The sequence below is a fragment of the Phaenicophaeus curvirostris genome, chromosome 7 (assembly GCF_032191515.1).
Source record: "Phaenicophaeus curvirostris isolate KB17595 chromosome 7, BPBGC_Pcur_1.0, whole genome shotgun sequence".
Taxonomy (NCBI): domain Eukaryota; kingdom Metazoa; phylum Chordata; class Aves; order Cuculiformes; family Cuculidae; genus Phaenicophaeus; species Phaenicophaeus curvirostris.
In genome coordinates, this window is record NC_091398.1 from 38,983,310 (window position 1) to 39,055,398 (window position 72,089).

General features: G+C 38.0%; 2 long non-coding RNA genes across 6 annotated transcripts; both read right to left on the bottom strand.

Annotated features, from left to right (window-relative positions):
• Window positions 1-14,790: 14,790 nt before the first annotated feature.
• On the bottom strand, window positions 14,791-53,408 carry LOC138722987 (uncharacterized). 3 transcript variants are annotated; one of them, XR_011337793.1, is made up of 5 exons: window positions 52,938-53,408; window positions 48,352-48,497; window positions 37,258-37,345; window positions 35,455-35,539; window positions 14,791-14,831 (listed from the first exon to the last, which is right to left on the bottom strand). It is a non-coding gene; the product is annotated as an uncharacterized lncRNA (long non-coding RNA). The 3 variants fall into 3 exon arrangements; XR_011337794.1 differs by lacking the exon at window positions 52,938-53,408 and having other exon boundaries at window positions 48,352-48,771; XR_011337792.1 differs by lacking the exons at window positions 48,352-48,497; window positions 52,938-53,408 and having other exon boundaries at window positions 37,258-38,929.
• An 8,906-nt stretch (window positions 53,409-62,314) lies between these two features.
• On the bottom strand, window positions 62,315-69,245 carry LOC138722988 (uncharacterized). 3 transcript variants are annotated; one of them, XR_011337796.1, is made up of 4 exons: window positions 69,061-69,245; window positions 68,240-68,422; window positions 67,833-68,123; window positions 62,315-62,461 (listed from the first exon to the last, which is right to left on the bottom strand). It is a non-coding gene; the product is annotated as an uncharacterized lncRNA (long non-coding RNA). The 3 variants fall into 3 exon arrangements; XR_011337797.1 differs by lacking the exon at window positions 62,315-62,461 and adding an exon at window positions 66,760-66,856; XR_011337795.1 differs by lacking the exon at window positions 62,315-62,461 and having other exon boundaries at window positions 67,376-68,123.
• Between the last annotated feature and the right edge of the window lie 2,844 nt (window positions 69,246-72,089).

The window sequence follows — 72,089 nt, forward strand, 5'->3', positions numbered from 1 at the left end:
GAACGCCCATAAATCCATGACACATTGGTCACAGTAGACCATTGGTAAGACGTAGAGTCTGAAATTTGTGAGCTTGTTGCAACTGCACTTTTTTTTTTTTTAGCCACTGGTGTTTGGATTAAGTTGGCTGCAATCTCAAGGCTTGAATCTCTGTTCCTGACAATGGATATTTCACTTGGAAAAACACATTAAATGAGTTCTTATGCATACTAGATGATTTACATCTCCAAAACGTGTCACTGTGTCACCAGTAATAGTAAAAGTAGTAAAAAAATATCAAGCTTTTCATACACACATTGAATGGTTTCCTTTGGAAATAAACATACAAGCAAATCTAAATATTATTGTCTTTTTCTCCAACTAATGCAATTAGCTTGGATCCTGAGGTCTGAACAGAACTCTTAAAACACTTACCATGACAGCCACCTTCCCTCAGGGTGCAGCCATATATCCCCCAATCTTATTGCACAAATACTGCTGGGTTTTGTCTTACTTCATCCTAAAGGTTAAGTTCCCCTATTTATGTGCTACCACTTCTCATGACTTCAACTGTACCATTACCTGAAGACAGCTTAAAATGTAATGCTCCTTAGCAATAACACTAGCGCTAGGCTGTTAAAATCCCCTCCTCAGACTGGACAAAATTCCCTTTTGCATCCTGTCAGCTTTCTGACAACCATTAGAAGGACCGAGTTGTGCTGCCTCCCAAGTTGCCCTCACATCTGTATCTCAAACCATAAGAAAGGACAAACTCGTGCCATGTAAACCCCAAAGTTTTAAGTGCAACTCATCTTTTTCTCTGTCTGTTCGAAAAGGATACCCACTTTATAGTCAAGTTTAAACCTTCAGAGTAACGATTCAAGAGTGGTTTTACTGATGACAAACCAGGCGTCTGTCTCGTGCTTTTCAACAGGTGAACTATCTAATAAGCAGCAGAATCCCTGTGCTAAAAAGATTACACTCTGAAGCAACGGATGCAGTAAAATGCTGCATTAAATTTAGCAGGTGTTTGGTGTGCATTTATTAAGTGATTATTCCCTGTATTATTACTTCCCTCCCTACTACTTTCAAAACCTCGAGCTTCCTTTTGCAGTGACTCTTCCTGCACCTTTGAGCTCCCTCTCCACTGCAGAAATTCTCTGCTGCTCCACCAAAGACCCATATATCAGGTAATTCTTGTTAAGAGGTATCGTGAAAGCTTAAGTTGTGCTTGTCCTGGCTCTCCCCACAGGAATGAATTTCACTCCCTGTGTGTGTGCACATCCAAAGGCTCTACAACATTTTTGGCTCACCAATTGTCATTTTGTTCTGGTGGTTTTTTATTGTAAGTGAGGCTAAGCTCCTGAGTCATGGCATTCCTGTGTTGACTGGAGAGGGAAAGAAGCACTTCTAAGAAATTACTATGTTTTTTCAATAGATATTAAGAAAAATATATGACAGAAAGTGACTAAGTCTGCTTCAACCCACTTCTGATTTTTTTTAAACCTTTGTCAGCATTTATAAGAAAATTCACTTAACTTTTCCTCAAATTAAAAACTGAATATAACTTATTCTTTATTCCCCAATCCACATTACATATGGATATAATGCATAGTTGCAGTTAAAGAAACACAGTGTAGAAGCACCCTCAGACCAATCTACCTTTCCAGAGCAAAAATATAAAAATATATGGCTTATTAATTCAGATATCCAATTTATTTTTTATTAAACAGTATAGCATTAATTTAGTATTCATGTCTATGTATATTATTTCATTAAGGACAACACAGTATGGCTTCAGTTTTCCATATTCTTTCTTGACCATAGTGCTTAAACAATTATTCCGCATGGGATTTACAAATACAGGGTTGAGGATTTACCTGTGGCAGCACATTTATTTGCTGCTGCTGAAAGCTGAAGGGAAAAATAACAACAAACTAAGAAGAACATCAACTTTAACCACAATAACTATTTTTTCCTGATAATTTATATGAAGGAAGGTGTTTTATATCTGCCATGAGAGACTTCACCTGTAAAACACTGATACTCGCATCCATGCAGTGTGTTTGCTGCACTTTCCATTGCCAAAAGCCACTCCCTACATACAAAATTTTCTTTCTTTCTTAAAAATATCCTGAAAAGCAAAATATAAAAATCCTATGAGTTCTTCCAGCATTGCTACAGGGGTTAAATTGTTAATGCTTTACTTTCACTGTAGTTTTTTATCAAACTTTCTATTTTCTCTCCCTGGGGATAAACAAATGGACAGCTTTCCTCTCTAGTATTCCTCCTTCCATTACCATCGCAGCAGAATGCATCTGAGACTATAATAATTCAGTGATGAAATACAAAATGTCGCAATGCCATCTCTCTTAAAGTGAACTGAGATTTTGTTATGCCATTTTAGGTGCACTAATAGCTCCTAAAGTCCCATGGAGTATCTTAATGTGAATTTAATGAGCTGATAGCATATAAATGACAGTACTGTGAGGGTGAAGGTGACATAACCTTTTTCCTTCTATTTGATGTCTGTCTTTGAAAAAATACAGATCTTTTCAAAATGTACTGTGTTATTACAAAGTGCTGCAACATTCAGCAAGGAGGCTACCATTGTTTTATCATTTTAAAACCCTCTTTTGCTCTCTTCATGGCACTAGAAACAAAAGCGTTTTTTACTTCGCCATTAAGGTAATCAAAACTCTAAACGCTTTTTCTTGCAGCACCGTGTTAGTATGTGGCACTCTGGTGCTCATGGACATGTTGTGGTCTGCGTATCCATAGAATCATAGAATAACCAGGTTGGAAGAGATCCACCGGATCATCGAGTCCAACCATTCCTATCATCACTAAGCCATGTCCCTCAGCACCTCGTCCACCTGTGCCTTAAACCCCTCCAGGGAAGGTGACTCAACCCCCTCCCTGGGCAGCCTGTTCCAGTGCCCAATGACCCTTTCTGTGAAAAATTTTTTCCTAATGTCCAGCCTAAACCTCCCCTGGCAGAGCTTGAGGCCATTCCCTCTTGTCCTGTCCCCTGTCACTTGGGAGAAGAGGCCAGCACCCTCCTCTCTATTCAGTATCCAGTGATAACCTTTCATTTTTATCATGTGGCGATGCCAGTACTGGTAGCCTGGAACCAGTAAGATTGTGTATGAATCACTGGGAAAGCATCCATCTGTGTTTCCTGGGTGTCATCGTTTTTTCCCCGGCTATCAAGGAGAACGCTAAGAGGTCTACTCATCATTCCCGGCTCCCAGACTCCGTGTGTCATTACCAGAGCGTGGTCATTTATAACGAGTTGCCTCCCTTCGCTCAACGGTGTCACACCCCATTGTGCGCCCAAATCCCAATCACCTTCCGCGTGGTAATGAACTGTGGTCCCATCAGCACCGGCTTGGATCACACTGACACTGCCGCTCACAGGGGAGGAAAGGACCGATGGGAAAAGATAAACAGATTGGGAATCAGATAGCGGCGGGTGTATAGAAAACATAACTGGTAGATTAGGGAGGTGACCAAATGTATGAGGTTATTAAGCTTGCCGGAGTGTAGCAATGTAGCTTTTCTGCTGTAGTTTGAAGTATTGTCCTTAAGACCTGTAATTCAAGCTTAAGAAATGACATCTCAGAGGGGTTTTTTTTCCCTTTGACCCAAACACTTTGAGAGAGACAGCCAATGATGTGATCACTTCTACGCTAAATTCTTTGCAACGCAAGAAGAAAAATTATTCTCTTTCACTTCTCTTCCACAAGATATTACAAACATATTGCTCCTAAATAGCGTATAAGTGCCAAAAACGATTTACTATCAAAGAACTTTATCGTGAGCAGGACTTATTTATTTTAATTTTATGCATATTAACTGCATTAGATCAACCAAGGCTTTTTTTTTGGAGGGGGGGTTCTTTGATTGATTTTTTAACTTTAAAACACATATAGGACAGATTACGAGTTGGTTCTGAAGGCAGCATATTTTCTACAAGGTCATTTCTTCCATCAGTAGAAATGATAACATTTGCTCTTCTGAGAAAGATGTACCTTAGGCAGCAGTTGACAAAGGCAAAAATAAATAAATAAAAAATAAGCAGCTTACGTGTTTCAAAAAGTTGGAATTTTGGCAATGTATGAAATTTGTTTAGAAAACCCTTTTCGTTGCCAGGTGACAAAACAAAACATATCACATATGCTTAACAACCAGCTTGTACATATTTTGTCTTTCCAAGGTTTCTAGGGCTGGTCAGGCACAATGATACATTACAGCTGAAGTAGCTTCCAGCAGGGACAAATGTTTGTCTCTTTCCAAAAGAATTTTCCTAATCCTTAAGAAAAACAACTCAATATTTCTCATTGTTTAATGATTGAGTAAGAATTAATTCTGTACAAAATTAATCGTGTTGCGAGTCATAACACACATATCGTGTTTGCTAAGGATGTATACTACTGATTTTTGGCACATCATATTTGTTAGTAATTAGCGGTACAGTACAAACAGTAATTCTACTAATTCAGACAAATTTCTTACAACAGTCCTACATCCTACGTTCTAATGTCAGACAACAACACAAGCAGTGTGAAAACCTGTGGATAACTAAGGTTTGATTATAACAACGGGCTAAAGTTTATATCCTGCTACTTATAAAAGCTACTGTTACCATAGTCTGAGCACCTTAGGATCTCTGATGTTTCCATCTCATCGCTTCCTTCCACTGATGAAAATTTTCATTTTAAAGACATTGAGTAATTAGTTAAGGTCATAAAGGAAGTCAGAGGCAGAACAAAAACCAAACATCCCATCCTGCACTCAGACTCCCCTGAACTCAGCCATCGTTGCCAGAGCCCCATCCTTCCTGTCTCAAAACTCAGCCCTTGCTGTGAACATCTACACTTATCCCATGGCATGCAGTTGGAGTTAATGGACTTCACACATGTGAAATTAATTGTGGGGATAATTCTGAACAATTACCTTTTCTTGGAATCCCAGTCAATAACTATTCTAATAAATCACGGTGCTGCTCACATTATAATGATCATTAGTAATCAAATGCATCTGTATGTTCAGCCCATGTGCTTGCTTAAAGTAAAAACACTAGAAGGCAAAGAAGAGTTAGAGGTGCAATCTCCCTTGTCTCTATCATACAGAATGAACACAGAGGGCCTGACTCCTCTCTTCAAAGGACCCTTCTGTAGCTGCAATTATAAACTTTGTGCCACCACACAACCTTTAATCCTAATCTTTCTCTGGAAAAGGATTCATGTTCATGTCTACATAGTTTTGAGTACTCAGATATTTTTCTTTCTCTTTTTAATTCTAATTCTTAGCATCCCTTAAAGGAAAATTCACCATAACTCCTGAGATTTAACTGTTTATTTTTCCTCCAAGTTTATCCCTCTTCTGACTTTGGAAGTATTATGAAATATAGTCCTGCATTACTTTTCAAACCAGAGATATGGTTTCTTTGTGGATGTATTTTGTGAGAACACATAATGATGTTACTGTAACACAAATTATTTGCAAAGGGCTCCATATTCCTTGAGAATCTTTCCTATTATTGTTGAATGAATACATACCACGAAAGCAGGATTAAAGCCACAAGTATGTAAGGGTCAAACCTAGATAAAGACAATAATATCTATAATTATACTTGTCGGTAGAAAGCAATAAATCAGTCCTCAAATAGCATCACCAATTTATTTAGAACAATGAGTTGTTATTTCATTATTTCTCTATGTCATGGAGGGGTTGCCCTCACGTCCCCTGCTCACCGAGCACAGCATCAGCTTTTATATAAGTTGAGTTTGGTACTGGGAATATTTCATCTCTCTATACCAATCTTTATGAATGCTCATTTCCCACCTCCTTCAGAGGCAGCTCCAAAGCAGATTTCAACAGGGAACCAAGTGTGCTGGGACTGAACTTATGCCACCCTACTTCTAATCTACTGCACCTTCTCCCACGTACCCCAGGGAAAAAAAAAAACAAGCAAAGAAAACTCAGCTCTAAAAAGCAATATTCCTTCTCTCTTTTTGAGAGTATAACTATGCAGTAGGAACACTTGCGCTCGCAAATTCCAGTTTGCTCTCTCTGCCAGTAAATCACGCACACCAGCGAACCAATTTCCTAGAATCTTCATCAAAAGGCAACAACAAAGGGCTATAATGATGGTCAAATCAAATTTATTTAAAAGGGGGAAAGTGGCCATACATGAAACCTTTCTGCATTACTGTCCAGATGCACTGTGACTCTACCTGCAACCATTAATATTCACAGTCACTCTAATGCCTTAAAAATTAACATGATTCTTTTTTTTTAAATACCTTTGCTTTTTCACTTTAGATTATACCCCCTTGCAGTGCAGGGCATCCATTTACACAGCATAAACTTACAATGTGAGATATGATCCCAAATGAGGTATTGCCTCAAAGAGAAAATGAAAAATATTCCATGCATTTTAAACATGAATCAAAGTTACACAAATCATAAGTTACACAAATGCGTGATCCATTTCTGCTATTCTCTGGCAGGAAAGAGAAACAAAACTGGCAGCAATAGCAATTGTATAATGGTAATTATTGAGAGAAATAATTATACAAAAACCTGTTCAAATTCTGTATGGGATGGAATGACTCAAAGTGAGAAGAATTTAAAGTGGTAGTTAATATTTCAGTAAACCTCAACGTATGACACCGGGCAGCAAAATCAGACAAACAAGTTCATCTACTGAAATATTTCTTCCCTCTGAAGTCTGTAAAATTGCAGCAAAATAAACTATTCTCACACAGTGCCTGAGGTTCAGCTGCAAGGTGGGCTCAGGGCAGGCTCCTAGCCATGTGGGGCTCTCTGCAGCATCAGGGGACAAGTACTCCTACACACAGGAAAGAAGGAAGCCCGAACACAATTTTATTGTAAACAGACTATAATCACTTATTTATACTCATTCAATAATATCAATGCTCCCTCAGCTGCAGGTGGGGTTAGAAAATTAAAACACCTCATTAAAGGTGAGAAATGGAATGAGATGTTGCAGCAGAGCCAAGTAGCTCCACAGCACTGAGGCCCAGCCTGAATTGCCACCTGCACCAACAAGATAACTTCCATCTGCCCCAAAGCTAAAACCTGTTCAAGAGATTTTCACCTGCGGTTCTGATTGTGGCAACTGCCCTCATCCTATCACCCCAACACCTACATCTCTCATGCAATGGATGTAACACAGAGTCACTTGAAAAGTCAAAGAAGCCTCACCACCTTTTCCCATTTTTTGCTCTTTTTCTGGCTTTCTCACGTTGCATTCAAGCTTCCTGTTCTTCCTTCTGTTCCAGATGTTGTTTCTCACACACCTCTCCCTATTTTCAAAAGTTCTGCTGCTCTCATGTCCCTCCCTTCCTCCCTCCACCCAGTTTGTAAACCTTAGTCCTCGCTTCCAACAACTGGACACCTCGGCCAAAGCTCTTCTCAAGTTAACAGTTTTTTCATTATATGTACATGAAAAAATACTAAGATCTTCAATTTATATTCATTAGCTACAAGCATTTTTCTAACTATCGCTTCTAACATTTTACATTAGCTTACATCCCTGTTGCTATTTTGCTTCCCACTGTATTTTATCTGTTTGAAATCGGTGTGGTTCAGCTAAGGACAGGAATCACAGGCTTTTACATGTGCTGTAAATACACATTTGGTTGCTGTAAGTTGAAAAATTAAATGCTATGAAATAAAAATGTTATTGATTTTCTAGGATAACAATTCAGCAACAAAAAGGCAACAAGACTGAATATTATTTTGGTTTATCTTAAAAGTTTCTTTCTTTGCGCAGACCACTCATACAAGCAAGTTATCCTGTATAAATAATACGCTCACTATCCTGGATGAATAAGCAAACTTTGAAAAGTCAGCGACTATCAAAGCTTTGTCTTCCAATTCATCACTGGTCCATCAAAGTTTTCCTTGCACCTAACACAAAGCTGCAAGAAAGACTTTAGACAACCTAGGCTTTCATAATCATGGAATCATGGAATCACCAGGTTGGAAGAGACCCACTGGATCATCGAGTCCAACTATTCCTATCAATAAGATACCTAAAGCATCACTTCTCAAAGATGTCGGTAGAGATCAGACTATTTTGTGTTGCTGAGGTTACCTGCGTTATAAGAACACGTGGGAACTTACCATCAATCAAGGTCATCACATCATTTTAGTGTAGCACAGTACAAAATGAAATATCTGGCTTTTGAATAACTGATGCCACAATTAAATCAGTAAATTTAAACAACTTGCATCAACTTACTTTCTAGCGAGTTTATTACTACTGAAAAGCTTATGTCGTGTTACTATTTTCTTCATTTTGCAGTCATCAAATATAAAACCTGTTTGCCAAGCGTTTCTCTTTCATTCTTGAGGAACACAAAATGGAAACAGTGTGCTCAAGGGCTCTGGAAGCATCACAGAGAGAGGATTAGTCCATCAACTGCAAACCAATAGAAGATCTCTTCCCAGACGTTATCACTTACCTCTGACCTCCTCTTCATGGAACATTTCATTGTATGGTTTGAATTTTAGATCTGGTATCACATTCAGAGTTGTGAATACTGTACAAAGCCTACTCCCTAAAATTCTGATTGTCAGTGAAAATGCTTTAAAAAAGCTGACACAGGCTTCAGGATACAAGTAAAAGTGGTAAAAGGCAGAAAAAGACTGTTCTGCTGACAAGCAAATTGCAGACAGTGCAACTTAATCAATTTGCTGTATCAAAATGTTGGTTTTTCTGTGAAGAAAAAATGGTAATATTATTAAATAAGGTTCATATAGGTTTGTTGTTCTAAAGCCCAGGCCAGCTCAGAAAATACGAGAAGGTTTTTTTATTGTGCAGGGGAAAGAGTAGTGAGTGATTCATAGGATTTACAGTTAATATTACCATTTCTTTCAGTATTCAGATATTGTGTTTATTTCTTCAATGCACATAATCAGCTCACTGTGTTCTTTCTAATTAAATTAGCTTTCACTATGTAGTCCTTCAGTGTTACAGTATTCTAGGAAACAAATATAGTGCAGTAAAACCAAAGACCCACTATGGACTCAGTCAGTTAGATAGTTGCCCAGAATTTAATTTGGGATGGTACTTGAAGGAAAGTAATATATTTTTAGTTTTTATAGAATCATAGAATTGTTCAGGTTGGAAAAGACCTTTAAGGTCATCAAGTCCAACCCTTAACCCAACACTGCAAGTCCACTTCTAAACCGTGTCCAAAAGCACCACATCCACACGGCTTTTAAATTCCTCCAGGGATGGGGGCTCCACTGCTTCCCTGGGCAGCCTCTTCCAATGCTCGATAAACCTTCCAGTAAAGAATTTTTTCTGAATGTCCAATCTAAACCCCCCCGGTGCAACTTGAGGCCATTTCCTCTGCTCCTATTACTTGTTACTTGAGAGATGAGACCAACACCCACCTCACTAGAACCTCCTATCAGGGAGCTGCAGAGAGCATGGCTTTTCCTGTGCTGACTCTTGGCTGACTTACAGAGTATGAGAGCCCATCATTTTCCTTCTCTACACAGCCTCATCCCAGCCATGCTTTGCTTCAACTAGATTTTTCCAGTTATTTCAGCAAATAATTCTTAGCCCATTTCCTTTATCATATCTGTCTCTCACTATGTAATGCAAGTGTTGTCCCTGCATTTTGTATTTATTTCCCTACTGTCTTTATTACAAGTTGCAAATTTGTAGGAATTGTGACACCAAAATCATTATTGTGATACAATTAAAAAATCAACTGAAAATGTAATATAAGGATTGAGAAAGAAAGGAGAGGCAACAAAAAGAAATGTGGGTAAGTGACATGAAGGTTGTCACACAGGCTTATGTTCTCAGAAATAGATTAAGAACAAACTGCAGTGCACCAGCAACTGGATCATCCAATTGCTTCTATAGTATCTGCAAATGCTGTCTGTCTTTCTCATTATAATGCTTTGGAAGCAACTTCTCATCTGCCTGTAAGGTAGGGAACACGAGCAGCATAGATCCTCACTAGAAGTGATGTGAATACTTTGAATACTTTGGGTTAGAAGAGACCTTAAAGATCATCCAGTTCCAACCCCTCAGCCATAGTCAGGGACACTTCCCACTGGATCAGGAGCTCCAAGCCCCATCCAACCTGCCCTTGGACACCTCCAGGGATGGGGCAGCCACAACTTCCCTGGACAATCTGTTCCAATGTCTCACCATTCTCATGGTGACGAAATTCCTCCTCATGTCTAGTCTAAATCTGCCCCTCCCCAGTTTATACCTGTTGCCCCTCGTCCTATCACTACAAGCCTTTGGAGAAGAGGGTGCTGGGGGTCATGGTTTAGTGACTGATAGGAACGGTTGGACTCAATAATCCTGTGGGTCTTTTCCAACCTAGTGATTCTGTGATCCCAACTCTCAGCCTGTCCTCATATGGGACCAAATAACACTGGATGCTCTGACAGTGTCAGCGAATATGGAAATAAGCAGCAACATCCACAAAACGCAGAAGAAAGAATCTTGTTTTCCCCCTTCCTTGGCATTTTGCCGAGTTGCGTAGAAGCTGGTACTGACACTGCAGATCTGAGTAGGTTGAAAGAAGGAAATCAAACAGAGTTCAATAAAAGACTGAACATTGTAATAGCAGCTGTTTGGGGGTTATTCACTAGCATTTTGTCTGACACATACAGTGGACACATCCTTTGCTTTTCAATGCAGAGAAGCTGTATGTAATTTTTATTGTCGACAGTATTATAAAAGCTGTCACAATTCAGCCTGACAGACAGTTTTTGCACAGTGGGAAGATGTGGCAAACTGTTTGAATTTTTGCTGTAAAGGGGATTGCTGAGGCATCCAGGACCAGAAGAAAAGGCAACTATTTTTATTTCACTTTTATTGAAAAAGGAGAGTTATATTTTTGGAAAGAGGAAGCTCTCATTCCAAGAAGTCAAATCATTAATTTCTACATCCCAAGCCAAGAACTCTCATACTATGGTTTACAAGGTCACTGATGAAGCTGTTAGGAGTGTTGCTGTTCCCATTGCCTTTGTTAGGGCTAACACCTTCTGCAAAGCACAATCAACTTTTAAGGCAGAATATAAAACTTTAATAGCGCTCATAATTAGCGCCAAGAGCAGTAGTTCCTGTGATGTCTGCGAGGGCCTTAGTTAGGGACCATAAATTCCATTTCACTTGGGTCAACCATCTATCAGGTGATAACTACAGTTCCTTGCTACCCACCTGGACTGGCTGCAGCGTGAAGCTGCGATTGCTGTTGGATGCTGCTTATTCTTACAACATATCACATTAGACAGATTTGTCAAGAACTTTAGCAACAGGCTCTTGCTTACTATCAGGGCATGGACTTTGCATGAACTCTGTTGCGCATAATTTCTTCTCACACTGCAAAATGGATATTGAGCTAGGTCGCTTGGATAAACTTGGCAAAAAAATAAATGACAGAAGCGTAGAAGTGAATGGAATTTACAACTCATGCTTCCAAACACCTTTACTGCACAAAAAAAACCTGTTTATTAGCACAAGTTTTCCCTTTGTATGTTGTGTTTACTTGTTTCCCAGCAGGGTCTGCTGATGTTAATGGACTCACAGCAGTACATTCTCCTTCTGTTATTACAGGTCTAATTCAGTCATTAACATTTCATTAATGGACTGGCCTCCTAGCTGTTTGCATGGCTGTCTAGATATTGATGAGCTTTCTAGTATAGAAAACTGGTATTTAAGGCAGACTCTTAAAGGTTTATTAAAATGCTGGTGAATCTTCATAGCAGTCTGTCATTTGTTTTAGGAGATAAAAGAAAAACCCTTGAAGAAATTTGCATTGCAAAAGTTGTCAGCGCCAGAACAGAAAATATATTCCATGCAAAAATTTTAAGGAAAGGAAAAAAAGGCTCCACAGTTACATCACCTGGATATGAGAGTCTTCAGTTCCTGCCTTAAAACCAATGCAGCTCAGCACTGCCAAGTCTGCTGTGTGCTACCGTGGAAAGAATTGCACTTCAGTGGGACGCAAATTGATTCTTTTTTTCCCCACCTACCTCACAAGGGTGTTCTGCAGCTCCACGAGCTCACATTTTCAGACTCTGAACTGGAGTTTGTAATCCTGTTCACAACCTACCCCATCAGGAATGGCCTTATTGGTACCAGTGCAATTAGTCAAACTAGGAGACTGCTCAAAATAGCAAGGCAATAGTTTTGGGGACCTTTGAGGTTACCACCAAAGAGAAGTTTTATCACAATTTTTAGACTTCAGAAGTTTTCTAGATTTACCAATAGTGTAGAGGAACCTAGTCATAAAACAGGCTAGGTAATATCTCTACCCCACTGGAAGGTAAGTGTCCTTATGAAATTACTCGATGAAGTTATGAGGTGCTTCTTTTTGCTGCATCTCTGTTTTTTCCCCATTAAAAAGAACATGTATTTTCAGGCACCACAGAGAGCTGAAAGATACTGCATCATATCATATAAGTGTCTAATGTAAGTACTTTGTGAAAATTACTAATTTGATATCATAATTATGCTTGTAATATAAAATTATTAAACACTGTCATATTATACAGTAAATGGAACTTATATTGATGTAATAAAATGTATTTCAATTCCATTACAATAACATTCTCGTATTCTTTAATGGTACCCACAGTTAACAAAAATAAGATACAGCCAGGAAAAACGCAGTTGATGGGTACCCTGTACTACAATATTAAGTCACAATAGGTATCATTTCTGAGCTTCCTTACGCAATTTTTTTACATTTATGAACACCTGCAACTTATATATTTATTTGATGATAATATGTTAAGAAGTAGAGGCAGGCTACTAAACAGAATCCTTAAAGCAAGTTCCCTTAATAAATTCAGTATTATACACACCTTTGACTTCTGTTTTATAAATGGAGCTATAAATATTATTGATCCTAAATTCATATCTTTAAGGATCTTACTAGCTCATTCAGTCAGGGCTACACCAGGATGACACAAAAATAGATCTCGTATTACAAAACCTGAAGCTTATTATCTTGATAAATGTAGCTAGGTTTGAGAAATCAGAGGGTGGGGGCTGCGAAGAGAAAGAGAGAAAGGAGGGACAAGGTGTTTTGATACAAATATGTTCAAGTGTTTTTCTCCTCTGTAGAACTGCCACGGCCCAGTATGTATGAACTACATACATTTTCCTCTGTAGAACCGTCACAGCCTAATATATGAACTACTTAACCGAAGGAAAAAAAAAAAGGAAGAAAATAATAAAAAAAAGAATTATGAGAAAGAATGCCAAATCCTCATCTAAATATTTTCATCTAGGTTCCTTTTGTCTGTCAGGGTAAATAAAATGAAGAAACAAACCACAACTAAAGGGGAAAAAAAAAAGAAAGCAGTCAGCTAAAATGTCATGACTTGCTTCTCTGCAGGTGTCAACTTGACTTCACTGAAATGGCATACAACTTTGATTTTCTCATCAGGAAAAAATGTTTATTCCCTGTACTAGACCTAACAGATAAGAGCACACTGTGTGTAACATTGTATATTCAGATATTGAGGATTTCTGTGTATAACTGTTCTTGAGACATATGCTAAAAATATTTTGTGTGCTTTGCCTTGAATTGTTGTCATGAATTATTAAATTGAGCTGTTACTTTTTCATTGAACTGGCAGTCTTAATAATTTAAACACTGGTCTTTAAGAGACTTACTGTATATTGATGATCTTCACGGGAAGAAAGAGAATCTCCCAATTATTTTATATCTGTCCTGATTTTTTTTTTTAATGCATCATGCATTACCATAGGCCTATATTATTTTAGCATGCCAGACATTTCTCTACATTAGATTTGTCTTTGAGAACTTTTTACTCATTTCCAGTATTTCCACTTATGGGGAACTCATACTTTCTATGTTCAAGTGTACCTCCTGGGTAAAGGTTCAATTTACTCTAGGAAATGAGATAGGAAATAACCTTCAAAGTTGTTATATGTGTGTGTGGCAATTTATAGGGGACCACTGGCCCATTTGGATGGCAACCTTCTTGCACCTGAGCAATTTTCCAGAGGAAAAGCAAAAGCTAAGACATGTATGAAAGAATTCAGAAGTTAGAGCCTGTCCAATAAAAACCTCAAATGTGTTCTCAACAAATTTCAACAAACAATCAAAAAAATGTACTAATGTACTTTCTTCATGGTGACAATGGCTGAAAACTAATTTTTTTGGAAAGTTCTTAGCAAATCGTTGAGCTTCGTAAATCACCTAAACGTAACATTGAATAAGTTTTACTGGGTCCTACAGGGAAGTGATAGAGGACAATGTCACTCCCTTCAGGGATGTGCCTGAAGGATTGATGCTGGTGTAACAGTCTGCAACATTGGAAGCAATTACTCTACCATCTCCTTACAGCTTTGATTTGGCTGGTACATGTCCTATACCCCTCTGAAGACCAGAAAGTGGTTACACTATTTTTAATGAAAAAAAAAAAAAAGATTACATTCAACTACTAGTATAACTCTTTTGGAAGGGACTAATTCTGTGTTTTGCCCAATCAAGAGCTGGATAATCACATGAAACCACTTAGCTTCATTCTCTGAAAGCAATTTTGCACAATTTCTATGAATAGACTACATGGATTTCATTGTCTTGAATTAATCTAGAGAAATTTCATGATCACAAACCCTGAGAATTTGCACCTATCCCCATAGAACATATCCTACCATGCTCTTTAGTGTATCAGACCTGGATTTTAACATTAACTTTTTACATTACTTGAGAAGGTCTCATTTCTCCTTTAACTGTGAAGAAAGCATGAAGAACTCATCTTTGTAAACAGCAGTACTTCCTTAGGTGGAATACATTGAACTGAAAAGCACAAAAATAATTCAAAATATTCAAATCCTTTTAATATTAACAATTGAAAGCTAGAAGTTCACACAAAAACTTCAGTAATTATTGATCTAAATTCAAAACATGGCAAATCTATCAGTGACAAAACCATAAGGTAATTCCCACTATCTCCTATCCAGGAAACCCATCCTTTGCTACCAGGAAGACAACATTCACTGCAGTACTTTAATGACCATTTTTAGCATATTTTGGTGTGAAAACAAGTACATTTCATACAACACCATCCTCATTCAAGAGGTACCAAGTGAGCCTCAGAAATTATTGTGTTAGACCTTTACCTCCTTTGGCTTCATCTCTAGAGGAAACGCAAACTTATTTTAAAACTTAGGATTTTCAACCAAATAGAAATTCAGTTTATTCCTCATGCACACAACACTGCCTGCCAGAAATTAACTTACAAGACTACAAGAAGCTATTTGTATTCATATTCATAGATATTCAGATTTTAGGAATTTCTAGGTCAGTGAAAGGAAATTGGGGAAAAAAACCCCAAATTTTACCATTAAAATTTCAGAGACCAATTCAACAGATAAGGCTTTTCTTTTGCTGAATTAAAACTTTCAAAACCAAATTAAGAGATTTTTTAAGAAATATATTTCCTGCCAAGAAAAAAAAGTCTGTGAATTGCAGAATGAGAGAAGAGTCTAAAATATTGAAATGTTGTAAATAGATAAGAATAACATACTGGGTCTAATCAGGAAACAATAAATTAATCATCTCTGAAATCTAATCCCAGCACAGACATTTGCACAGGTGGTTTAAAGAGTTCTTTAATCTCTGTGGACCTTGCTCAATTACACCACAAAAACAACAAAGCAAGAACTGGTTCAAAATATCTCCCCAAAACCCAGAACACTCTCAACTCTCACAGCCTTCCTGCGGTAGAACTAGAGATGACAAAGAATCAGAAATTTTGGGAGTGAGTTGATGTTTATGATCTATGGCGATGTGTTACTTAAGTAACACCAATCCTCATTTTTACACAATGCCACCACTGCAAGATTGCAAAATATTAACTTCAAACATCACATAAAGTATGAATAAGCTCCATTGCTACACATTTTTAAAATGCATCATATTTCTTTCCCCACATATGTCCTTGTAGCCTCATAAAACAAACTGTTTCATTACATGATTATGGGTTTGTGTACATATATCACAAAATGTTAGCTACTGGAAAAAGGAACAAAACAGATTTTGACATTGGAGAATTATTTTTCTACTCTCCTGTGCCTTTGGATCTAAAGGCAGAGCTACTCGGCTGTTTAATCTGGCCTGAGTCCAGGACTGTGTACCATGGTGAGAGATGCCAAGAACAGTGATGCCACATGAAACAGAAGTTATTTTCTACAAACTCAAAATGATCACAGGGTAATTTGTATTTTAACTGATATAAAGAACAACCTCATTTAGTTTTCTTGTCTGCTCAGGAGCGATTTTCGTTTGGGCAACTGAGTTCTGTTCTTATTAATAAGATGTTTGAGATGCTGTGATCACTTCACTGCACAGCATTTCACAACCCTTCCATATCGTGTCCACTGAAAGGCACGGCCCTACCTTCCCTCAGCATCTCTTCCAGTCCTCAGCTACACTAGAGGGTCACAGACTGCACTGAACAGACATTAAATGTATTTTTTTCCTCATGCAGACAAACTTAAGTGCTGAAATCTAAACATCTTAGAAGCATCTTTGTCCTGCTTGCATTCTATCACTAGTTAAAACTGTCCAGGGAGCGAACCCTTTATGTTTTCTGCCCTTCATTGTAAAGTAGCTCCATATTGACACCCTTTTAATTAATGCACAATTCACACTGCTATCATTGTTCAATTTATTAGCTTCCAAAAAGGTTAGATGATTTCAGATACACTATATGTATAGAATGACAAGACAGCAGTTACAACAACAAATTTATATAGAATATGTGATTATAGCTTTAGTTATAATACAGAAAAGAAAAAATCAACTTTTAATTTTCAGTCTAAGATATAATTCCTCCTTACTTCTGTGAATATCCAGAGACACAACTCCCATTGCTCTGGCTAGCAGAAGACAATAAAGATTTTGGAGGGTATTGTGCATGTCTCGGTAGTTGTGAAAGTCAGTTTTTCATTATTAAAAATAGGACTGTTAACAGCTATTTCTCTTTTGGGTTATAGAAAACAGGTGAGTATCTAATCATATCCCTAATAATTTATTCTTGCCTTCTGATGATTCCTGCCCCATACTAATTATTGAAACATAACACTGGGACATGTTTGTGTTTGGAACGGGTACATCAGATAATGTTTGGTGGTTATACAAAAATTTAGAATACTAAAGATGGGATCCAAAAATGCTGTTAGAGATATAAATTAAAATCAAAGAGTTTTCCCTGTGAAAAATAGCTCATTACTAATTTTACGCTACTTCCTCAAGAAGTGTAGATGCTAGCAAACAAAGGATTTTCTTTATATCGTAGATTTTAGTCAACATTGAAATAAGACAGGAAGAACAAAAAAAATAGAGGATATGATATTTATGGTCATTATTATCACTTGATATCTTGCACAAAAAAAAAAACCATCCCAAATCATGTGGAAGCAAAAACCTTATTATTATGATTACCATTAATATTAGTAGTAGCAGTAATAAGAAAAAGGAATTTGTATCTCACCTGCAGTATTTATCCACCTTTTCACCTGAAAAATGTTTCCATTTCAGTTTAATTTTAAATTTAGCAGAAGTAATTAATTTTTTCCTGGTAGGCAATATAACCTTTCCCTAATACAGGGATATTCAAGTACCTCCTGAGACATTAGGAACACCCTATAAGCAAATACTCTGCCTTTTTTTCTCTGACATAACCTTGATGAAAATGGGCTGTAAAAGCCTGGCTCCAGGCTCTCCCATTTCCTGCCACTGGAGGATTTAAATCGACGACAGGACAGGGCATACCTGTCACATCAGATGAACGTGGGCTACTCAGTACCCACGTCTCCTTGCCCAACAAATGGTGATTCTTGCATGACGCGGGACTACAATTTTAAACAAAAATAATATGTAAAGAAGTTCTTTTACAAGCAATACGTGCATAAACAGTCTCTAACAAACTGATTTCTGCAACAAGGTCTGTGTACAAAAGAAGCAGGTATTTCACAATTCTGCAGGTGCCATGGATTCTTACTTTCTACATTATAACTACTGGTCAGACCTCCCAGCTGTCACACTCAATGCAATCGTTTTTGTCTGTGGGAAGTGGACACAAACATAAGCACCCTTGCGTGGTAACATTCTGTAATGCTTCGGATGGGTGTGAAACATGGGGAAGACATAAGACTGTGGAAAAGTGGGCTCATTAGAAAAATGGATAGCAGCGTATCGCAATTGTCCATTTCTATTGCCGTAAAAAAAGTCGCAACGAGAGAAAAACAATCACAGGAAAACTAAGGTTTTTTTTATAATTTAGTGGACAACTGTATACAACCTTCTTGAGAAAATAAAATGAAGCAAGTCAAATAGAAGGGAATTACTGGTTGGTCTAGTGCATGTTGGAGCTATTACAGAGTTGAATGTTTTTCAACAGTGGAAACAGTAGAAACGTTGATACGTGGAGGGGCATATATATTGAGATTCGATAAGACACTGGAGATATAAAATGATCATCACAAGACATCAGACCAGATAACCTTCCAGTCTGCACCATCATGTTTTACGGCCACACATTCCACTTGTACTGTTTTCTGAGCCTGCATCTCTGCCAGTCTGGACAGTCACGAATCCATTGGGCATCACGAACCCATTCCTCCCTGAAAGGATGTGGGAACCAGTCAGCCAAGTACTATAAAGGGAACACCACCACCTCCTGATGTGCGAGTGCTGGGATTTACGTGAGGAGTAAGCACCAGCAAGCAAGCACAGCTGTTCCAGGCATTATATAGCATTTCATCCTTGAACACTTTGAGGCCTCCAAAAAGACACTCTGGGAGGTTGTAGTGCACCATGCAGGTGGAGAGGGACTTCTTTTAGCATTTTAAAATGTTTCTCAGCCTCAGGACTGCCTATTACAATGAAGTTTTAGGTGTCAGCACATAACATCTCTTCCTTTGCACAGAACCACCGTGCAGGTTCACCTACCCTGTCTTCAAGGTTCAAGGCAAATGCACAAGACATTCCCAAAGCCATAGGAAACGTACTCAGTTTTGCAAAGCTTTTTTGCATTGTTTTAATGAAAACTCACAGTGGTTCTTAATGGAAAGAAAATACCTTAACCAGGCCCTTAACAAGAAACACAAGAGGGAAGAAAAACCCCTCATTAAGTGTGAAGTTTGGCCAGTATTAATGAAAAAAAAACAAACCAGCACACAGGTTTATATACTAGATAACTGCCACCATCACATTGCCAGGAAGAGTTGCAAGTCAGCTCTCCAATCTGGAAAAAGCATTACAGGAGCATATTCTGTATTTTGCACAGTTAATTTCTGTTACAAATTAGATATATCATAAGATTTATTGAAATGCCTCATGTTTAATAAAATACTCATAACAGCTTGTGATATTTCACAGGATAAATAACAGGATTGCTAACTGTATTTGTATAGCAGGTCTCAGAATAATAAATGGTTCATTCAATAACAAACTGACAACAAGTTATTTCAGGTTATAAAAATGTGTCTGATAAAAGTCAAAATGAACTCAAAGGATCTGAAGTTCTAGGGCAGACAACATCTGAGTCCAAAAGCAGATTACCCCAATCCAAGTATCATTTAAACTCTGAAACCACTTGAATGAGGAGACAGAAATTTCCACATGAATTGTTTTCTAAGCCAAATCCACAATAGGACAGCGGAGGCAACTGTTCTTTTATTTCCTACACAGTCCAAGACATCACAATCTTCTCATGTTATTCAAATCTAATCAAAGATTAATACCATTTTAGAATAAAATTATATAAAAGTATCAGAAGATAAACACTGAACAATTATTCATCCTAGCTATGCCCCTCGAAGAACATATAAACAGAGAAAGTTCAGTACTCTTTAAAAAAGTACATTCTTTCAGAAATATTAACAAGTGAAGACTTTCTGAGTGTATTTGACTTCTAAATAAGTTGTTTTCTTTTTTGGAATTGCTGAGAAGGCAGGCACTCTTAGAGAGGTCAATGAGAGTTACTGATTGCATACTGCTATGGAAAATAAGGCTACTTATTTAGGAACTAAATATGGATTTTAAAAGCATTAAAAGAAGTCACACTTTTGAGCATTTTGGAGCTGGCCTACATTTTAAAAGAAAAGTTTGAGACATTGAGCAACAACTTTTCAGAAGAACAAAATATTTAATATGTCCTTTGTAGAACTTAAAGGCAATTCAATATAAGGCCAGGCTGAGAGAGTTGGGATTGTTCAGCTTAGAGAAGAGAAGGCTGCGGGGAGACCTTAGAGCAGCTTCCAGGACTGAAAGGGGCTCCAGGAAAGCTGGGGAGGGGCTCTTGATCAGGGAGTGCAGGGATAGGATGAGGGTTTTAAGCTGAAAGAGGGGAGATTTAGATTAGTTATTAGGAAGAATTTTTTTTTACTGTGAGAGTGGGGAGGCCCTGGTCCAGGTTGCCTAGAGAAGTCATGGCTGCCCCATCCCTGGAGGTGTTCGAGACCAGGTTGGATGACATTGAGAGCAACCTGGTCCAGGGGGAGGTATCTCTGTTCATGGAAGGGGGCTAGAAGCGAGTGATGTTTAAGGTCCCTTCCAACACAAACCATTCTACAATTCTATGAATTAACATAATGTGAAAAAAGATGACACGGGCAGCTGGGAAATTGGCTACCCTTCCACTTTTCCTGTAATGAAATATCATTTTTCAATCCACTCAACATCCTTAGGGTGTCCCCAACTCTTGCCAGCTTTGATATATGCAGAGAACAAGGAGCAGCTGCCTAGGATAGTATCTGCCCCACCAGAGTTTGCCTCTTACCTTTATGTCAGGATAAAAGATGATGGATGCAAGACAGCTTAAAGAGAAGAGGTAGAAGGAAGTGATGTAAACACTTCCTGTGTTTTAATATAATTGTTAAAATTTAAATTTAAAGAACACTCTCCAAAAGTCATTCTCATGTATTTCATCAGGGTCAATTGATTTCCAAAGCTCACCTATCCGAGTCTCAGCAGAAAGCTCAGCTGTTGATATCTTTTAGGTCTTTGATGTCCACAACAATAATAACATAAACTGACTAAACAAAAACTACTTACCCCCCTCCCCCCAAAAAAAATTGTTAAACCCTACATAGCCAGCCATTTTAAACTAAAACAACTGCTATTGCTATCAATTTAAGTAATCACTTTCCCAGCTGACAGATGCAAAGCTCTCCATTCAGATAATGACTTTTCCAGCTGATGAGAGTCAGGGAGCAGGAAGTGTACATGGGGATAAGTGTTTGGGAATTAGAGGACAGCCAAAGTTTGCAGCTACCTGTATTATCTGAATGACGTTAGTTTACTTTTACTGGCACATATATACCTGAAATCAGCATAAATAGACATTAAAAAATATGTTTAGCACAGCAGTATACTTCTATATAGTACTAGGCAATTAAAAAGTTTTATAATTTGTGTTTGAGAGAAAAAGCATTACATCAGCCCGTAGCTACGGTTTTCAACCATGTTTTTACCAGGCAAGGAGAAATGGTACATGTTGTATTGTTTCTGTCTGCACTTAAGCCAAACCTGTTCCCCAATATTCAGCGGCGTTAGAAATGCAGTGACTCCTGGCTACAGAGAAAAGCCCATCTTTTTAGAAACAGAGATGAACTAGAGAACTGGTAAAATATGTGCTATATTCCTATGATTCACTATCCTATGAAAGAAGGTTACTGCCAATTTGCAAAAGGAGAATCATAAAATGTTTTTGGGTGGGAAGGGACCTTTACAGGTCATCTAGTCCAACCCCCCTGCAGGAGCAGGGACATCTTCAACACAATCAGATTTCTCAGAGTCCCATCCAACCCAACCTTGAATGAAGGTCTCCCCTAACTCCCCTCACTATAAAAAATGTTTTTCTTATATCCAGTCTATACCTTCCCCTCTTTTAATTTAAAATCATTATTCCTTGTCTTGTCACAACAGGCCTTGTTAAAAAGCCCCTCCCAGTACTGGAAGCTGCTCTAAGGTCTCCCCAGAGCCTTCTCTTCGCCAGGCTGAACAACCCCAATTCTCTTAGAATCTGAAAACCAGCACTCGGGGCATTTTTGTGCACTCTAATTTCTCAGTATCTTTCGATGTGACTCAAAAGATGCAAATAATTAGCCAGTTCCTAAATTAAACCTCTGCCCGGCTCTTAAGAGATCATGTAGAGTTACGTTTTTAAAATGGATGATGTTATCCATCTGGACGTGTCAAAGACTCCTTGTCTGTAGTAGAAAGCAGCGTATTTAAACCTGTGTAGTGTGTGGAAGAAGAGACCACGTGTCGGCTCACCCTGGAGCTGTCAGGAGAGTAGAGATGAAAATCTTTCTGCAGCTTCATGATCCATCCTTTTCCTGTAGACCAACGCCTCAGATGGCAACTGCTAAGTTGCCCTAAAATAACAGAATCTCCATTATACCTTAAAGAAACTCTTCTGGGCTGATCATCATAAAAAGTTATAATCCAACATCACGCTTTAGCATGAACCATGAAAGGAAAGGCTGAGGAACTTTGGCTAAAAGTCTGTAAATGTATCCACATAAGCCAGCGCATGCGACTGTCAAGATGATATGAAATGAAATATTTCTATTCATGATGACAGAATGAAATTTTTATTAGGTTTGACCAAACCATAAACAAAACACTGTATTTTTTTAATCTTGCGCTCCCTGTCCTGCAATATTAATATTGTGAAACAAAAAAAAAATCAGTTTTGCAAAAACCGAAGAAATAAAAACTAAAATTCTACAACAACTATATCAGTAGTCTTCATGTCAATGATACCCAAAAAACTACTGAAAAAATGGTTAGGCTTTCAGTTTAATGCTTTCTATAGGCTTATTATGTCCATTTCTATTCCTTGTCCACCTATAAATTTGCTTTTTCAGGTTAAACTTCCCACAGTCATAATCATAAATCAAATATGAGGCTTGAACTCAATGTCTCTGGGTTTTATCTTCCACTTAGAACATACTGGAGGTAAAAATCAGCATATGTGAGAAAAGTAACACAATACAGAATACGGAATGAAAATGAGCTAAGTGAAATCATAATAAGAACTGGAGAGAAGAACTGTGAAATCTGATCTCATAAAAAGGAAAGGATATATAAGAAGAAAATAAATAGTACTGAAAAGTACAAGCATGCATGTGTTCGTGCTGCATGTTCTTTTCCAGTGCAGCTCTGCCACATCCGCACACAAAAACTGCAGAACAAATTATTTTTTTCTTTTTTAACCTTCTGTTTGTAGAACTTTAGCACAAGTTCATTATAACAATATGAATTTAATTAATCTAACTGCATAGGGAAAGCAGAAGTGATCCTGGTAAGATATGGAGGCTCGCAAATGAGGTAAAGGAGTGTAAAAGAGGAATATCAGACTTGCACAGAATCTCTCCAGCACTGCAATTCTATTCTCTCACCAAACAGCATTTCTTATTGAAGCATAGGGGAGGTCTTACAGCACACATCGGTGATAGAAAATGCAATCGAAAGCTCCACATATTGTTTTATTTACTTTAAAAAAAAAAATTAAACTTCATTGAAAAGCTCTTTGTCCTCACACCCATGGCATCACACACCAGAAACTATTACTTTCCTTTGAAACGTGCCTGGTAAACTTTAAAAGGCTATCCCTCCAAAGGCGGAGTACATACAAATACTTAAGGGGTTAATAAACTCACATAGTATACCAAAATCACAAGTTTTATACCTCAACCCTCTACAGTTGGAGCTCCTGAGAGAGGAGTAATTGCATTGTAGTAACATTAAAGTTTGATTTAGGTTTCTCCATCAGCAGGATGAAGTGCGTCTTACTCCTCAGGTGTGAGACTTGGCCGCTCTGCCTTTTGCAATATATTATCCCAACACTGTCAGAAAACCCTCAGCAGCGCCAATTCTTACTAAACTGGGTGTGTTATAAATCCAGTGTAAGCAGGGGATTTCTTATGGCAACATTGCTTCTCAACCTTTACCTTATTACCACACTTTTTGGCTGCTCTGAGATAAAAATCTTTTAAGCTTTTTTTACTGCTTGTGTGTGAAATCTCAACAAACATAGCCAAATGCAGGAAAGTTCAGGGCTGTTTTATGACTCTGTTTTATCAAAAATTTTGATTTACCAAAGCCTGAACGCAGAAATTCATCGTTGTTGGATGAGGTCAGTGCAACCACACCCATTCCCTCAACAGATCTTCCTTTTCCTTTCGTGGACAACATTATGTGGGCTACAGAAATATGCCCTGTCAGATGCAAAACACTTGCCCTCGGACTGAATACAATGCCAAGTAAATCAGGAGTTTTCTACACTGCGGACCTCAGCGTCGTGTGTGCTTAAGACACATTATCTGTGAGTTTTGGAGGTGAAGTCGCACCGTAATGAAACTCAGCTGAGCAGGAACTAGCCCGGTAACACCAGCAGGAACGTTGAGGTCTAATGACAAGACAGGCTTGGCACACGGGGATGCATGAAACAAAATAGCCACGGTGAAGGTTTCCAGGGAAAAACATTAATCGTCTTGTAAGAGGGGAAAGTGTGTGACATGATGATCAGGTAGGAATGGCAAACACATGCCAAGCAGCACATTTTATTTACCTTTCATTAGCATGTCTTCCTAGGAGAAGGTTAAATGCTCCAGGAGAGGGATAGGATTTTTCTTATGCTAACTAATCCAGACAAAAGTGAACAGAGATTTGCTTTCTTCAGCATTCATTGATATTAATTGCTTTATTGAACTAGCTGTGGGAACACAGATTTCCCAATGCCAGCATAAAGGATCATTATTTATAAGCTAACTGATCCCACAAATTCTACACTTAGCTCAACATTTCCGTTGGAAACACTGAAAGAATCTTAAAAAAAATCATTATATTTCATACTTTATACTAAAGTACACCGCCTAAATGCTACAGGTTTTCCAGGAAAAGAAAACCAAGTTTTTCTCATGTAACAGATTCCAAATCGGCTCTGAAATGCTACGTATTGTTACATTTTTCCTCCATTTATTTTCCCTTTTCCCCTGACTTACAGGTGTCCTTAGTTACAGCCATCAGTAAAAACAAAACACATATGCAGACTATAAATCTGTGTTTGTGTACTAATTCATAAGAGTAAAATATCTTTAGTTGCTCTTTCCAATTTCCTTTCCCTATTCCATTCAGAATTGTGCTGGGGTAGATTGGGCTTAAGCTTTCAGGAACTTGATTTTGTCCCAGAAGATCAGCTAACAGGAGACCTGCAAGTGTGCGTTATGGCTTCAAGTAAATATATTTAGCAGGAGAGACTCCCAAGCACAATAAAAGTGATTAAATAAACACTGCAACCTTTAATCAAAGCACTAAGTTGTCACTGTAACCCTTTGGAGATAGATATGGATGACTCAGTCCATCAGAGTTCATGCAAAAATACACCACAACAGTCAGTGACATCAAATTATATTTCTTAGTACCAAGGAGTTAATAAATTTCAAGGAGAGATCAAGACTGAATGTTAAGTTCTTTTGTTCTAATATATCCTAACAATGCTTATGGCGTTGCTGCAGTTAAGCTCAACTTTGCTGTTCAAAGATCAATTTAGGGGCTTTATGTGCTGTTTTAAATCATAGCTGAGCTAAACTTGGTATGTAAATTGCAAAGTGATAAATGTATGTTTTTCTTATATCCCTTCCTCTTTATATCACAGTCAGAATCCTTCACCAGACCCCTCAAAAGTAATGATTTTTTTGGCATAGTTTAGATGCTGAATATATAAGCTACAAAGGAAGAACTAAGATTTACTTTATAGTTGTGATCATTCAGTCCACACACAGAAAAAAAGCGCTTTTAGTGCCCTGAAAGAAGCAGAATATACTTGGAGAAGACCCACTTGATTAGAAAATGTGTTATTGCACAGACTTAGGTTAAAGGAGATCCACGCATGGGAAAACTTTTCGACTGGGGCTAGCAAAACTCCAGGATACTGAGCCTGTATTTGAGGATCCTTGGCCAGGAAAGATACTTCCAGGTTTGCCTTATTAATGCAAAATTTTTATTAAAATATATATATTTGACGTAGATACTGCTTAAGGTTTGTACAGCAAAAAGTGCTGTATGGCTGTATTGATGTTGAAAGCCTGGTCGTGATTGGGTTAAACAGATGACACTGACAGTTGATCCAAAGCACTTCAGCAGAAGAGTAGACAACAAGTGATGGCAAACATGCCCTTTCTTAACTAAAATATCCACTAAGTGTCTAGATAAGTAACCAGCTGTAAGGTTGGAATTTCCAAACTTTTTGGTACTAGGCTGACCAAACCAGCATCTCCAGAAGACAGGGCTTGTCTAGATATGACAACCAAAGCTAGATATGTTATGACACATAGTGACCAGGACTTGAGGGAAAAAAAAAAAATAAAACCTCACAGGGCTTTAACAGAGCAGAACATCCCATAACTACAAAGCAAAATACACAGAAATTACCAGCAAGCATGAAACAGACAGCAGAGATATTGCCAATAAGCCCAAGTTTAGAACACCAGCCAGACATTTCTAATGGGTAGTAGGGGGAGGACCTATAAAAAGAAGTCTTACATTGGAAAATTATAAGTGCTAAACAAACATTAAAAAATATCATAAAGGGCAACAGTTTTCTTACTCAATGGGCAAGAAGACAAAATCAGCTAAAATTTCATATAAAGTAGATCTCTTTTCCCTCTTGTTGTAATATAATTCAACAATACTGCCTAGAAATCTAAAATATGACAGAAAATTTCATGTTTGGTTGTCAGAATATTAAATGGTAGACCTTTACCATAAAGGAAAGGAAGCATTCTGGAGCCTCTTCTCTGTATTTCCAGGAAAGCATTTTTAAGTTCTTTCTTGTGTTCCCATAGCTGTTCCTTTTTGCAGAGTATTTCAAGGTTTCAGAATCTGTTAAATAGAAGATTTAATGAGTATACGTTGCCAATATATAGCTAAGCTTAGTATTAGTTTTGTGTGTACATATGCATGTGTGCACATACAAACTGTAGACTTGGAGAACAACCCACAGCTTACTTAGGTGGGACTGGTCACACTTTGTGTTCAAAGGAAGCCTAAAAAAGATCTTTACATTTCTTATTTGAATTGGGTTGGCATTGAAAATCATGTTCATATTGTACTCATTTGTGGTCTGCTTCTCAGGAATTTTAACAGATGACAATTCAAAGATAAATTTGCTTTAAAAATAAATGATGAAAAATAACTGGCTTCTCAGCACTTATTTCATAATCTTGAAAGTATGTTCAATTTTATGTAATTAAAATAGAAAATAGAAGTCTAAAAATGAAATCTGGTTTTGCATTGGAACAGCCGGCATTAATAGAATTCTTCTTTCAGCTCCTTTGTTTTCTGCTGCAGCACCACACTCCATACCCAGCTCAAAGAGATCACCCACGACTGGGGATAATGTGGGGTTCTGACCGACCTGGGCTGTGGTTGATTCCAGGGTGTGGGAGCTCCAGGTTTCTCAACTTCTCTGAGTTGGGTAGATATTAAGTGGGAAGCCTATTAAACTTATATGTGCTCACACCTGGATAGGTACTTTACTGAGCCAGAGCCTACAGTTCATCTAACATCAAATGGAGATGGACTTCCAGTACACTAGGGAATAAGATTAAAACTCAAGATTTTGTCAACATGGAGAACTGACCTAAAAAAGCCTCTCATTTAATGGAAGAAGGGAAAATGCAGATTTTATGGTATGGTAGGAACAATCAGGGTGTTCAACACAGAAACGGGGAAATTCTGTTAAGAAATTGGTTCTGCTTTACATGGTCCAGTTATGGAGATCAGAACCCCAACTATTATGATGCTGTGGAAAAAAGATACATAACACCTCAGAATGCATGTATACAACTGCAAAAAAATATGGAATAACCTGTATTTCTTGGCCTTGATAGTACTTAGCCCAGCTGTAATACTGTACACAGTTATTAAATACCCATGTCAAGAAAGTTGTGGACCAACTGTAGACCATCTAGAAGAGAAGAGAGAATGATAAACATCTAGAAAACCAGAATGTTGAGGGGTGGGGGGGGAGAAGTAAGGAATTAGGACGTTTTTTCTATAGAAGAAGACATTGAGGAAAAATTGTGCATAAAAACATATGCAATATGAAACAGAGGGGATGGAAGTCAATTGCTAACCATGACAATTTTGGACAGGCAAAGCAAGCCATTGAAATTGCATCAAAGAGTATTTTGGTGAGATATTGTGAAAAATCTCACGGATATACTAATAAAATAACAGATTACTCGGCGCTAGTGCAGGTGTCTGAACTGGACCTTCAGATGAGGATTATTTAGTAAACCACACATCAGACAGCACGCAATGGACTGGCCAGTGACAGTAGGAAAAAAATCTGCAACTATTTTCTTTGGTGAAACTTCAGAAAACAAAGAAATGTTTGGATGTATGGAAAAAGCCCTTGAAAATGAGAAACGTTTTGAGCAATTTCATTAGGATTTACATCCTTTAATGTGAGATAGGCTTAAAATCTATTTTTAACCAAAGAATCTTATTAAAGTAAGAAGATTGCCTAGTTTACTACTTGTAGTTGTTTCAAGCAGTGGTGGCTGATGATGCTTTCTATAAACAATAGGGAATAAATTTAAACAAGCTAAAAGATGTTTAATGTAAAAAACTGTGGCTTGAGAAAAAATATGTTGTTGTGGATTGCATATTTTACATGCAATTTATGCTGCAGTTTCTCTTCATTAACCACATCTCGCAGATTTTTCAAAGCAACAGCATGAATATTATTAACATGTGTTAAAAATGTGTTTAAAATAATGTATAAAGCTTTGTGTTTAAAGCAAAAGTTTAGGTATAATGAACAAGGGTGTCTGCGTTTTATATATTGGTTTGTATGCATGTTGATATATAAACCAGGCGATGTGTGCACAGACGCACGCACATATATATTGCTTTAGAGTTCGTGTTTTAATTAAGCTGAACTAGACCTTAACAAGAACATCCAATTCATAATTCTCCCATTCCATTCTATAGATTCTTATTAGTTAAAGCAGATATAATCCATTCTGAAATGTGACACGTAGAAATTGCTAGCATCTCCTTTTGTTGTACTTCTTTCCTTACCATTGGTTTCCTTTTACTACAGGAATACCAGGAAAAGTGTTGTAGCCTTCAATTGTTCTCCACAGTACATTCCCTTCACATCCACCTTCCAAAGATGCTTTTGGTATCACAGTATTTATAGAAATTATTGATAATGGGAGACACAGGACTTGAAAATTACAAAAATTACAAATGTCTAATCTGAGTAACTGACAATACTTAATCATTGCATGAATCTGGTCCCAGTACGTACACTTCAATGTATCTTTTCAGTTACACCTCTTACTTACACCCTCGCTGCCAAAAAAATGCAAACAAAATACCAGACATCAAATAATTTCATAATCAAACTCAAAAGTAACATTCTGAAGTAGCAACTTTTGACATTCTAGGCAGTGAGTCTTCGGAGTACACTTGGCATTGATTAAATTTCCTCCTGCTGATGTAAATGGGAGCATTATTAGGTCAACAGAACATTTTCACAAATCCTATCCTACTGTCTAAGTAGCCTGAACTCTTCATCAGTAGCATGCTGGGATTTGGGCTATACTAAATTTTTCAGAGGAAGTAGAAAGTGTTTGTAGATATTTTCTACCTTTCAATGAAGATAAAACAGGTTTGGGGTTTTTTTGGTTTTTTTTTTTGTTTCTTCCCCATTTTCATTTTCATCTCAGTGAAAACAAAAACAAGATCCATTACACTGAAAGGCTTTCAGAGTGCCTGGATGTTAATTCTCATACACTTGGACACTGGAATCAAGCTACACAACAAATTCTAACGCACCTTTTAAAGACATCTCTGTGGCTACGCTATGACCAGTTCAGATAACATTAGCCAAATGGAAGCGATAAGTTCCTATTGAGGACAACTTTCTTTTAGGATCAACATGCAGGGATACATTACTTAGGCTTCATATAAAAATAAAAAAGGGAAATAGAAAACCTAGAATTTCACACAAGGAAGGAACAGAAATTATTTTATAAACGTATCACAAGCAAACCATATTTTCCCTTGAAGAAGCAAGCTAAATGTAATAAAAGACACTTAAAAGACATGAAGCACTCATTTCAATTCCCAGCAAAATTCTCCTTCTCCACATTTTCACAAAACCGATCCTGAAGTCTCTTTCCTTTCACTATATATCATTTGTTGGAACAGGTTTACAGCTTACACATCTCTGCCCTGATGTTTCTTACTCATGTTTACCTGTTCACTGATTTGGCAGAATCACATTGGCATTTCATCAGCTTTCAGTGCTGCTTTTTTCATCTGTCGAATGTTCTTATTTCCCTTCCCATAAGGCATCGAACCATATTTTTTGGACTTGGCATAATAAGCTCTTCTTTAGGAGACCATCTCCACATTACCGCTTAGTAGTTTGCATGCAACGTAAGTGAAAATAGATTAAAAACTAGCTGGAATCAATTTTCCCCATTTTGGCACAGACAATTTGAGAACATTTACTGATACTAACTGCTTCACTTGTTGGACACAAAAAGTAGTACATGACTTGCAGTAATTCCTTGAAGATGTGTCGTGGAAGCCTGATACATCTGCAAGGCTTAGCAAGGGTCTGATAAAACATGACACTTCCATATCTAAGAATTAGGTCTCCCAGTTTTCTCTTTCCTACAAACACACTTGTGGCCTTGCACCATAAAAAGGCACGTGGGTCAATTCATTACTTCTTCTCATGACTCTTATCCCAGTCCCTGTCCCAGCTCACTGATAACCTGCTGGAGCATTTGAAGACCCGAAGAGAAGCACAAGGAGACCTCTGGTTTTGGCAGTGGTTGTGACCAATTTGTACTAATTGTGTGCAGCACCAAGCACCCACAAAACTAACATACAGTACTTTGTGTCACCTCTGACCAAAATCACTCGAGAAGCTCAGTTACCCCATGATGTGCTTTGGTTAGCTTAAAAAGAAGGATAGAAACATCACACTACAGTTGCAAAGCAAAACTTGAAGAGCATAATAGGAGCAGGGCTAAAGAATCCCTTAGGAAAAGCAACAACGCTTCAAAATCAAAATATTTATGTTCTGAAGGAAAAAGGGCTTGGTTTCAGAATTTTTTTTTTAAATTTCTTGTTTTCTGCAACAGAAAAAAATAATATCAGCTGAAATTTTGCCCTAAATATTGAAATTCAACATCACTTATTCAGGTTTGAAAAATGTTCTGTTTCTTGTCCTAAGAAAGGAAAGAAGATTTCCTGTACTTCAAAAACTAATGGCTACGTAGTTCTGTAAACCAGGCAAGCGAGGGCCAGGGGTTGGGATTAATATAACAGTTATATTAACTTAACAGTCTCCCCTTACTCTTTATCTGATAAATGGAGGTTTTTCCTAGCGTGCCATGCAAGAACAGTCCACAAATATTGCCCCATTCCTAAAAAACTATTTAAAAGCTCAACAAAACAAACTCAAGGAGTTTTTTTGCAAAAGGAAGGAAAATACTGTCTTAAGTATAGGTCTTTCTCTGTAGAAGAAAGGAGCAGAAAGATTGCTTGGGTTTTAACCTTTTACTTATTTTATCAACTTGATCTTAACTCTCTGTGTGTCCACTTTGCAAGTGGTTTCCTAAATTTTCAGCTGGTTGGACCTCCCCTTGCAGTGGGAAGGTTTGCTAGTTCAGAAAAACTCCACCTTGAGAAGCGAGGGCCCCAGTGCTGACGCGGTTACCAGGAAGGGATGATCTACTCTGAAACCAAGGCTTTCAGAGACAAGATTCCAGAGGCCTGGTGTGTAAAATTTTCTCTTCTTAAAAGTATTGGTAATGCTATGTTAATTAAGACTCAATTAGTAATTATGTGATTTTGAAGCACTGCTGGCACTGGATACGTGCACAACTGGAAGCACCAATTTAAATCAGCTAGAGTAGGGTAGCACTGGGAATGCTCCTAGCAAACCAGGGCTGGGACATCAAATCAGCGTATCCCAAGGCTTCAGGAGAATTTACGTTTGAATTCAACGCTGATTCCATAATTTGGATGTGTCTGCTTTGCAACCAGTTGTGATACATCCATAATCAGATCCAACTATCTGAAAAAAAAAAATAGCATTAATGGTAGTTCTAAATGAGTTTCAAAGCAGCCTAAACCACAGCCAGGCTATAAAACATCTTGCACTTCTCCTCGCTCAGTGAACCCTGCTTCATCCCAAGTAAATCACAATGCAGAATGAAAGTCCAGTCCAAATTAAAACACCACAGATGAATGATAGCCCCCAGGCTTTGTGCAGTTAACTGATTTTCCATAAGAACTCAAGCTCAGCTTCATCCCATCCTACTTCAGACATTTAGCAGCATTACCTACATGAGATGCCCACAAGGCTTGGCCTCCCCTGCCGTGGGCTGGAAAAGTCAGACACTGCTAATGGGTGACTGGCCACGGATGGGTCCCAGGGGCTGCATCTCAATCAGTTTATAATTAAGCAAGGCAGGGCCTGTTGCCTTGCCCTAAGGGCAAGGAACATCGTATGGATCACATCTCGATGGCTGCCTGGTGTGCTATGTTGTGGAAGAAACCTTGTCCAGCCAAAGCTGTGTCAGGACCAGGGCTGGGATGGGTTACCGTGTGCCAAGCAGGGAATTGGGATGAGCAGCAGAGATGTGGGCTGAGGTCTCTCTCTGCAGAAGGCTGGCAGAGAAATCAGGGAAGCCACGCTCTTCATTTGAGTGACTTACATTATCATGTTGACGCATGACCCAAAAGCCCACTGAATTAAGCAAAAAACTCTAACTAATGATGATGTTTATAGGGTAGATTAATACTTTATTATTTCGTCATACCTGTGTTAACTCCAGTAACCCTGGGATAGTGTAAATCCATTAACAACACCGTCTCCCCTTCTGCATTGCACAGGCAGCATAATTGACTCTGGGCTTGAACAATCAAACTGGGTTGCTTAAACCCAGATCCTTCTGAGGCTTCACCCATGACATCGCTTCAGCATTAAACATGAAATGAAGAGTAGTAATGAAAGGATATTTATTATAGAACAAGAGCGTTTGTTAGTACCAGCTTGGACACGTGACATTAGTTGGAGAAGTGACAAATCTTTTTATACCAAGATTCCAGTGTTACGCATTGGAGTTGCCTGCTGCCTACTGCACTACATTTCTGTTTACTCCCTACTCATTTATAAAAATGACATGATCCAAGTCTTGTAAGCTTTTTTTCCTGTCCAAATATATTTCTACTGCCAAACTGGAAATGTATCCAAAGTTCACACCAAGCCATAAGCACAGCAGAACATTTCATCTCCTCTCACCTTGTTCGAGCGTCTCGGATGTCTTTGTTTCTGGGCTGCAATGTTACTTACATAGTTGTACATTTCTGCCCAGGACATGTCAATCAACAAGAAGATAGCAGCTAAAAATAGTGACTTTCCTCTCTTCTACCAGTAAGCATTCAAGTCTATGAGGTCTGTATGCAACCCCAAATTCTTGAAGTAAAAGTTAAGGGAGCCTTTCCCTGGGGAAAAGCTAACTTCATTTATAAAACATATTTGATTTCCCTTTTCTAATCTCTCCATAGCCTTTTTGCACTGCTGCGTGCTTTAATTTTGCTTTCAGTCAGAAGTTTAAAAACTTTAGCTTCTAATAACTGGAAAAAAATGGTTATTTAAAGATAACTGCAACTTGCTTAACATGCCAGACTATCATATGCTCGCTGCTTTGAAGCTGCAAATTAATGACGAGCAGGAACAGTGACTATCTTTCAGAGGAAACTGACCTCTTTCTAATGGCTCATCGCTAATGTCATCTGTCTGCTGCATCTCATTATGTGAATTTCACGGAGTAAGAAAGTATCTTAAGGCTGTGCACAAATAAAAAGGACCTTCTAGTATTGAGCACTTTGAAAATTTTTGATCTCTCAAAATACCTTCCTTAGATACTGGTTTCCCCTTTTGTGCATGGCACGCTGCTTATGTCATCTATTCTCTGTGACTAATTATGTTAATTTTGTGCCATAAAAGTAACTGAAGGCTGTTAAGGAATAAAAGCTTTTGAGTGGCCTTATTTCATAAACACCCCTTTTGAACAAGGCGCATTTAGTCATATTTGCAGTAACAGAAAGAGTCTTGTGCTAAAAATACAACAAAGGCTCTTGAATATGGCCATTTATTCCTACTTTATTAGGTAATTTATGAAAAGTATGAAGGGAAGCCTTTTTGTTACTATAATTTGCATAAAGCTGGTGCCCCATTAATGAGATAACTTCCTGCCTTTTGTGTACCACCAGCTGGAAATAGAAATATAGGAACTTTTCTGTCTCCCAATTACTTAACCTGCTGAGTTCAGAGTTGGAGAGTAAACAGGATTCATATCAGTCAAAGAAGTTGATTTCTGCTGCTCTATCTAAAATATTTTTATTTAATTAAGGAGCCAGTGAAAATGAAACATTAAAAATATACTAAATGTCCATCAGCTACATAGGAGCAAGTCTTTAGACCTGTGCTTCAATTTTGCACCTGTCTTTTTGTGTTGTCAGTCACAATTAGTTGTGCTACAGACTGTATCCATCACGAATCAAAGCAGACACCAAAGCCCGACATTTTGAAGGTATCTGGGTGCCAAAGGATGCAGATGGGTTCTAGACATCATTTTCAAAAATCACCTAGAAACTTGATTGGCATCCAGTGCCCAGACACTTTTGAAAATCCCATTAATTGCCTCTCTGGTGCTTAATACTTTAGAAATTCTGATCTGGATAGAAAATTCCCTGCCCTAGAAGGAACAACTGAGCATTTCTCAATGAGAAGGAAATCTCTCTTCTATTACACTGATCCATATGCCAGAAGTTCAATCTACCTTTAGACTGTCTTACATGGTGCAATGGTACAAGGCACTCTGCTTAAAAACAGAATTATTTACATTAGTGAGGGTCTTTTTTCAATTAGTTTTCTGCTTTAATAGCAGCATTTTGACTGCTCAGTTAAAGGTATTGTTTATCAGTTGTGGCATCTGAGAATCATTTATACATAAGGTGGTAACTTAGCCATAAAAATCAATGGGCCAGCTCCCTGTTTAGATATTTTTACACTCTCTACTATCTCCAAATTTATTTCAAGTGACTTAATTATAATTAGGATAATGACATCTCTTTAACAGTGTGCTGAAAGATATACAGGTTACAACAAAGCTGCATATTTAATAAAACTTTAAATTTCAGCTGCAGAGGACTTGTGTAGTTTGAGTTCAGTTTGTTGGAGCATTTAAGATCACTCAGTGGTCAAATAGCTTCACTAGCTACACTCGCCTAATCTGTTAAATCTGAACAAAAAGCATCCTTTGCTGTAGAATAGAGCATGTGACAAGTTCGTATTCACCATACCCCGCTGCCACCCTTTGGTTATACTTAAGGGGTACCCTGCTTTCCCATCACAATATCACTGCCCTCATCACTGTTCAACTCTAAAGGAGGAAAAGACAATCAAAATCACCTTTCAGGCAATAAAATGGACTCAAGTCCAGCTTAAAGAGTCCTTTCACACTACCCTGTATATCTAAACAAATCACTGCAAACCCACATATCACCTCATCTAGTTAAAATATGGATATATTTAGAATAGCTGCATTGTAGTTGCCACTGGCATTTTAACTATGAGCTAAACCATGACTGCTGACAGGCTAAAGGTTGTCACAGTCAAGGACCTAATTATTCTACAAATTGCAGCTAGATGGTAAGAATCATCTCCTTTTGCTTGAGGCACTGAGCTGGGGAGGAAAGTCTCCATGGGCTCCTTTCAGGGGCAGCGGAAACATGTAGGCAACTCTAGACTGGGATTCACAACTTGTATGGGCTGATCATTCCCAATTTAGAGATCTTGAGTACAGACTTAGGAGGTTTGAGTTAAGACTTAGATTATTTTTAGCCCAGTTTGCACTTAAAATAACACACTTCAAACTGTACCTGAAGGGGTGTCTGAATTTGAATCTTCAAAGAGTTAACAGTCACCTAATTTACTGTACATTGCACTGCAATGCTGTGTCTCTACCTATGGCAACCAATGAAAACCAGAATTTTTCTCAGTCTGCACACACCTTCCTGCCACATTTTTTCCTGACACATTAATATTTTGTGTAGCATGATTTGGCACGACAATATTCCAGTTTACTAAAAGACTACCTGAAAAAATATGTTTCACGGATCTGATAAAGCCTTGGAGAAGAGGATGAGAATCAAGTCCAAGCATATGGTGTTTGCTGGAACAACATGCTTGTGGTGCAGCAACTCAGGTGGGCTGGAAAGCATTTAGAGAAGTCAAGAGCATTGCTTCTCTCTCCTGAATGTGAATTATTTACTAAAAGCCACTGCTATGCTATAGAGAAATCTGTGGCATTGACCTTGTGTCTGAGGTGAAGGTAATCCATGTAGACTGTTGGCCAGAAGAGCAAGGTACAACATGTCCCAAAGTATCCACACCACCTAGAAAAAGTGACTGTTTCCAAACCATGTGCACACAGTAATTCATAGTATGAGACTGCAGAAGCAATTAGGAAACACTGTCCTCCTGCATTTTCCTACTCAAAAAGTGGACATGGAAGTGGGAGCATCTCATATGCAATACTGGATCATAAAGTTACAATTTAGACTGACCATCAGGAAAAGTCACTATCAACACATTCTCACTCCTGACATTATATTAATTTCATTAGCTTGAAGCACATTTTCCTCTTTTTTTTTGTTTGTTCTTACACAAAGCCAAGATTTTTCTATTTTGTTCTTTTTCCTAGGTAAATAACCATTTTTACTTCCTTACAAGGCAACTTTCCTTCATGATTCTCTTTTGTTTTGAGTCCCTGTGCTCTGCAAAGAGAGGAGGCTCTGCCATGGCCCTCCTACAGGAGTGAGGAACATGGGAGATGCCCCTGAGGTCCTGCTTCTCAGGTCACAGCCTTTTTGTGCACCACTTGCGCTCAAGTCAGACTCCTGTGCTCCTCACATTGGCTGCCCAAGTAGCCAACTGTATGGGTTGGTCATACACATCACCCCCGAGTCTTGCCACCAGTGTTACCAGTCAGAGAGAAAAAAGGAAGGGAAGGTACTATAAGAGCACGCAGAATGCTTTAGCTCCTCTTCCTCCTCCTTGCTGCCACCCACAAGTTGCAAATCTCGGCCAAGCACTTACCTGGGAGGTATTTTTGCACATGACTGACCCAGACTGATGCCAGCATTCCAGAGCTTTCCCCAGGTACGTTGCAAAGAAAGGTCAGCTGCTGTGGAGAATAGGGGAAAGAGAAAGAAATACATCTTTATCTGCAGGAAGGAAGAAATATGCCTAGAAAGACTTCGGGTGATCAGTGTTTAAGATTCAGTGGAATATGAGTCTATATAAAATCTGAAATAAAAGAAGCCCATTGACCTATTTAATGGGACTAGTCATTAAAACCATGAGAGCTAAGGAAAAAACAGCCTAATGAGGAATTAAAAAAATGAAAAAGGAAGAAAAAAAACCCTCTATGCCCACTAGCTCTGGGCTAGATTAATTAACGTCCATGCAGAAATCTGTAAGAATAAAGAAATAAACAGTTAAATGTGTTATTTTTATCCTCATATTCCTGGCTTCTTCTTCTCTGTGATTGGCTTCATTCTCAAATAAACCAGCAGCCTCTTGTTTGCTTTCTATTCACTGCCTAATTTGGATAAATATAAACTTTGCCAGGTAAATGCAGAAAATAAGTTGCTACACTGAATATGAAACTCTGACGTTTTGTAATTCTGATAATTACGAGTATATATAGTATGTGATTTAGGGAGGCAGCACTAATTGGACAACAGTTTCTGGATTCTGTTCTCGAAGCCCTTAAATGATAAATCATTCACCAAAGACAGATAATATAAATAAAGCGATAGATTGGCTCTCCTCTCTTCCTTTCTTTTGATTTACAAAACAGCTCTGACGAGCTGTCTGGGGCTAGAAAGCCAGTATTACTATGGAATTAGAACATTGTTATGTCTGTTTACAATGATATGGGAGACTAGAGGGGAAAAGTTTGAATCAACAAATATTTTCTACATTCCTACTGGTAACTCCAAGGCCCGTTTTGAGGGTGAGGTTTTTCCCCCCCTCCTTGTCTGTTACAAGTTATGATGTGTGGATGAAGGCTTTTTCCCATGCAGTAATGACTGTATACTGAGATTTCAAGGGGCTGTTCATGACAATCCCATTTTCTGTGTAATTTCATGGTTGTCTTCTTGAATGAAGATATTGGCTGCTCTGAAGCAGGAGGTCAGATGCTCCTGCTCCCTTTCAGTATTGTTCCGGAGTATGTTTCCTTTCAGCTGATGAAAAGTAATTCATCATTTACACCCTTGAATTCTGCCAGCGTTTTTTTGAACAACTTTTCTTTCCCCGTGGTACCTTGGGCCCATGAAAGAGATAAATAGGTTCAATACAACGCCGGGCCCCGGATCCAGGGAGCAGGTTCGGCCTCGGAGGCCCTCAGCTGCCCCTTTCTCATGATGGAGTTTGTCACCTTTCTACCTCTGGAAGTCAAATCCTGTCGACTCAGCCATCTCTCAGCCTCTCTGAAGTGGCTTTGGCACCCACTGGGGCATGTGAGCTTAAAATTGATTTTTTTTTTAAGATCTGTCAAGTTCCCTTAAGGGAGTGGGCTGACAGCCGGCCCCGCAGCCCCTCACAAAGCCCTCAATGTCTAACAGGCACCCGAGGAACTTCCTTCGCGGGGGCAAAGGGCCCCCAACTCCTGACGCCTCGGGAGGGCGCGTTGCTGAGAAACTGGCCCTCCGCCGGAGAAACCATCCTGCCTCCTCTTGGAAGCCCTTTAGCCTCGTTTATCCCTTTTTTTTTGTTATATATATATATAAGAAGCAGGGATATTAAACAGAATAGCAGCGTCCAGCAAGATTGGGGTGCCCCTTGCAAGCAGTGATGCTCGTCTCCACACGGCACGAGAAGATACAGTCTCCTACACACCCTGGTGATGCTCTGCACCCAGGTAGCATTTCCACCCACGGCTTCTGCTGCAAATAATTCACTGCAACATCCCATAAGCGTTCAAAAGTCAGTGGAGAGTTATTCACTGGCAAGCAAAGTTACGATGCAAAGAGAATAAAGGGAAGATTGTCAGCTGTTGGTATGCAAAAAGAGAAGGGAGTATATTTCAGTTAGATATTCCATTCTCTTCATAGCCACTAACATAGAGTTGCAGCAAAAGGTATCTAAAAGCAGGAGGGCTACCCGAAGTAAATGGAAACCCTTTTGCAAAATAAGGCTTCAGCTCCCAAAGATTTGGTTCCCAGAGGCAGCCTTGGCACTGCTCAAAAGCACAGAGGCAGAGGCTGCACCTCCCCACCACGGTATCATCACTCAGCTTTGCAGAAGTCTCTGTGAGCATTTCAGAACCCAACCAGGTAAATAGAATTAATTTTGAAGGAAAGAGCTGTCAGCAGATTAGGTCACTAGAAAGCAAAGAAAAGCTTGTCACAGAAACACTTCCAAAAGCAGCTCAGTCTAAAGCAATGATTTCAGTGCAGTAATTCTGAGCTATTCCAAGGCATACATTTAAGCATTCTAAGACACAAAGAGGGTTGGTAATATAACCCCTTATTTATTTTTTTGGTAATACTCTCTTATTGGAGTAGTCTTTCAGAAGAGCAAATAAGCTTTCCCCTGATCAATTTTTGTTGACTTTTCACTCAGCACGTACTGCCATCAGGGTCTAAAATATGGAATATTCCCTGGGTTGGCTTTTTTTTTTAAAATGCTGTACGGCTTCCTCCTCTCTTTGCTGCGTTTGTTTTCAACAAAAAATACCCTATGCATCAACATTATCAATACGGATTCACAGTGGGCAAAACGATGGGTTAATTTGCTGCTGTAGTGACAGCAGGGGGAGCAAAAATCACTGCATCTTAGGGGAATTCACAATAATACTCGCTATTAAAAAAAAACGCTTCTGTAAAGAAATAAACATTCTGAAGAAAACGATTCTTGTGTGGATTTATTATTGCTAGCCAAGTTAACGCTGCAGGTTAGCCCTAACTTTGCTGTGCAAACCATTAGAGAGGCAAACAACAGCTAGGAGAAATTGCAAGTATGAAACAAAAATCATGAGAGACCTGAGCTCTTTTTTAACTCTCTTTTAGCGCTGGAACTCCATCTGGAAGCAAAAAGCAACAATGAAGGTTTACTGCTTGCTATAAGTAATATTTAAATAGACATATATATATATATATTTAATTGTATGCAATGCTGTAGGGAAGGGACCTGCAGCCCATCCCGTGCCAGGAGACACTGCTGGAGCCAGACCTCAGTGCCTTGACTCTGATGACTTAGGGCTAGAAAGGACACTGGTGGTGGCAACAGCCCTGCCCCAAGTACAGTCCAAAATATAAAATAGAAGGCTCAAAAGTTATGAGATTAACGAAGCTACCTCAGATACTTGAGATATATCCACGCTTGCTACACTCCCCTTTCTGCCCTCGCTTTCCCTTTGGAGTTACGGACTATCCTGTCAGGTTTTTTGGGTATTGGCCATAACGAATGCTGTCAATAGGTCTGTTTTCCTTTAAAGTTTCATTGACTCTTTGAAACCAGATTGAATTTTTGCATCTTCTATTGCCAGTCAGGTCACGTTAAATGATTTTGAAACAAATATTGTGATATCTGTCACATTTGTTGGTTCTTCAGGTGAGGATGCACATGTTGCAATATAAAGCAAAATACTCCTCCTTTGTTCAACAGCTCTCCATCTGCCCATCCATCCATCCATCTGCCTCTGTGTATTCACACACAAAAATAAAAGCTGCTAAACAAATCCATTGTGTCTTTGTCCACGCTATCATGATTTGTGGATCTATTTTTTCTTTAAATTTTCTGGAATATATTCACAAGATATTATTGTCATCTCAATACTTTTTCTGCAGTTAACGTCTAGTCTCTCCTTTTTATTTTTCTAATTAGCATTTCAGTTTGCTTCTGCTTATTTTATATAGCTTTTCAACTGCTGCACCTTACCAGATTTTGTATATTTTTTTCAACACCTTGTGCTTATTGCTTATCTTACTCTTTACTATAAAACCCTACTTAGCCACTTTGGGCATTGTTACCTTTATCCTTCTTTAGACTTAAACCAGGATGAATTTCAAATGTCCTCCAACTGTTTCTGAAATACATTCCAATTTCCTTCAGTAGATTTACCATACATTATAATACATCCTGATCAAAATTCCTTAGCGCACTTTGCATTCCCTCAAAGTCAGCCCACCATAAGGCTTACACTGCTTTTTACTCATCAACAAATATTTTAAATCAAATGATGTTGAGATCACTGGATCTTTCATACATCTCCACTTCAACACCCTTTATTACCCTTGGCTCAAATCCTTGAACTAATTCAAATAGTTTCTGAAAGACAATTCAATAAAGCACACAAGAAACTAGAGGCAATCCTACTTTAGCTTTAGAGACGTCAGTATTCCTTGCCTAATTTTACCTTATTGCAGTCAATAACGGCGTAATTAAAAGCTATATTTATCAACGTTCTGGCAGTCTTGAAGGCCTCTCTCATCTGTAAGAAAAGACCTACAAGTTCAAAGAATCATTCAGGAAGCCACCTGACTACCTTTATTGTGCTTAACTTTTATCAGAATTGACATTGCTATGTCAGCCAAAATACTTGCGGCATTTCTCTCTGAAGACACTCATCTCCCAGGAATACTGATACGACTCCTCCTCCATCTACCCTTTCTCTCCACAAACCCCAGACTAGTATCTCAAAACCTCAATTTCTTGCTTCAACCATATCTGTGTTATTCCAATAATATCATGCTTATCCTTGATACTCATAGTTATCATTGATAAGTCTTTGATGTCATAAATCCTTGATATAGTATCATACTTACCCTTGCTATAAGATATAATCAAAAATGAAAGCAGAAACTTAAGATACAGAGTAAAATATATTACTTGCCAATTTTCCACAGTAACTTTTCATCATTACTCCAAAATTACTTTTTAATGCAAAGAGTAGTTCCAATCACATAGAGGCCCACATGATTCAGATACTATCATAATCACAATTAGATTACATTACTGCAATCAGGAATGGAGATCATTAAGAGAAAGAATATAAATTGCTTTAGTTTTACAAGTACTGAGCTAGCAAAATTATAATTAATCTCCATTTATAATCTTTTCTTTCATAGAACTGCAAAGCATGCTACTTTTTTTAGGCCATCAATACAAATTAGAACTAAGTAATAAAGCCCTAACTACTACTACTGTGCAGTTCTCAATTGTAGAAACTTTCCCATTACGTACAGAAGGCTTTTCATGCAAACAGTGCCCTCAGCGTAGAGGGTTTTTTCAGCGTAATAAGTCCAGCCATTTCTATAGCGAGCTTGCTGTTTATAACACAAAATGCAATCATAACTGTCTATCCTTCTTTTGAACAATGGATACAAAGCCTGATTCTAAAATTGGATGGTATGTTTTCTGAGAGATGAGACAATAACGACTTAGCAGCAGAGGCAGAACATGCACAGATACTAAACATCACACATTTTTCAAAATTTCCACTAAAAAAACAAGTATGAAGTGCTGTCAAGAGTTGTGAGATGGTAGACAAGGCATCATCTAACCTAGATGTGTGCACAGCTGTATGTACAGTTCTGGTAGAAATCGTTAATGTTGCTATGTAGCTTTTCCTCGTTTTAATTCTCCATTTTGAGAAACAGGAACGTTAAAACTGGTGGCAGTCTTGACTGTATATAAAATATTTTTCTAGACTCAAACTCTAACTGATAAGAAAGAGATTGCATGGACAAAAAAAGGAAAAAGAAAAACCAAGTGTGGCCCCATTTTAAATTCATAAGTGACTTTACCTCTTGGTTATACTGGGACAGAGCAAAGCAGTCAAACAGAAAGGAATTGCTGAAGATTTGCTACTTTAGAGACTGAAGAACCAACGTTACTTGTCTCTGTGGCAAAGGAGCAAGTTTTAAGTCCAAGTAAAAGAAATTTGTGGGTTCTTGTAGATAAGTTTTATGTTTGCTGTCCCCCATATGCAGGCAGCAAGTGCAGGAGATACTCCAAATCGAAGAGTTGGTGTAAGGCCTCCTGACAGCAGGGGCTTTTCTACAACAGGAAACACGGAAAGTGGGAACCAACAGGTAATCCTGTTGACCTGTCCAGATATGTTCTTCCTAGATCTGCTGCAACGAAACGCTGCATGTAGTATGACTTGGAAAATCCATGCAGAAAATCAACAGCTGAAGTCCACTTTCCACAGGGAAATGGACACTGGAATGCTTTGGTGTGCCTGCTGCCATGGGATGTCCTAGCACGGGGTAAAGCCAAATGGCTTATGGACTTCTCTAAGGTCAGGAATATTTAGAAAACCTTCACAAAAAAAACCCCACCCTCCACGGTTTGCTGTTAACATTAAACCAAAATCAGTTACAAATAGGAACTGTGTCTCACTCAATCTTCATTCAAAGCACCAGTGAAATTATTAAATACAGTCAGCCTGAAAACTAACTTCTAGACTACATAATCTGACACTGGGCAGTTTATATGTTCCTTTAAGCATTTTTTCTCATAACAGCAGCTTATTCAAATCTAATCTGAATCCACTAGCACTTTAATTCCATATCTCCTACACTCACACAAATGTTTTATTGAACATATCCTATCCACTCCACTGCTTCCTGAGACAACTGAGTACTTAGTCTGAACTGGGTATATACACACCCCTTCTCTTCTGCAGTCTGCTCTACTTGCCTTTACTCAACATCACCAAAAATTATTGAATACAGCCTTTTAAAGTGTTAATACAGGCATCAAGTATAATATAAAAATACATTTTCAAGCTTCCTTACCATTTTATGCAGTTCTTCATGACAGTAAGTAACACACATATTGTCTCATTTATGTAATGATTTTCTACCATGCTAATTATGAGCCATTCTGTGTGACAAGTAGCAGGCACAGACGTACTCCTGAGACTGACATGACTCTTACCCCGTTGGCAGTGATAGAAGGTACACGACACCCATCCCTACAGCTGACTGAGACTGGGCTGTCAGCTTCTCACAGCTAACTCGTTTTCCCCCCATAAAGCAGCGCTGAAGTTCAGTGGTGCTTTCAGGCTTAAGTATATCTGAACAAAGGACGTTTTGGATGACAATCTTGGATGTAGGCCTTTAAAATCTTTGTACACTCCATTTCAGATATGCAAATGCTCTTTTGGATATGGCTCTTGATCAAGTTTTCATGAACATCCATATCCCTATGCTGAAAAGCATGTGAAATCAGTCATCTACAAAACCCAAGCAGAAATTGCTTGATTTCAGTTTCCTTGTGCCTTTTCTTTATGCCTGAAATTGTCTTTATCATCTCTGCCTATGCACTATTCATATTAAAATATTTTTCTTATCTCCTGTAACCAATTCAGTTTGGGTCAACATTAAAACCATTCCACTCACTTCAAAGAGATTCAAAAGAATGCAGGGGAAATCTAAGCAGAAAACTATGAACATTAGGTAGCATCCAGGAACTGGTGTAAAATCAACCTATTTCCTATTGTTTTAGTAAAAAAGTTAAGAGTATGCACTAGTTTACATAAAACAATTAAATGAACAATACTAAAACATTACAGGTCTAGAACTGGCAGAACTCTTGAAGAACAACAAAAACATAATTCACATGCGTATCTTAAAGTGGATGAGGGGGTTACATATGTCAAGGTTTTTTCTGCTTTTGGTTTGTGGGTTGTTTTTTTTTTTAAACCTGGCAGCAAAAGAACATGATCTTAGTGATATGTCAGAGATAAAGTTGAAACACCAGAATGCCCATGGCAAATTCAAGGAACAAAGACTCACTCATACAGAATAAGAATGAGCTGTTATGTATAGTGTACTATTAACTCAAGGTGGTTTTGAAAAGCACAAGAGCTGAGCATCAGCAGTGTACATACAGATATATACATCTGTTTTCTTACACCTGCAAGTTTTCTCCCTGGTACAGTGGGAAAGGAGCTTTTGAGCCACTACAATGATGGACACATTGCTGGAAACCAGATAACACGAATAATGTGCCAGAGTTATCTTGTGCATAATAAGGCAAAAATCTCTGACATAAAGAGTAGGATGCTTTCTTGAACACTGAGAAGGCAAGAGAGCCTTCCCACTGCAGCACTGACCCGTAAGTTTACTGGACAGATGAATTAAGTAGGCAAATATCTTTCAAGTATGATGCCACAGTGAAATAAGTCTCCTTTCCCAGAGAAATCATTACAGAAAAAGATATTAAATCCCTGTGGTATTGACTATTATTTGCACTCTTTCCCTAAAAAGCGAAGACATTTGGGAAAGGGTGTTGTTTACTTTTGTGAGTGTGTTTTTTAAGATGTGTCCAGCTACTCCGCAATCTGGTGAGGCACAGACCATCAGGAAGGTCTGTGAAGACAGCGCAGAGCTGGACCTTTCCAGTACCTTGCTTCAGAAAGAGAAAAAACAATATAGTGATTACACAGAAGAGGTTTCAGTGAGTACTGTCTATAGCATTAGCTACACTAATCCTCTCCCTAAGTCGGACTTGTCTTGTGATGGACAAATTATCCAGCTTAGTGAGGTATCTGGGATGGTGATAGCGTCTCAGCTGCTCTGTTCTTTCAGTTTTCAGAGACTTTCAGCTCATGAAAACAGTGTCCCCCCCCTCCCTGCCCCTTTATAGAGCACTGTAAACAGGGTGGAGGTCTCACAGTCCTCATTCTCTGCCCTTGGGAAAAAAAAAAAGGATGTTGTTTCCCAGCACTGATAAGGAAAATCTGAACTATTTCCTCAAAAAGTTAGCCATTTGTGCAGTTGGCAAGGGAGGTTTGAATGGGTACGACCTACAAATAAATGTATTGCAGGCACCTAAACTAAATGTGTGTTATATGTTCTCATTCCCACCAAATGGGGGATAGGGAGGAGGAGCCTCTATCCCCCATCAAAAGGGAAGAAGAGAAGCCTCTATAGGACAGAGTTGAGTGACTAATTAACATATCTTTATTTACCAGTTCCTGAAGAGTGTGCTATATCAGTCACCACACCAGACTTCTCAAGCTGAAAGTGTTATGTTATCCCTGGAAGCGTTGCTCCATCCCTGGAGGTGTTCAAGGCAAGGTTGGATGGGGCCTTGGGCAGCCTGATGGGAGGGAGGTGTCCCTGCCCATGGCAGGGAGGTTGGAATTAGATGATCTTTAAGATCCCTTCCAACTCAAACACTTCTATCATTGTATTCTATGATTTTATGTAAACATTAAGATGTAAACTCTTAGGAAACTGCTATGGCAAGCACCACTCTTACGTTACAGTGAATGCCATATTCATAACAGTGCTTAGTACTCTCTGAACAGTTATAATTTCTTGTCTTGCTTTTAATTAATAGAACTTACAAAGGACTGCAAATATCTTTGGTACTGCTGATATCAACAGAGAAATAAAAATAATTACTTGGGTAGGAAAAAGTTGGAAGAGCCATGGGAACCGAAGGAATAGGAACTGCCTTCTGTGTACAGTCTGTGAGTTTATCAAAAAGAAAATTTGGTGTAGTTCAATCAGTCCACAGGTGTTTACAAAACTAATAGGATATTCATAATTGATGCTTCAGTAACCAAGAAAGGTAAGATAAAAAACACTGGACTGAAGTTCCAGACAGCATTAGGTGAATAAGGTAAAAGCGTAGGTGTTTTTTTAAGAGTCAAAGAACCAAAATCTTGTAATGGCTTACCAGATTTGTGGGTTCTCCATCAACACATGTTCAAGTTAAAGTAAGTTATGTTTCTAAAATATATACACTTTTTTTTTTTTTTGAGTGGGAAATAATTTAGGGAGCCTTATAGTCTGTACTGAATAGGTCAAACTATATCACTGCAATGGTTCCTTCTGACCTTATGAATTATAAATGGTTTAGTGACCAAAATACTATCTTAAAAATTCAAAAATACTCTCTCTAAAAGCATAGATATCAATACCAGAAGGGTTCAGTCAGTTCTTTATCATTCAGATGTAGATAAATTGAGTCCTTGCACTTTTCTCTCTATCTCTTTCTCATAAAATCTAAGTCCTGTCTGTTCTACATAGATATTCATGACATATTCTCACAAGAGCTGTGATTTACTCCGATGTCTTCAGCCAAAAATATTTCTTCTCCCCTCTCTTCTGTGTTATGCGCTTGACTAATATTAAGTGAAAATAAGTAAGATGGTAGTAGGAAAATAAAAACACCAACAGAAAGACTGATATCACCAAATAAGTACAATTTTCAACTATTCTTTCAGAAATGATTTTAGCATTTTTTTTAATAAAAAAAATCTTGAACATGTAAAACATGCTACACTAATAAGAGAATAATTTTTATGGGGAAAAATATGACTAATATTTTAAAAACCAGATTATTTCAGGAAAAACAGGTGAAAAGCCAAAATAAGTTAATTAATGGAAATCATACCTTGAAAAGAAATTTTGCTGAATTCAGAATTCTTGCAGCCTGTGCTTTATGATTTCACCAAAAAAGGCCTAATCTGTAACAGGAGAAAAGCAAGATATAGAACATGGTATACACACATTGTATATCACTGGTTATTTGGATATTTGCCTTTCGTAAGTGAGTTAGGAAAAATTGTTAAAGCTAAAATATATTATCGCTTTTCTATAAAATTATTTAGATTCTTTTTATTTTCTCATAGAATGTATCTTATACTAGTGAATAATTAGATTCAAATGAAGATATGTCCCAAAATAGCATGATATTTGAAAGAGAAAGAGTAGGTGTATGTTTTCCAGGGGGAAAAACTGTTACAGTATCAAGATTTCTGTCAGGGATGGGAAAAGACTAATGCCAAAGAAAGTGAAAATGGGGATTTTTCTGTGTAATGATCCTGAAGGTAAAATTTAGTCATTTTTAAGAATGAAGAATCATTACTTTCTGCATAACTTCATTGCATTAAAAAATTGCAAGAAGAATGACGAAACATTTTGGCATTTTAGAAATAAAACACTACCAATTACATAGAAGCAATTAGCTGAAAATCAATTCAATTGTCCTCCAGGTCTAGGGCTAAGTTACAGGTCAGCAATGTAGTCATGTAAATAAAGTTTTAAATGCCCAATAAAAACAGTCATTCCGGAAAACACGGCAGAAGAGCCTTATTTATGCCTTAATTAAAATCTGATAAGGCAGCAAAAAAAAATCTGGATTCGGCATGATGACCTGAAAATTGCTCCTGTCTCCATGAAGAAGATCTATTGTGTCCCACGAGAATGTCGGAGGATGTGGCAGCTGAGATTTCTTCTTCCCAGTCTGGTGCATCCCAGTGCATGTAGGGGTCATCTAGCGGTTAGTGAATTCCTCGGGAGCTGAAATGGTGAGAATCACTGTTAGTTGTTCTCTTACTGGTTGTCCTACACAGTCCTCACCCCGAGCACACCCTTGGCTGTCTTTCGTGCTGAACGAGCCTTATAAAATATTCTCCCTTGAAAGCCACCAAAGTTTTCTTGCAGCAGAATTTCTACAGCTGAAATTTCCATCAGGGTCAGTTTTGCCCATAACTTTTCACATGAGAATTATTTATGGGTTGTTTAGGAAGTATTATGGGGGTTGGTGCCCTGTAAGTAAGAGATTTGTATTCTGGAAATGGTTGGTATCTCTTGGTAGTAAATACGTCAAAGTGGACTGCACAGTGTCCTGGGACCTTGGCGTGATTAGATAGGACTTTCCCCTTCATAAAGTAGTCTTGTAAACTAAAGATAACTGGTAATCTATTGCAGTTTGGGTGAAATTACTTCAAAGTACTTTCTTTTGTCTGTGAAACTTGCCATCGTTAATTTGTAGCATTTGCAGAAATATGTCACCTTACAAAATGTTTTCCTTTTTAAGTGAAATTTATCACCTTTATTATCTGTACCTTGTCAGCTCCATGCCACCCATAGCAGTATTATTTCCACCTTTGGCAACATATAGACCCACAGTCATTTCTAATGGTTAATATTTTCACGATAATATGTACAGCTGAATATTTAAACTTCTCATGTAAAACTGAAGAGGAAACATAATGAGGTCTGTAAAGGGGTATGATTTGACTTGACATGCCAATACGTAAACCCACATAAACTATTTGCAATGAAAAATAAAGGAAAAAATCGTTGTGGGAAGCAAAATATGTATATTAGGCACCCTAGTCCTTCATAAGAATGCCACAATTTTATATAAAAACTCCTTTATCTTTTTATATAAGATACAAGACATAGCCTCCCAAAGTTTCCTAATCCCAGGTTTTTAACTAGGTTCTTTCTGCATATTTTCCCTGAGTGAAGTGCAAATAAATATATAAACAGATGGATGGATGGATGGATGGTGAGATAGAAAGATTAATTCTTAGCACTTCATTACTTCATTCTTGCCTGTATTATAAAATATTCGCCAAGAAGCAGAATTTTCCAGGTCTCTCTTCCAGGCGCAATATTACTTCCATTTAGAACTTGCCTGGTGTTACTGGATCATCATTAACACCTAAAGGACAGAGCACTATATATAAGAAGGATAGTTTAGGAAACTTGCAGAGATGGGGAGAACAACTTTGCTAAACAAGATGAAAATCTATCCTGTAAAAATCTCAACTGCAAAAATGATACTTGCTCAGGCTCCTGGTATCCCAAATTAGCAAAGGCCTTTAGACGGGTAAGGAATTAGGAATCTGGGGCCATATTGACCAGGAAAGATCTCTTTGTTCTTCTACAAATGTTCTGTCACCACCTCAGGAAAAGTAACCACCCACCCTCTATATGGAGTGGAATAAATATATAGGTTGGGATAGGCTTAAATTAAGAACAGCAGAAAAATATAGACTAAGATGACAGGATTTTCTCCATCTGCTTTTTGACATTTTCAAGATACGTTGTCTTAGTCATGAATTCCTCTACTATCACGACAAAGTTCAATTATGACTCATGCACAAGATTTTTCTACCACAAGAGGGCTACAGGCTGGGAGAGGTGGACTTTGGTATTTGTCACTGGCCAACTAATTACATCTCAAAACTTGTTAAAGAACATACCATGTGACAGGAGTCCTGGCCAGATGCCCTCTTCTTTGCATGTAACACTCTGCGTCTATGGAAACTTCCCAGCCCTAGCCAACAATCCTCTAGTCTGTATGACTTGAAACGGCAAACTTGGCCACCAAATCCACTTCTTTCAGGAGATAGAGGTGACAAACTGGCCACTGGCATTTATCATGGTGAATCAGAAGATGATTCTTGAAATATCATACATTTCATTGAGTAATATTTTGTGCGCTAAAAAGTGCTAAAATGCACAAATAAGGTCAGTTTAGGAATCAGAACACATGAAGTTCAAGCAGATCAGCAGGGAACATGGCAGCTGAGCTTGCTGTATGGTGATGTAAGTTGTATTACACAATGTAAATATTTGCTTTGTTACTGGCAGCTCAAATCAAGGCTTTAGAAGTTCCAGATGTTTTGATAAAATCCAGGACGTAACAAGTTAGCATATTTCAGATTTACAAAGAGAGGAGGATGGCAAAGTGAAAATAACATATTTCTTCCTTGCCTTTATTTTAAATCATTAAGTATGGATTATTTTTGCATAGAATTTCACAGATATTAAGAAAAGCATCTTTCCAACATTATGTGGGTAATCCATTCTACAGTGGCCCACTGCACCTCACTAAAACACCTAAAGATACTGGAAGTTATTTGTGTAGATGCTAGAAAAATAGTTGTGCCAATGATCACTGGTTTTCAGCTTACAGTAATGAACAAACTAATATCAGCATAACTTGCAGTCAACTGCTTGCTGAAGCTGAAACTGAGTTTCCAGCAACTGAGTTAGTTAAGACAAGTGGAATGTTCTACTCCGTCATCTTTGGCTGCAGTTTTCTGCAGTTCAGTGTGAAAAAGTCGATGATGAGTATCTTTAGCTAAACCTCATAGGTAATTTTATATAGATAGATAGATAAATATTATTTATCTGTCTGTCTGTCTATCTACCTACCTACCTTATCTCTCTTTGAGCTGCAATGATTTTCTGGCTCCCACAGAAACTAGCCTTCTTGGAAAAATGGTTTTCAAGAGGTCAAGCCAAAAGTGAAAAGGGCAGCAAAGGAAATATATACATACAGCTGTTTAAAAGACAGCAAAAGTACAGAAACTGAAGCCTATTATGAATTTGCACTTGCTTAGAAATTGCTTGGTTTTGGTTTTCTCTTCTTTTTTTCTTTTTTTTTTTTTTTCAAGGATGAAGCCCAGCAATCACTCACCAGCTAGACAGGATACCACTGAGGGAGGAAAAGTTAGGACATGGTCCTTTGATACCACTGTACACTTCTCAAGTTTGGACTCCAACACCATATTAACTCTCAGATTTTCAGGTTTTATCACTATTTACCGCAACCAGTACCCAATCAGAAGTCATCTCTTAAGGTAAAGGTGAGAATGTGCTTTTGCAAAATCTCTTATGGCTTCATCCAGATTATGAATAAGATGAGGGATAAACCTGAACTTTTGGTATCCCTAGAAGAAGAAGAAATTTTGATTTTCAGAGCCTCTGTTTTCACTCTGAGTGGAAAAAGAATGAGAAAGGCTGACAAGGAAGGGAGATGTTTCACCAAGAAATACATGGTAGCGTTCTTCAAAAAAAGCGAACGGTATCTGTGCTGTTAATGACGTGAGTTCTTGGTACTTACAGAGAGAATAAGGAGAAATTAAACTGAAGAGGAGAAAAAAAAATAAGTTGAGGAAAACTTCTAGATTGTCAGGATAGTTACCAACTGAAAAAATATGCCAAGGAAGTTAGGAAATCTCTATTACTGCAGGCATTTAAAAAGAATTAAACAAACATCTGTCAAGACTGACATAGGTATTGTTGATCTTACCTTGAGGCAAGGATGCATTAGGTGACCTCCCCAGTCTCTTTTGCCCTGTCTTCTGTGATTGCTGATTCATGTCTTTCTTTTCCACCTCCCTTGATGTCTTTACTTATGCTACCAGACAGGAATGTTCACTAATCAATTCTACCCCTACAGTTAATGCTTTCTCTTTATACAGAAAGTTGGCTTGAGGAATCAGTTTCAGCCTTAATCAAAATAAATTCTTAATAAAAACACTCAACATATGTGAATCACTCTTCACTTCCTCCTACGAAGTTGGGGCATAGCATAGGCTGGAGCCACAAAGAAGATTTTGGAATAAAATACCTAATCCATAGCATGATTTATAGCAACATACATGAAACCACTTCTTTCTTTCAAGACATCTTTACACCATTTTCAAAAGAAATCAGTACAGGTGCTTTCAGTCTAAAGATATGAGGTTTCTCATGCTCATTATTGTGCCATCAAAAATGAAAAAATATCACGGTTATACAGTCTTACTTCCATAGGTGTGTTTTAAAGTCCTCAGGATTTACAGTAGATTTTTTTTTCCAGCGCTTTCTGCTCTTTGCATTTTCTCTTGAATTTTCTCTTGCATTTCTCTTTCTTGTCTTTGAAGTCACTACGTAGTTCTGAGGAATGTCTGCATTGTACGGGAGCCTTACTAGAGCCATACACAACATCTTGCAATGCTTTCTTCAGCGTTTGAATAACAATCTTTCTTACAGGTGGATAAAACGTTTCTTACTAGACATTCATGAAACTAAGAATAGGTTTATTATATTATGGAGAAAGGCCTTAGAAAGTTCAATTTTCTTATAGAAAAGCCAAGAGACCTGAAAAAAATATTTGTAGAGATCATATAACATTAATTTCAATTGAATCATTTCCCACAGGAAAGAACATACCTATCTAAATAGCATTCAGGAGTTCTTAAATAAATATGGAGGATTAATTCCTTTTTTGGTTGCATTTTTATTTATTTTCTCTCTTTTTGGAGAGCATTTCTACTTCCCTGCTGGGCTCAGACAACACATGAAGGATTTGTTTCCTTTTCCACCCCATGTCTACACAGAAGGAAGAACAGAAACATTATCTGTATTTGCTTTTATCTTGCTGCCCTTTTTGTTCTAGACACATTTTTGCCAAGTTAATAACTCAATAACGGCGACTGTAACTCAATAATAATTACATTTGATAGTGTATTATATAGTAGGTTTTCATTTGTCAGTCTTTAAACACTTCTCCAAGGAAGCTAAGTATTGCATCCTGTGATCATACACCAAGATAAAGACTCGTGATGTAAGTTGCTCAAGGGCAGACAGCAGGCCAGTGTCACAAATGGGAATATATCTGGCATTTCCTTGATCTTCCCTGCCGTGTGCCATTCCCAGGCCTTTTTGCTTCATCGTACAAGCATCCACCTTGTACAAGTTGTATATCTCGTTCCTATTTATTTATTTGTTCAGTATAAAAATTCCCAGCCAATATCAGTTATTAGCAGTGTATGATATTAGTAACTTATTAGCTATTATATTAGCAGTGCATGATCTGGATTAACATACTACAATGCCTGAAAATGAAAATTAGCGTAGGTCACAGAGATCACATTTAATATAGACAAATTCCAACTACACTTGTGCGTAACAAAAATACCTTTATTACATATGTCCCCACCAGAGGCTATTTAAATGCAAAACACCTGCCTTCTATCGGGTTGCTACACTATTACTCACTGGGTAGGAAGCCTGTGTAAAGGACTCGTGGGTATTTTACTTCCTATATTTTACACCAAATTAACTGCCTGTTTGCCTGAGTAATTGTAGGCTGCCTTGAATGTAATAATGCATTCAAACATCAAACTGGTTTGAAAGACAGGCACATACACGCCATTCCATAATGCTGTATTGTAAAAATGCATGCCATTATAAAAAAAAATGTTGAAAGTAATTATAGAACCCCATAAGACAAGTTTTTGCTCTAAGACATATAGTAAAGAAGTGCCAAATTCAGGAGATTGTATCTAAACAGCATCTAAATCACAGTACAAAGAGCTCGTATTAACTTTCATGGGACACAGAATTTAGTCTGTAAATTAGCAAAATAGAATTAATTGATTGCTTTCTATTTATACCCAATTTTACTTTACTCTGTAAACTTTAAGAAAATATATCTGATTTCATAAAAATATTCTAGCAATTTGATCCCTCGTAAGATTAGCATACTTTTAAAATGCAAAATCAGATTTAAATGTTTTAAAAGCCAGCTCTTTAGTGCTTCTCTTCAAATGAAATCACTGGTTTAGTTGCTGAACTAGAGTTTAGAATGAAATTCTGTAAAACATTGCACAAAAGAAAAAATAGCTAGTTAATGAATGCCTCTATATAATTTTCTGTAAAACATTAGCATTTCAGGCAGCATCCAAACTTGTGCTCTCTTTGTAGAGCAGATATGTTGGAGAGATATTTCTGCTACTTAAGTAATCTCACATTCAAACTACAACACAAGACAGTGTTTAATGTTCCAGAGCTTCAAATGGTGGAAGAGAGGGGTCTTGAACTAGATGTGCTGACTGGAAACTAGCATCAAATGAGTTGTGAGAAATTCAGTCTGGATTATTTCAACTGCAATCTGAAGGACTTTCTTTAAAAATTAGCTTCAAATAAAAGCATCATTGCAGACAGGAAAAACCATCTAAACTTGAGTGTTGATTCCGTAATTCAGTGTACGCTTTAAATGTGAAAACTAGGTAGTTCTTTTCTGCAAAGGATTTATGTAAAGGACTGACTGAGTCTCAGTGCCCACCCTGGCACTGCAGATCCCCATTTGGCATTTGGAACGTGGGATGCCACAGGATCTCATGAACTGTGGTAGACAACATCATGGCCATGCATCTGCAGCACACACATTTCCTCGCTATTCATATGGTTCTTAGTGCAATCACCATAAAACTTATTTTTTAATGGAAATGTAACTGTGGATGCTTCATCCCTGGAGGTGTTCAAGACCATGTTGGGTGAGGCTATGAGCACCCTAACCTAGTGGAAAGTATCCCTGCCCATGGCATGCAGATTGGAACTGGATGACCTTTAAGGTCCCTTCCAGTTCAAACCATTCTGTGATTCTAAATATTTTTATTTTGTATCTGAGATGCACACAATATACCAGTTGCCATCATTTTATGTGATTTGCCTTATGTTTTTCTATATGGGCTAAATTCTGTCTCACTACAAGTGTGTCAATTAGATTGTATTTTTGGAAACCACGTTTATTAACATCAAGCATACTAGTATAGCCATTAATTACCTCCAAAATCAGCACTGAACTCGAAAATGTGTGCAAAGAGGAAATTAAAGTGAAAACTTTAGATCCAGGTTTGGGTCAGAAGTTCGTAATTGCCTCATTCTGGCAAAGCCAGAGAGTTCTTCAGGAATGAAGGAGATTACCCAAGTACAAGTCATAAACATGAACTGTCCCACTGGACTCCTGCTCTAGGCAACTGAGATGTTAGGGACTCAGAGAAAGGATGATATTTAGAAAGGAAAAAAAATTCTAGACTAGGAAGTATGATCCCTGTGAAAAAGTGTACTTTATAACATAGCACAGACTTTACTACATCTTTGGAGGTCTTCACTTGAAATCAAGGAAACCCCTGGGTAGTCAAGGACATTCAGTTGGGTAGGAATTTAGGCTAATAAGACACCAAGGAATTAGAGTTATTCCAGGGGTTACTGTATGTGGGTTCACACAAACAAAGACATAACCTAGAGAAGGACAATGTCCCACCTGTATATTGCTCAGGTATCTTCCATCGTAGTCACAATACTTGTGGTAACAGCCGTACACTGGATATGCCACTGCTTACTGCTCCAGAGTCTGAACCAATACATCCACTGAAGAGAAATCATAAACATGGGATGTGGGCGTGTATAAACACACACTTGATGTTTTTCTCAATTCTCATCACATGTTTCATTCAACAGACTTATTAATCAACCCTAAGAAATGAGTTAAGATGTTGAAACAGTCATGGCCTTTGTTCTGTGTCAGTTTTGTTGGCTTAGCTGACATATAGCTACAAGGCATGACGGATCAAAGTAATTAAAGTTCCAATCATTTACCTTTCTATGTTCAGTGTCAAGACAGCTAGCCTTCACCCTGGGTTCAGAGCATTTTCATATTTTTTTTAACATGTTATAGCTGTGCCAGTCGCCTTTCTGTACTTAAGAATTTGACAGCATTTCCATTATAAAGTTTGTATATGGAGGCTTGAGATTCCCTCTGGATTCTAACTTTGCACACAGAATTGCAGACCGTAGGCAATCTAAAACCAAATAGGTAGGGTTTTGCTCTTTTCCTTTTTTTTTATTTTGTTCATTTACTTTAAGGTAATTTATTTGGATTTTGTTCATCAGAGAACAAAAAGTTGCCAGTTCTTAGTTTCAAGGTGCATTTTTTTTATGTTCTCTGAAACTACCTATGTTCCTGTGGTGAAATATGGTAGGCAATTAGTCCTAATTTTTACTCTTCTATCATGCACATTACTTATAACTAAGATTATGAAAACCTTTGGGTTATGTAGCTGGGAGTGATTTCTGGATAGTTCAAGAACAGAAGATGGGTTTGTATTCAGATCCAAGGATTAATTCGAATAGCAAGTGCTACTTTTCCCAGATTAGAGAGAAAAAATTGCATTTTTATAAAGTCAGACAAATAAGTTGAATCTTGGGAACAGTATCCACTAACTAAATACTAGCAAACACTTGTTAACAAACAAACAAATAACAAAGAAAAAAGTGAAAGACCAAAATCAGGAATGAAATAACCCACATTTCAATAGTATTGATTTCAATAGTACCTTGTATAGGATAGGCACTAGGCATTTGGCAAATTGTAATTAAAGATCGTTTGCACATTATCACTTAATGTTAGCTTATAGTCTTCCATGTCTCTGGGTGTCATCTACTGCATACAACTCAGCTCTAATACAGTGGAAATGAAATCTGTGAGGGTTTTCTATGTAGGTGTAATATTGGATGGCTTTATAAGTTTTGCTTTTGCAAAGGTCATACTCAATGTGATGCTTTTATTACATGTTAGAGATTGAGAATGGAGATGTTGAATGTCCATTGTTTGGCACAGCAATCTGAGATGTTTTGGGAAATGACCCAGTCTGCACATACACAGTAGGAGACCTTCACCCAACCTGTTCTACCTCACCTAGCCTGCATGACTCTACAATATGCATAGGCTCTTCCAGTCCTTCTTCAGACCTTCAGAAACAAATCCTGGAGGAGAATAGGTGGCTCAAGAATAGTAGTGCAATCCCTCCTAAATATTCTATCCCTACTTGGAAGGATTTGAAGAAACAATGGCAAGGGGAAATAAAGGAGACATAAGCTGTCTCCTTCTACATTATAGAGTGAATAATAAGAACAGAACATTGCAAAAATCAGTCATGAACGGAAAAGGAAGCTAATTCAAAATTAATTTCATTTATAATAAATACCTCCACCAGCATTTTTATAAATAAAACACCAGCAGTTATTATTCTGCAATGTTTTTACAAGAAATGGGCAATTCTAAAAAACAATGGAAGGACATCCCATTCCTCAGAAGGTTAGTACTGACAAAGCATAAGACACCACCTATCTTTCAGAATCATTGCAGACCCATCTTGCTTCAAACTCAGTCAACATATGTTTTACCACTTACCTAGAAAAGAGTAGAATCAAACCCAAATTCCTGTCATTCCTCCCACAGGCATCTCAGTTTTCTCCCTTCAATGACTTCTTAAAGTTCCCAGAGCATGAAACATCATTTTGATGCTGCATCACATCCAGTTAGGAAGCTCTGGCATGTAGTGTTATGTTTAAACCAACATGCAAATGTAATCAGGAATGACACGTCGTCCCAACAATGCAGTCACTCAGCTTTGAGAAACTCAACGAGACAGATTATAAAACAGAGATTCTTGCAGCTACAGGTTTGTGCTTTTAGAAATGAATGTCTAAATCAAAATTAAATAAAGATGGAGCAAGATCTCATAGAAAGGTGCCTTGTGCCTCTCAGTATTTGAGAGGCATTTAGACGATGCCTTAACAACATGCTTTAACTTTTGCTCAGCCCCTAAGTGGTCAGACAGTTGGACTAGATGGCAGCTGAAGTCCCCTTCTAACTGAGACACCCTAGTCTAATCTACTCTAGTCTATGCTATTTTAAAGTTTCAGTCTTTCAAATGTTCACTTAGGGATCTGTAGTTGGCTGTTCAGGCCTGATGGAGAAGGTCCACAACCCATATACTGCCACTGGAGCATTTAGGCTGCTGTAAAAGCTGAATGTGCAGCTCTGAGGGTTTTCCTTCCTCATCTCTAAAACACTGGCAGGCTCAGCCAAACACTCCCAAGCTACTGAACCCGAGAATAGGAGAGGGAGGAAAGTGAGATTTTTCTCACCTCTTTTCCAGCTAATTCTTGTTAATATTTATTGAGAAGACCAGATTGTGCTAATGGCCTTTTGGAAATTGCTCCTGCTGCATCCCACCCAGTGGCCAGGAGTGCTATCAGGGTGGGAAGCCCTTCTCCCCAAAGCCTGCTCAGTATGACTCACCCCAAAAGGTCTCTATGTGCTTTATTAAAGCAAATCTCACATGGTGATGACTGCCCTCTGCCCTCATCCTCTATATCTGGGCTAAGGACACCTGGTCCCAGTGGAGGACTTAACTGCCCGGTCTTTCAGGTCTTAAGCAGTACATACGCGCTTGTGTGGGCCTCCTGTGCAAGCATGACCCTCAGTGTTTTACTAGCAATATTGATTTTGGCTTTACAATACTACTGCTATCCCTATTATAAAGACGAGGAAAGAGGCACAGCTAAATGGCTTATCAAGGCTGACAAAAAAAGCGAGTGTCGGAGCTGAGAATAGAAACCAGATCACCTGAGGTTTTATTTCTGGAAACGTTCCCCGTTTCCTCTTCCTTTGAATCTTTGTTTAGTACTGGGCAGGTCATTTGAAATCTGGGCAACATTCAGATCTGCTTTCTTTCCCAGAAGGAAATAAAGCTTTACAGGCTCACTTTACAGAGGCAGCCAGGCTGCTCGCACTGCCGAGGTTTTGCAGCTCTCGCAGGACGCTGCAAAATCCAGCAATCAGACCTGTGCAGCCGCAACGCTTTCAGAGGAGATGGCAATGCACAGAAACAGCGCGTTATCTAAAAGCAGGCTCACACAATATGCTTCTATGGACATCAGAAACTAATCTTTGAAATGGTCCCTGATGAGCGCCGTATTGGCCCGAGCTGCCTCCTGAAAACGTTCCAATTCTTCTTTTTGCATCCGGTGTGTGTTTACTGGAGAAAGAATAAGTTCTCCTCTAAATTCTGCACATGTATTTGCACTGTGACCTTTTTAGCTGTTACCTCATGGCTATATCTGAAATGGGTAATAAAATGCAACTCGGGGTAAAGAACTGCTGGGTGATTTTATACAACTATAATTTCACACTCTCAAAAGGCAGAATGTGTAATTCCTTAAGCCACACACAGGAACCCAGTGATACTGGGCTGGATTTTTGTTTTCAAAGCCAACAGAATGTGAATAAAACCAACTCCATACAATGATACAGATAATGACTTAAACAGATATGCCTTTTAGCTGTTCATGATGCAGAGTGAGAAACCGATGTCAAGTCCCATTGAAGGGAGGATGCTACACAAATACAGTTACTACCAGCTCCTGCAGCAGATGATTGGGGACCTGAGTGGTTCTATGTGTTTATCTATAACTGCTACCTAAGTCTTTCTGAAGAGCCTTCTAAGTGTACCACACTTTAAATAATTTCCAAGACATCTTACTGATGTCTGAAATAATATAACAGTCCAGTGTAATTAATGACTGACAGTGAGAGGAAACCCCGGAAAATCTGATTATATTTAACCTACTCCTTGTCTTGTATTAATTCATTGCATTCCATTATTCAGATTTTAAGACTACAGTAGGGACTGTCTGTTTTACGTAGTGATCAAACATAAAGGAAGTCATAATATGAAACCCTAATATTTAATATCACTCATTTTTCCCATAAAGGTCACAGAAGCAGGCTCCTGCTGCACACGGAAGAGCACTGAGCTCAGTGGTGTTCTGCCCAGCCACAGGTCCCACTTCACTGACCCAGCAGCATAGAAAAGGAAAAATTGATCCAAAGACACTGCACATATTTTCAATACAATAAACCTGAGGTGTCCTAGTAGCTTGTGTAGTAAAATAACTAAGCAATTAGAAACTATGGCTGGTTTTATGGCCTTCTCTTCAAAGTGCAATTGCACTTACATCAAGTAACTTTAGAGTATACTTACAATGAGTAGATTGCAGCAACTTTTAGCTGGTTTAGAAGATCCTGATCTATCCTTTGAGCAAGACAGTGAGTCACCAGGCCCTTCAGTATGTTACAACTGAGATCTGCAGTGAGTCAGAGTGGGCATGCAGCCTCTCTGGTTGCACTGCAGGTGAACTGCTAAGGAAGGTCAGATCTGGAGGTCACCAGGCACCTTCCTCCCCCCTTGCAGCTGGAGGTCTCTCCCAGCAGGGTTCTTCAATTCCACTTCCCCTGTTTAGAGAAAAAAAAGCTTTCAAGCAGACATTTTTGCTTTTTTCATGGTAGAAAGTAATTTGGACGGATAAACTAAACTTTTCTGGTAGAAGATATTAAATAGATATTTTCATTGAAAAGTAATTTACGTATTGCCTCCCAAACATAATCCTAATGAAGTAATTCTGCTGTAGTTGGCAAATTAACATGAACAAAGTCAATATCACAAGTTTTTCCTACCTGCATTTCCAAATACCTAACATTCACGTTCAGAGCTCTTCAAAACAGACAACTGTATCCGTGTCTCAAAACAAAGACTACAAATGCAGATGTTGGCAACTTTCAATTAAAACAAGACACAGCTATGCAATTTGTGCAAACGAGTCCACCTAGAAACATTTTTACCCCTATTGAAAGTGTAATGACTTCCACCCTCTGCTTGTGCTTATTCTGGGACTTAGACCTCTACTAAAAGATCTGAACAATTAAATCCAAATTCCTTGTGTATGCAGAAAGGCAGAGCACGGTGGAAAAACTATTCAAAATTCAGATTCTGAAACACACATACTGTGTTTTCAAATCAAGCTATGGCTATATTTCTAACCACTAAAGAGCGCCAACAAGTATTTAAAGCATAAAAAGACTTAGCAGAAAGGTGGAGGTACAGCAAGGTAGCAAGATATTTGCCATCTGGAGCTACCCACAGGTACTTACAGATTATCCACTTGCTGTGCACCTGCAGGGAAGAAACAGTCATATGCATTTCTGAACTGACAGCAATATCGCAACCCAGCAGGTACGTGCAGGCTATATGGTGAGATTTAAACTAGACGCATACTTTGCAACTACATTAATGTCTTGCTTTTCTACTACATATTTATTTATTTCAGCTGACAACAGTCCAGATTTGCAAGGGCACTATGCATTAGAAAAACACTTCAGAGTTCAAATTTGGGTTTCAGTTCGGCAACTAGCGCCAAAATAGCAAAGCCCTTAAGCATTTCTAGCACCTTCACTGATCTGAGAAGTACCATGACTGGTAACCCTGAGGCTACGAAACACACTGTATCTGGATAACTCTGAGCTTACAGGCAGTTCCTCACGAATCAGTGCATACACTGTATTAACAGATGCCTGTATTTTGTTGAATTATACCTGTGCCAAACCAAGAATGGAAGAACCCCCAACGCTACTTATATTAGCATGAACTTTCTATGTGCAACTGTTTCACACAATATTTCTATTTACACTAATGTAAACACTGATCTTCCAAAGGTGATGACCAAAAGGGATCTTCTGGTTCATTAAATCTGTCACATTCTCAGATCTTCTGGTTCATTAAATCCATCACATTCTCATATCCAGTTTATAACTATTTTCATAAACTAATACAGGTTCACCTTATAACCATGTTTTTGCTACCATAGGCAGATTATTCTGGAACTTCACATTTCTAACGGGTAAGAGCTTTCTACTTACATTCACAGTTTCTTCACAGTCTGTATAAATCTGGGTTTTTTTGGTGTCAGCACTGTCTTTTAGCTCAAACATATCTCTGTGAGTACATCAAGAATTAAATTCAGTGTAGGTAAGGGATCACCTGACCTGCATAAGAACAAATTTTAGCTGTAAGTGTGTTGAGATTTCACTTTATGCTTCTTATTTGTGCTCTCCTCAGCCTTTGAATGCTCTGTCAAGGCTGATTTAAACCTGAGTTCATAACACCTCCAGAAAGAACACATCATATCCTAGGGTACGTTCTCCTTCCACCTGAGTTGAATAGATCCCTGAACAGTGTGTCTTCAGGTGGGCTGGATCGACTTACCTATCTTATTGAAGAATAAGACTTTGAGGAAAATGGTCATAAAAACTATGATTTAACATTTTAGATTTTTATATTTGTACAGGTACGTTTGAGGGCCTTTAAAACAAATTATTTGTCTCACCCTAATCCTATGCAGACCCTCATCCGGTGTTTAAGGCACGGGTGGATGAGGTGCTGAGGGATATGATTTAGTGTTTGATAGGAACGGTTGGACTCGATGATCCGGTGGGTCTCTTCCAACCTGGTTATTCTGTGATCCATTTAAACAAACTAATTTACACTTTGGAACTACATAATGTAAGCTCATACTTTTTCCCCAGAAAAAGTATGATCAGAAACAGAGCAGCAAGGGAGGTTTAGGTGAATTGAAGTTGACTATAGCCTGCATTTTTTTCCATACACATGGTAATTTACCTACCTGTAATTCCATCACTTACTCATTTTTTCCAGATTCACTCATCTTATTCACTTCAGAGTTGCCAACAGAGAACAGTATTAAACAAAAAAATTCAAATATTCCTCAGTCTTATGGGAAATCTATCGAGTTACCGGAAATGTTTCCTTAAACATCCCCAGTTTTCTTCTTCCACATCTGTAAAATCCAATGACACAAATGTTTGACTGACCAAAAACTTGTCAATTTTAAGAACTTCTACTTGAAACCTTGAGGTTTACATTTTTCTTTTTTAGGATATTTTCTTAGAAATTAATTTCTGACATGACAGTTTGCTAGATGCATTCATAGGCATACAAACCTTTCTCTTAAAAATAGCTTAATTTCTGGAGGTACTTATAGAGCTTTTTTTTCCTATCAGTCTTCATGGTACTTTTTTGGTATTACTATTGTTCTGCCCTTTAAAAACAAATTCACTCTAATATAGTAAAATTATGACACTAACACTTTTAATTTTTTTACATGTATCTTAAACATTCAGTTTGTTCAAAGAGTTCATGTGGGGTTTTTTTCCCCAGAGGTGATTCCTTCCTCCTTTTTTATCAAGTTATTCTATAGATTTTTAATACATTTGTACATGATCGAGCCTAGCATAAACGGTGGTTGTGTTTTTGTTTTGGGTTCTTTTTCCCCCCCCAGACAATTTTACTAAGGAAATGCAAAAGGATTGCATATTTCTATTTCTCTGTTAAGGTAGAACATTTTCCAGATTTTCCTTTAGTAGCATAGAAAAGTTAGAATTTCACAGATCATTACATTAGTTCCTAATTTTCATTCCAAATGGTTCACATGGTGGTGTAATAGCAGGAATGCAAAACAGACCTTTTCTTCACTATTAGGGTCTAAAAAATAGAATCATAGAATAGTATAGGTTGGAGGGAACCATAAAGATCACCCAGTTCCAACCCCCCTGCCATGGGCAGGGACACCTCCCGCTGGATCAGGGGCTCCAAGTCCCATCAACCTGTTCCTGAACACCTCCAGGGATGGGGCAGCCACCCCTGCTCTGGGCAACCTGGGCCTCCACTCTAATGGTGATTAAATTCCTCCTTATATCTAGTCTAGATCTGCCCCTCTCCAGTTTATACCCATTCTCCCTCATCCTATCACTCCAAGCCTTTGTGAACAGCCCCTCCCCAGCTTTCTTGGAGCCCCTTCAGGTATTGGAAGGTCGCTTCAGGTATTGGAATAGTTCAAATAATTGAATTCCAAATTAATAGTAATCTGTAAAATAAGGACAGAAGGTCATAATCTGACTTCTGAGAGGTACCCTGGTCTTCTGCTGGTGTCATGAGGATTCAGACAGCCACATCTGCAGCTCTACAGTGGCCTACCCCTAAAAAGCAGTTCCACACCCAAAAGGGACTAGAGAATGGTCAATTCTTGAGCAGATGTGTCCCACGCTTGTATTTTAAATTGCATTACATCACATAAATATAAATCTTTACTACCAATTAGCAAAATATAGCAGAGACATTAATTACACCTTTAGAAGGAGTCTCGCTCTTCTAATACACCAGGAGTAGGTTTCTCAGCAAAAAGCCGATTACGCCACAATTTTTAACAACCTACAATCAAAACACTAATATCTACTTAAAATAGATGCTATAATATGGTCCCAAATGTAAATCTTCTCTTCATAATTTGCAACAAAACATTAAATTTGACACACCTATGTCAACTGGAAAATGTAAAGTTATTGTTTAAAAATAATTTCCTCATTTTTTTTCTGAATTCTTTTTAGCATGAAGTGTAAACCATTTCCATGTCAAATAAGATTTTTATATTTCAATTTAGAATGACAACTCATTGAAAATATTATTCAAATATATGTAAAAAAAGCTTTCTAAAAAACTCTCCCATTATAATTGAGAACATTCATTTTGAGTGGAATGACATTTTTCATCTGCCCTGAAATTACTGTTTACTTTTTATAACTCAAAAATAATGTAATTAATGTAATAATGAAGAGAATACCACAAAAGCTTCTTTTTAACTGACAGAGAGTAAACAAAAAAATTCTACAGATCTATATTCTTGTTGTAGGATTAAATGTTGCTTTCACAAATGTCTACACTGGTAATTATAAAGGAGTAAGGGCAGCTGAAGACAGAAAAAGAGGAAAATGATATTACACATAAGCTGTCTTAGTTTAGTTTGACAAAATTGCTATTATTTTATTATTATAGATGCTAAAAACTATATAGTTTAGACAGTCTGGAGTGTCCCTATTGCAAATATTGTACAAAGCCAAGAAGGGACAGAGTCTCTAGAAGCCACAAGAGAAAACTCTTCCTCCTACAAAGTCCCCTCTGCACAGAGCAGCACCAGACAGGTAATGTCTGGTTTCTACTACAAGAAAAGTCAATACGAAACTCACAGTAAACTGAAAGTAAAAACAAAAAGGTAGTAATTTTTTTTCCTAAAGGAAAGCATACTTTGGAGGAAAACACTTTGTTCTGCAGTGAATATGATGTTGATATTGTGCTTTTACATGGCAGTTTCTATTCAGAGCTCAGCGTTGCAGAGGTTTCCTGCAGCCCTAGCAGCACTGAGCAGAGACTTAGGACAAGAACCCTCAAACTCTCACCAAGAATAATTTGCATTGCAGCAATAAGGATCGTCTTGGAGGCAAATGCTAGTTGTTGGTTTGTTTTTTTTTTTCATAACATTGCATTGCTTCTTAATACTTTTATATTTTAATATATCTACTAGTAAATAACAAAAATATTGAAGAGTAAGTTTTTACTACTGAATCTAGCTCTGAAATACTAGTATGAATTGGAGCTAGGTGGCAATAAACATCATATTGAAACATTTGAATTTTTTTCCTAAAAATCACTAAAATAGGAGGGAGAGCAAGAAAAATAGTTGGTCCTGATATCCTTTGAAGTGTTTAATCTCAAAAATCCCAAATTCACGCAATAACTCACTGCAGCAAAATTAATGGATCCATATTATCTTCATGTAGTGACACAGGGATATAAAGACTTTCTGCTCCCAGATCATTACGTTTGAGATCATCGTGTTTATGTACACATTTTGTTTCCTAAAGAAGCCAAAAGCCGACTGTGCCATTGTCATACTGAATACATAAAAAATATTGGCCGCCAACCATCACAAAATCATACAGTAGATTTGCATTTTGTACGACTTCTTTTGAATAAAATCCCCCATTTTGATTTTGCTACTTTCTTTTCTGCAAATACAGAACCTGAACCTTTTTTTTCCCCCCACAAAACATCTGATTTTACACTTCAGAAGCAAATATACAAACACTGCCATGAGGATCTGACGTAGCTTTGAAGATGACACACCTAAACAGAAGGAAACTAGGCAGGGAAACAGGCTGTTGCTACAAGTGGAGAGAGTAACAAAGCCAAACCACCAAAAAACCCCAGCCCACCAAAACGACAAGAAAACACAGCAGAACAACCTGCAGGCTTTTCTTTACACAAGTTGTAATAACTAAATATTCCAGTGAATTGACTTGGTGTACAATGTCAGCTGTGAAGGAGGAACAGAGATATTCCTGGCCATGCCATTGATTTGCTGAAGAAAATCATAATCTCCATGTTTTAGATTTGTTACCCTAAGAAGACAGAGTTAATTATAGTGAGGTGCTGGGAAATAAGACATAGCCCTAATGTTCACGATAACCAAATGCTCTGTATTCTCTAATTCTTGATTAAAATAAATAAATATACATGCAATCATAGAATCACAAGGTTGGAAAAGAACTTTGAGATCATCAAGCCCAGACGTACCTGCCTACTACTAAGTCACATCCCTAAGCAATTCATCTACCCATCTTTTAAACATCTCCAGGGATGGTGTTTCCACCATCTCCCTGGGCAGCCTCTGCCAGTGCCTGAGAACCCTTTCAGTGAAGAAATTCCTCCTGATGCTCAATCTGAACCTGCCCTGATGCAACTTGAGGCCATTCACTCTCATCCTATTGCCTGTCATTTGGGAGAAGAGATCGATGCCCTCCTTGCTACAACCTCCTTTCGGATAGTTGTAAACAGTGATAAGGTCTCCCCTCAGCTTCCTTCTCTCTCTAGGCTAAAATAAACCCAGTTCCCTCAGAGTACAGGGTTTTATATATAAAATCTATATAGGGCTTTATCAGACCAACACTGGAAACAATTTCAATGCCTGAAGATTTTAAACAGCATGCATATAGAAGGCATCCTATAACTGAGGACAAGACCAGCCTATTTGAACTTGAAAGAGTTTAGGTACTCCAGGTGAAAAAAGGACACTAGCTGTAAAATGCTATCATCCAAACACTTTCAAGGATCAGTTTCAACTGAAGTTCACCACAAGGGTTCACATAGTTTACCTCAACAACATTTATTAGCTAAATTGTAGTTTAATAATCACATGTGATCAAACAATGGCTTTCAACAATTATCCTTTCTGCAATTTCAAAGATTAGAAGATGAAGTAAAAGATGGATGCCCTCTATTTTGACTTCCCAAATAATGAAAACCATATGGCTTTCCACGTCCAAAGGGAAATTTTATACAGAAAAATTAAATTGTATTTTTAAACAAATTTCATTTCTCCAACCTTTTAGCACGTTGGGAAATGTATCATAATTCTTTCTCACAGAAAATTTCAGCATTGATCAATTAGCAGTGCTGGATAAAAAGGCTTTAATCAAAAAGTTTGATTAACTGATTTCATCATGAAAGCAATGTGACTAATTCCCACAACAAAAGTGCCCAGCTTTGACACCCGATCTTTTCCCATATAGCGCACTCTACTCATCTAAAACAAAACTCGCAAAGCCAAGAGCAGAGGTTTCACTGGCAGTTTCCAGTGTTCACAGGTCTCTATTTAGAGGATAATTTCCTGCCATGTTCAATGTCATCCATACTTATTTGTAGTGACAGTATTGATTCTTTCTGTGAAGTCTAGAGAAACTCTTACTTTAGGCAGTCAGGAGTCTGTTCAACAGGACATTAAAACCAAGAAGGCAGAGGAGGTATTGGTAAAATTATAAATTAGTAAAGGAGAATTAGTCCATCTGATGAGGACTGATGCTTCCATTGTACTCCTTCATGTGACAGCTCCAGCTAGAGAAAGCACAGAGAAAGGCTTGCTGAACATGTACTGAAGAAATCCACAGGCATGATATTTTGATCATCTCTGACAACTGGATAACGAGAAAGAGCACAGTCGTGGAGCACGTGCTTGGATGTAATTGCACATCAATAAGCACTGTAGATGACAAACAGAAGAGTGGTGCAAAAATATACTGTGGTTGGCAACTGTGGGTAAGCAGGAACTTCTGGCATATATGAGAACAGAAGCTTTTGTAGAGGCAGATAACTTACCAGAGTTGCTTGCGCTTTAGCTTTGACAAACGTTTTCTTTCAACGCTGATGATGTGCCTGAGCTAAATTTATTGCTACACCGAGACTGACGGATGCAGTTCACGTTTCAAGTCCTGTCCGTTTAATTCACGAGCAATAGACTTATGATGAAAGTCTAATGGCATCAACAGCTTTAGCATAACTCTGTTGAAGAAAATATTTGTTGAAATATTTGTCCAGCTTGGATACATCAACTAAAACAAAGAACAACAACCCAGGATAGTAAGGTGATAGGATAAGCCACTAGATCACAATCGCCATCTCATGAAAAAGATGAAAGCCAACCAACACAGGTCTATGGAAAGGCTTTGACTACTATATTTGTGTAGTTAATCAGAATATAGGTGCTGTCACATCTGCTTCTGAAGTGGGATGAAATTTAGGCAAGGAAAAGGTAGAATATTCCGAGATCCATTTTGGTAATCAAAGTTATCTGATGGGTAACTTAGACCCACTTGCGGGTTCCAAATCTGCAGAGATACCACAGTGGAGTTCTGCATGAGGAGGGGTTCACAAGAGTTGGGGCACTACATCCAGGAGGTCAAGAAACACCCGAGTGTCTTAAGCTATGTTTTCCACAGTCTGTGCACAGCATCAGAGTTTCAGTCAGCTCTGAAGAGTGATGGGGCTTCACTTGGGGAACGTCCTCTCTGAGACAAGCAGCGGACCCACGGTCCTGAGTTATACAGTTATTAAGGATTCAGTGTAAACTTTTTCCTTGTATAGACGTGTCACCATTAACATCCTGGCCAAATACCAGCTTGGATAATTATTTTACCTACCTAAATGTCCCCGTTTTCATTTGAATAAGGTATTCCTCATTTCCAGAGCTGTTATAGAGTGCTGTTGAACATTGTTAAACAGCTGCAATATTTCACCCCAGAGATGGCTGCATTTCACTTGTGGGTGATGCGATCCAAAGAGTTTGAATATCAATTTAATCACTTTGGCATCCTTCAGGAACAAAGTCACTATTTAAATGTAAGATTATTGTAGAGAATAAAATTGTCAATAAATGTAGTAATGTCTATCTCTAACTATAAGCAATTACAGAGCTAATCTCCGACTCTCAAAAAATAACACCAGATGGTATTTTTCAGAAAAGTCAAATGTAGAATATTATATTTTTTTGCATTTTTCAGTACATCATGATGGCAAATAATATTATGTGAATCCTGCAAGTACAAAAAAAATCTGCAAGTATAACATTCTTCTCTTCCAGCGAACATCCTGTGAATTCATAAATATTTACATTTTGCAAGTTATAATTATGTAGCACTGGAGGAAAAAAAAAATCAAAAAAATGGCTGTATATACAAGTTTATAAAAGAACATTCATAAATTAAAAATGTGCATTGTTCTGAAAATGACACCTACTGTGGATTTTGTGTCTTTATGCCAAACCATTGGATGGCTTCCTACCTCTCTCTCAGTTGGGTAAAAATTATACTTGTAGGTTTGAATGACTATTGATTTCTTATTATAGTTTCTATTAATAGTTGTAAATCATTAGGTATGAACTCATCATCGTAGGTGCTTGCTAAAAGAGAAAGAAGAGTTTTTATTGCTATGGGGATAATCCTCCTTCATAAATTGACAAACACTATTACAGATGCACTCCAAATATATATTTTGTGGAAAAGACACAATTATAGTATAATTAAATGTTATCTCATTATTGGTTTTTTTAGTTGGACTACTTGCGTTATTTGATTTATATACCAGAGAATAATTTTAGCATTAATGAACTTGAAGTGCATGGAAGTCTCAAAGTTGAGATTTTGGTTGCATGAATCCTATTTTTTCAGCAACCGGGGCAACTGTTCATTGAAAACTATTTTTATTGAAGGAATTTTACCATTTTGATTCATGAATAATCCATGAACAGATGTTGATTTTTACAAGTTCAGTTGTTATTTGAAATTGTTTAAATACTTTATACAAACATATTGCAACCTCTGGGTTATTTGCATATTTTTTTGTTATGTTACAGTCTTCAACTGTTCATTGTGAGAAGGATTGTCTCCTCATACAAATAAATCCTATTCAATGCAAAAAAGAGGGTTGGACAAGTGACCTAGGTGTATTATTCATGATGTAAATTCTTTAGGCAAAAAAAAGAATTCCTTTATGACCAGAAAAATCAACCTTTGCAAACAGGAAAAAAGACCAGAGAAAATAATTTGTGCAAATGCAAAAAATGCACTCACTGTAAGATGGTCAACTCCTCTGAATGTTCTTATGAAAGTAAAACCTGTACATAACCAGTCCTGGCAAATAGAAAAGGATTTATGAATACAAAATTTACTTTGATATCTCAATTAATAGTCATACAATCATCTTTTATTCACCCTAAAGTGTTTGTTCAGCTGTACTGTTGAGCTGAAAACAAGACCACGGTGGCAGCACCTTTCCCTCATAGGCATTTTTGACCAGGACTGCTTTTCTATTTTCCTCTGGCTATTTCTTTACAGGCAAACCAATGTTTTCCCCTTTCTCATCCTGCCAGATTTGCATCCATAACAGACACTTTATCACAGATGAAGCCTGTGAAGTCTGCAAGTGCCTTTTTAACAGTAATTTTTACCTTGTTAACTTGCACAATATTACACTAATTCCAGACAATTAATGCCAGATCTTCCAAGAAGAAGGAAAAAAATCTTGCCAAACCCATTAGACTCAATTAGGTTTCCAAACTGCTTAAAGCAACTCTATCTGAAGTCTTTTTGCCTGCATTTACATAACAGAGATCCTTCCCTTTTATCCTAGAGTTAGATCACTTTTATATGCCAGTCACTGGACAGACACGTATTGAAAACCAGACCACGACTCTAGAAGGCAACTCAGAGTAGTCTATTGAAGCTGCAACCTCTAGGTTTCTCTGGCTCTCTGTGGAAGATTTACATGATAGTCTAAATAAAAACAACTGACAAAATTGTACTGGTCTTCAGAGAGCTTGCAGGTCCGTCAGCAGAAATATTCTGGGAAGTGATTATCTTTTCTGTATCAAGACACTACCTTAAGTTGTAGAAATGAATAGTTGTCATAGAATGTCCTGAGTTGGAAGGGACCTACAAGGATCATTGAGTCCAACCCCAACGTTCACATCATGAACAGGTAGGAGATGCCTGGGCACTGGAGAGCTCCTTACTGGCTTTCACACTAATTTATGCACTCAAGGAAGGCAGGTATAAAGGTTGCTGGGATGCTTTGCTTATATCTAAGACTTTTCAGAGCTCATTCTTTCCATGATTAGGAAAACCTGAATTTTGGCTGGTTATCACAGCTCTAAGAAGCTTGGCTTCTTCTCTTGGGCACTAGTGCAGTATGCCTGACAGCTGGGGTAGAAGACTTAAAACTCAAATTCTAAGCAAGTCAGAGATTTTTATTTACACCTGCAAGGCACATTGAGATTGTTTGTTTGTTTTTTAATGCTTGGGCAGTTAGTAATGCTGTTTGTGTAGCTTTTATTCCTGAATCTCTCCCTATGCAGCATCTTCATGGCAGCTTATAACTGAGTCATCAGACCAGGTATGTTTATGTGTTACCATATATTTCTGTGTCTTAAATATACTAATCCCCACAGTTGACAGCACTTATGTTGCAATGACCTGCAGTCATCTGATCAACTTTTGGAATACTTACTAGCTATAATCAAATATATTCTCATCTCTTATTTGAAAAAATCAAACAGAAATTGAATACATTTTTTTTATGAACACTAGCAATATGTTCTCTTCTCTGATAATTTTGACATTAAAATTCCATTTTAATAATCCCATCCTTCAGGCTTTGCAGACTCTTAAGGTAT